Source organism: Oncorhynchus gorbuscha, unplaced genomic scaffold (assembly GCF_021184085.1).
Source record: "Oncorhynchus gorbuscha isolate QuinsamMale2020 ecotype Even-year unplaced genomic scaffold, OgorEven_v1.0 Un_scaffold_743, whole genome shotgun sequence".
Lineage (NCBI taxonomy): Eukaryota > Metazoa > Chordata > Actinopteri > Salmoniformes > Salmonidae > Oncorhynchus > Oncorhynchus gorbuscha.
In genome coordinates this window covers 1-69,547 of record NW_025745788.1, presented here as the reverse complement: position 1 = coordinate 69,547, position 69,547 = coordinate 1, and the positions used below count along the sequence as shown (strand labels likewise).

Below are 69,547 nucleotides of genomic sequence, written 5' to 3'. Positions count from 1 at the left end.
TATAGAGGAGTTGACTCCCCTGTACAGCTGTTACTAGGCTATATCAGGTCAACATCTCTAAATATATCTTGGTGTGTATAGAGGACCCCTGTACAGCTGTTACTAGGCTATATCAGGTCAACATCTCTAAATATATCTTGGTGTGTATAGAGGAGTTGACTCCCCTGTACAGCTGTTACTAGGCTATATCAGGTCAACATCTCTAAATATATCTTGGTGTGTATAGAGGAGTTGACTCCCCTGTACAGCTGTTACTAGGCTATATCAGGTCAACATCTCTAAATATATCTTGGTGTGTATAGAGGAGTTGACTCCCCTGTACAGCTGTTACTAGGCTATATTAGGTCAACATCTCTAAATATATCTTGGTGTGTATAGAGGAGTTGACTCCCCCTGTACAGCTGTTACTAGGCTATATCAGGTCAACATCTCTAAATATATCTTGGTGTGTATAGAGGAGTTGACTCCCCCTGTACAGCTGTTACTAGGCTATATCAGGTCAACATCTCTAAATATATCTTGGTGTGTATAGAGGAGTTGACTCCCCTGTACAGCTGTTACTAGGCTATATCAGGTCAACATCTCTAAATATATCTTGGTGTGTATAGAGGAGTTGACTCCCCCTGTACTGCTGTTACTAGGCTATATCAGGTCAACATCTCTAAATATATCTTGGTGTGTATAGAGGAGTTGACTCCCCCTGTACAGCTGTTACTAGGCTATATCAGGTCAACATCTCTAAATATATCTTGGTGTGTATAGAGGAGTTGACTCCCCCTGTACAGCTGTTACTAGGCTATATCAGGTCAACATCTCTAAATATATCTTGGTGTGTATAGAGGAGTTGACTCCCCTGTACAGCTGTTACTAGGCTATATCAGGTCAACATCTCTAAATATATCTTGGTGTGTATAGAGGAGTTGACTCCCCTGTACAGCTGTTACTAGGCTATATCAGGTCAACATCTCTAAATATATCTTGGTGTGTATAGAGGAGTTGACTCCCCCTGTACAGCTGTTACTAGGCTATATCAGGTCAACATCTCTAAATATATCTTGGTGTGTATAGAGGAGTTGACTCCCCCTGTACAGCTGTTACTAGGCTATATCAGGTCAACATCTCTAAATATATCTTGGTGTGTATAGAGGAGTTGACTCCTCCTGTACAGCTGTTACTAGGCTATATCAGGTCAACATCTCTAAATATATCTTGGTGTGTATAGAGGAGTTGACTCCCCCTGTACAGCTGTTACTAGGCTATATCAGGTCAACATCTCTAAATATATCTTGGTGTGTATAGAGGAGTTGACTCCCCCTGTACAGCTGTTACTAGGCTATATTAGGTCAACATCTCTAAATATATCTTGGTGTGTATAGAGGACCCCCTGTACAGCTGTTACTAGGCTATATCAGGTCAACATCTCTAAATATATCTTGGTGTGTATAGAGGAGTTGACTCCCCTGTACAGCTGTTACTAGGCTATATTAGGTCAACATCTCTAAATATATCTTGGTGTGTATAGAGGAGTTGACTCCCCTGTACAGCTGTTACTAGGCTATATCAGGTCAACATCTCTAAATATATCTTGGTGTGTATAGAGGAGTTGACTCCCCCTGTACAGCTGTTACTAGGCTATATCAGGTCAACATCTCTAAATATATCTTGGTGTGTATAGAGGAGTTGACTCCCCTGTACAGCTGTTACTAGGCTATATCAGGTCAACATCTCTAAATATATCTTGGTGTGTATAGAGGAGTTGACTCCCCTGTACAGCTGTTACTAGGCTATATCAGGTCAACATCTCTAAATATATCTTGGTGTGTATAGAGGAGTTGACTCCCCCTGTTACTAGGCTATATCAGGTCAACATCTCTAAATATATCTTGGTGTGTATAGAGGAGTTGACTCCCCCTGTACAGCTGTTACTAGGCTATATTAGGTCAACATCTCTAAATATATCTTGGTGTGTATAGAGGAGTTGACTCCCCCTGTTACTAGGCTATATCAGGTCAACATCTCTAAATATATCTTGGTGTGTATAGAGGAGTTGACTCCCCTGTACAGCTGTTACTAGGCTATATTAGGTCAACATCTCTAAATATATCTTGGTGTGTATAGAGGAGTTGACTCCCCTGTACTGCTGTTACTAGGCTATATCAGGTCAACATCTCTAAATATATCTTGGTGTGTATAGAGGAGTTGACTCCCCTGTACAGCTGTTACTAGGCTATATCAGGTCAACATCTCTAAATATATCTTGGTGTGTATAGAGGAGTTGACTCCCCCTGTACAGCTGTTACTAGGCTATATCAGGTCAACATCTCTAAATATATCTTGGTGTGTATAGAGGAGTTGACTCCCCCTGTACAGCTGTTACTAGGCTATATCAGGTCAACATCTCTAAATATATCTTGGTGTGTATAGAGGAGTTGACTCCCCCTGTACAGCTGTTACTAGGCTATATCAGGTCAACATCTCTAAATATATCTTGGTGTGTATAGAGGAGTTGACTCCCCTGTACAGCTGTTACTAGGCTATATCAGGTCAACATCTCTAAATATATCTTGGTGTGTATAGAGGAGTTGACTCCCCTGTACAGCTGTTACTAGGCTATATCAGGTCAACATCTCTAAATATATCTTGGTGTGTATAGAGGAGTTGACTCCCCTGTACAGCTGTTACTAGGCTATATCAGGTCAACATCTCTAAATATATCTTGGTGTGTATAGAGGAGTTGACTCCCCCTGTACAGCTGTTACTAGGCTATATCAGGTCAACATCTCTAAATATATCTTGGTGTGTATAGAGGAGTTGACTCCCCTGTACAGCTGTTACTAGGCTATATCAGGTCAACATCTCTAAATATATCTTGGTGTGTATAGAGGAGTTGACTCCCCCTGTACAGCTGTTACTAGGCTATATCAGGTCAACATCTCTAAATATATCTTGGTGTGTATAGAGGACCCCCTGTACTGCTGTTACTAGGCTATATCAGGTCAACATCTCTAAATATATCTTGGTGTGTATAGAGGAGTTGACTCCCCCTGTACAGCTGTTACTAGGCTATATTAGGTCAACATCTCTAAATATATCTTGGTGTGTATAGAGGACCCCCTGTACAGCTGTTACTAGGCTATATCAGGTCAACATCTCTAAATATATCTTGGTGTGTATAGAGGAGTTGACTCCCCCTGTACAGCTGTTACTAGGCTATATCAGGTCAACATCTCTAAATATATCTTGGTGTGTATAGAGGAGTTGACTCCCCCTGTACAGCTGTTACTAGGCTATATCAGGTCAACATCTCTAAATATATCTTGGTGTGTATAGAGGAGTTGACTCCCCTGTACAGCTGTTACTAGGCTATATCAGGTCAACATCTCTAAATATATCTTGGTGTGTATAGAGGAGTTGACTCCCCTGTACAGCTGTTACTAGGCTATATCAGGTCAACATCTCTAAATATATCTTGGTGTGTATAGAGGAGTTGACTCCCCCTGTACAGCTGTTACTAGGCTATATCAGGTCAACATCTCTAAATATATCTTGGTGTGTATAGAGGAGTTGACTCCCCCTGTACAGCTGTTACTAGGCTATATCAGGTCAACATCTCTAAATATATCTTGGTGTGTATAGAGGAGTTGACTCCCCTGTACAGCTGTTACTAGGCTATATCAGGTCAACATCTCTAAATATATCTTGGTGTGTATAGAGGAGTTGACTCCCCCTGTACAGCTGTTACTAGGCTATATCAGGTCAACATCTCTAAATATATCTTGGTGTGTATAGAGGAGTTGACTCCCCCTGTACAGCTGTTACTAGGCTATATCAGGTCAACATCTCTAAATATATCTTGGTGTGTATAGAGGAGTTGACTCCCCTGTACTGCTGTTACTAGGCTATATCAGGTCAACATCTCTAAATATATCTTGGTGTGTATAGAGGAGTTGACTCCCCTGTACAGCTGTTACTAGGCTATATCAGGTCAACATCTCTAAATATATCTTGGTGTGTATAGAGGAGTTGACTCCTCCTGTACAGCTGTTACTAGGCTATATCAGGTCAACATCTCTAAATATATCTTGGTGTGTGTTTGGTGTGTATAGAGGAGTTGACTCCTCCTGTACAGCTGTTACAGATGGTGGTGTCCTGGATCCAAGACCAACCTCGATTGGTCCTCATCACTCTGCTGAACACGCCCCCCTCCTCCAGCCAGCCAATCGGCTCCCTGGACCTCACACCGCTGGCTGGGCTGGTGCGCTGGTGTGTCAAAGCCCCATTGGCTTACAGAAGAGACGGGAAGCAGGACTTGGCCAATGGGACGACAGAGACTGAGCTGGAGGCAGGGCCTCTCTTCTCTGAGCTACATCTCAGTGTCCTGCAGGTTTGTCCATTATCAATGTCCAGTCTCAATGTCCAGTCTCATTGTCCAGTCTCAATGTCCAGTCTCATTGTCCAGTCTCAATGTCCAGTCTCAATGTCCAGTCTCAATGTCCAGTCTCAATGTCCATTATCAATGTCCATTATCAATGTCCAGTCTCAATGTCCAGTCTCTATGTCCAGACTCAATGTCCAGTCTCAATGTCCAGTCTCAATGTCCAGTCTCAATGTCCAGTCTCAATGTCCAGTCTCAATGTCCATTATCAATGTCCAGTCTCAATGTCCAGTCTCAATGTCCCAATGTCCAGTCTCAATGTCCAGTCTCAATGTCCAGTCTCAATGTCCAGTCTCAATGTCCAGTCTCAATGTCCAGTCTCAATGTCCAGTCTCAATGTCCAGTCTCAATGTCTCAAACCTGACTTTTGGGACATTTGTGTCATGAGGGATTACAAACCTCCAGACAGTGAGACAGACCATCATAGCAGCAGAACCTCCAGACAGTGAGACAGACCATCATAGCAGCAGAACCTCCAGACAGTGAGACAGACCATCATAGCAGCAGAACCTCCAGACATACCATCATAGCAGCAGAACCTCCAGACAGTGAGACAGACCATCATAGCAGCAGAACCTCCAGACAGTGAGACAGACCATCATAGCAGCAGAACCTCCAGACAGTGAGACAGACCATCATAGCAGCAGAACCTCCAGACAGTGAGACAGACCATCATAGCAGCAGAACCTCCAGACAGTGAGACAGACCATCATAGGAGCAGAACCTCCAGACAGTGAGACAGACCATCATAGGAGCAGAACCTCCAGACAGACCATCATAGCAGCAGAACCTCCAGACAGACCATCATAGCAGCAGAAACTCCAGACAGTGAGACAGACCATCATAGTAGCAGAACCTCCAGACAGTGAGACAGACCATCATAGGAGCAGAACCTCCAGACAGTGAGACAGACCATCATAGCAGCAGAACCTCCAGACAGACCATCATAGCAGCAGAACCTCCAGACAGTGAGACAGACCATCATAGCAGCAGAACCTCCAGACAGTGAGACAGACCATCATAGCAGCAGAACCTCCAGACAGACCATCATAGCAGCAGAACCTCCAGACAGTGAGACAGACCATCATAGCAGCAGAACCTCCAGACAGACCATCATAGCAGCAGAACCTCCAGACAGTGAGACAGACCATCATAGCAGCAGAACCTCCAGACAGTGAGACAGACCATCATAGCAGCAGAACCTCCAGACAGTGAGACAGACCATCATAGCAGCAGAACCTCCAGACAGAGAGACAGACCATCATAGCAGCAGAACCTCCAGACAGTGAGACAGACCATCATAGCAGCAGAACCTCCAGACAGACCATCATAGCAGCAGAACCTCCAGACAGTGAGACAGACCATCATAGCAACAGAACCTCCAGACAGACCATCATAGCAGCAGAAACTCCAGACAGTGAGACAGACCATCATAGCAGCAGAACCTCCAGACAGACCATCATAGCAGCAGAACCTCCAGACAGTGAGACAGACCATCATAGCAGCAGAACCTCCAGACAGTGAGACAGACCATCATAGCAGCAGAACCTCCAGACAGTGAGACAGACCATCATAGCAGCAGAACCTCCAGACAGACCATCATAGCAGCAGAACCTCCAGACAGTGAGACAGACCATCATAGCAGCAGAACCTCCAGACAGTGAGACAGACCATCATAGCAGCAGAACCTCCAGACAGTGAGACAGACCATCATAGCAGCAGAACCTCCAGACAGTGAGACAGACCATCATAGCAGCAGAACCTCCAGACAGACCATCATAGCAGCAGAACCTCCAGACAGACCATCATAGCAGCAGAACCTCCAGACAGTGAGACAGACCATCATAGCAGCAGAACCTCAGACAGACAGACCATCATAGCAGCAGAACCTCCAGACAGTGAGACAGACCATCATAGCAGCAGAACCTCCAGACAGTGAGACAGACCATCATAGCAGCAGAACCTCCAGACAGTGAGACAGACCATCATAGCAGCAGAACCTCCAGACAGTGAGACAGACCATCATAGCAGCAGAACCTCCAGACAGTGAGACAGACCATCATAGCAGCAGAACCTCCAGACAGTGAGACAGACCATCATAGCAGCAGAACCTCCAGACAGTGAGACAGACCATCATAGCAGCAGAACCTCCAGACAGACCATCATAGCAGCAGAACCTCCAGACAGACCATCATAGCAGCAGAACCTCCAGACAGACCATCATAGTAGCAGAACCTCCAGACAGTGAGACAGACCATCATAGCAGCAGAACCTCCAGACAGTGAGACAGACCATCATAGCAGCAGAACCTCCAGACAGTGAGACAGACCATCATAGCAGCAGAACCTCCAGACAGACCATCATAGCAGCAGAACCTCCAGACAGTGAGACAGACCATCATAGCAGCAGAACCTCCAGACAGTGAGACAGACCATCATAGCAGCAGAACCTCCAGACAGTGAGACAGACCATCATAGCAGCAGAACCTCCAGACAGACCATCATAGTAGCAGAACCTCCAGACAGACCATCATAGCAGCAGAACCTCCAGACAGTGAGACAGACCATCATAGCAGCAGAACCTCCAGACAGACCATCATAGCAGCAGAACCTCCAGACAGTGAGACAGACCATCATAGCAGCAGAACCTCCAGACAGACCATCATAGCAGCAGAACCTCCAGACAGACCATCATAGCAGCAGAACCTCCAGACAGACCATCATAGCAGCAGAACCTCCAGACAGTGAGACAGACCATCATAGGAGCAGAACCTCCAGACAGTGAGACAGACCATCATAGCAGCAGAACCTCCAGACAGACCATCATAGTAGCATTTACATTTAAGTCATTTAGCAGACGCTCTTATCCAGAGCGACTTACAAATTGGTGCATTCACCTTATGACATCCAGTAGAACAGTCACTTTACAATAGTGCATCTAAATCTTAAAGGGGGGGGGGTGAGAAGGATTACTTATCCTATTCTAGGTATTCCTTAAAGAGGCGGGGTTTCAGGTGTCGTGACTCCGCTGTCCTGGCGTCGTGAGGGAGTTTGTTCCAACATTGGGGGGCCAGAGCAGCGAACAGTTTTGACTGGGCTGAGCGGGAACTGTACTTCCTCAGTGGTAGGGAGGCGAGCAGGCCAGAGGTGGATGAACGCAGTGCCCTTGTTTGGGTGTAGCGCCTGATCAGAGCCTGGAGGTACTGCGGTGCCGTTCCCCTCACAGCTCCGTAGGCAAGCACCATGGTCTTGTAGCGGATGCGAGCTTCAACTGGAAGCCAGTGGAGAGAGCGGAGGAGCGGGGTGACGTGAGAGAACTTGGGAAGGTTGAACACCAGACGGGCTGCGGCGTTCTGGATGAGTTGTAGGGGTTTAATGGCGCAGGCAGGGAGCCCAGCCAACAGCGAGTTGCAGTAATCCAGACGGGAGATGACAAGTGCCTGGATTAGGACCTGCGCCGCTTCCTGTGTGAGGCAGGGTCGTACTCTGCGGATGTTGTAGAGCATGAACCTACAGGAACGGGCCACCGCCTTGATGTTAGTTGAGAACGACAGGTTGTTGTCCAGGATCACGCCAAGGTTCTTAGCGCTCTGGGAGGAGGACACAATGGAGTTGTCAACCGTGATGGCGAGATCATGGAACGGGTAGTCCTTCCCCGGGCGGAAGAGCAGCTCCGTCTTGCCGAGATTCAGCTTGAGGTGGTGATCCGTCATCCACACTGATATGTCTGCCAGACATGCAGAGATGCGATTCGCCACCTGGTCATCAGAAGGGGAAAGGAGAAGATTAATTGTGTGTCGTCTGCATAGCAATGATAGGAGAGACCATGTGAGGTTATGACGGAGCCAAGTGACTTGGTGTATAGCGAGAATAGGAGAGGGCCTAGAACAGAGCCCTGGGGGACACCAGTGGTGAGAGCGCGTGGTGAGGAGACAGATTCTCGCCACGCCACCTGGTAGGAGCGACCTGTCAGTTAGGACGTAATACAAGCGTGGGCCGCGCCGGAGATGCCCAACTCGGAGAGGGTGGAGAGGAGGATCTGATAGTTCACAGTATCGAAGGCAGCCGATAGGTCTAGAAGGATGAGAGCAGAGGAGAGAGAGTTAGCTTTAGCAGTGCGGAGCGCCTCCGTGATACAGAGAAGAGCAGTCTCAGTTGAATGACTAGTCTTGAAACCTGACTGATTTGGATCAAGAAGGTCATTCTGAGAGAGATAACGGGAGAGCTGGCCAAGGACGGCACGTTCAAGAGTTTTGGAGAGAAAAGAAAGAAGGGATACTGGTCTGTAGTTGTTGACATCGGAGGGATCGAGTGTAGGTTTTTTCAGAAGGGGTGCAACTCTCGCTCTCTTGAAGACGGAAGGGACGTAGCCAGCGGTCAGGGATGAGTTGATGAGCGTGGTGAGGTAAGGGAGAAGGTCTCCGGAAATGGTCTGGAGAAGAGAGGAGGAGATAGGGTCAAGCGGGCAGGTTGTTGGGCGGCCGGCCGTCACAAGACGCGAGATTTCATCTGGAGAGAGAGGGGAGAAAGAGGTCAGAGCACAGGGTAGGGCAGTGTGAGCAGAACCAGCGGTGTCGTTTGACTTAGCAAACGAGGATCGGATGTCGTCGACCTTCTTTTCAAAATGGTTGATGAAGTCCTCTGCAGAGGGAGGAGGTGGGGGAGGGGGAGGAGGATTCAGGAGGGAGGAGAAGGTGGCAAAGAGCTTCCTAGGGTTAGAGGCAGATGCTTGGAATTTAGAGTGGTAGAAAGTGGCTTTAGCAGCAGAGACCGAAGAGGAAAATGTAGAGAGGAGGGAGTGAAAGGATGCCAGGTCTGCAGGGAGGCGAGTTTTCCTCCATTTCCGCTTGGCTGCCCGGAGCCCTGTTCTGTGAGCTCGCAATGAGTCGTCGAGCCACGGAGCGGGAGGGGAGGACCGAGCCGGCCTGGAGGATAGGGGGCATAGAGAGTCAAAGGATGCAGAAAGGGAGGAGAGGTGGGTTGAGGAGGCAGAATCAGGAGATAGGTTGGAGAAGGTTTGAGCAGAGGGAAGAGATGATAGGATGGAAGAGGAGAGAGTAGCGGGGAGAGAGAGCGAAGGTTGGGACGGCGCGATACCATCCGAGTAGGGGCAGTGTGGGAAGTGTTGGATGAGAGCGAGAGGGAAAAGGATTCAAGGCAGTGGTCGGAGACTTGGAGGGGAGTTGCAATGAGGTTAGTGGAAGAACAGCATCTAGTAAAGATGAGGTCGAGCGTATTGCCTGCCTTGTGAGTAGGGGGGAAGGTGAGAGGGTGAGGTCAAAAGAGGAGAGGAGTGGAAAGAAGGAGGCAGAGAGGAATGAGTCAAAGGTAGACGGGGGAGGTTAAAGTCGCCCAGAACTGTGAGAGGTGAGCCGTCCTTAGGAAAGGAGCTTATCAAGGCATCAAGCTCATTGATGAACTCTCCGAGGGAACCTGGAGGGCGATAAATGATAAGGATGTTAAGCTTGAAAGGGCTGGTAACTGTGACAGCATGGAATTCAAAGGAGGCGATAGACAGATGGGTAAGGGGAGAAGGAGAGAATGACCACTTGGGAGAGATGAGGATCCCGGTGCCACCACCCCGCTGACCAGAAGCTCTCGGGGTGTGCGAGAACACGTGGGCGGACGAAGAGAGAGCAGCAGGAGTAGCAGTGTTATCTGTGGTGATCCATGTTTCCGTCAGTGCCAAGAAGTTGAGGGACTGGAGGGAGGCATAGGCTGAGATGAACTCTGCCTTGTTGGCTGCAGATCGGCAGTTCCAGAGGCTACCGGAGACCTGGAACTCCACGTGGGTCGTGCGCGCTGGGACCACCAGATTAGGGTGGCCGCGGCCACGCGGTGTGGAGCGTTTGTATGTTCTGTGCAGAGAGGAGAGAACAGGGATAGACAGACACATAGTTGACAGGCTACAGAAGAGGCTACGCTAATGCAAAGGAGATTGGAAGGACAAGTGGACTACACGTCTCGAATGTTCAGAAAGTTAAGCTACGTAGCAAGAATCTTATTGACTAAAATGATTAAAATGATACAGTACTGATGAAGTAGGCTAGCTGGCAGTGGCTGCGTTGTTGACTTTGTAGGCTAGCTGGCAGTGGCTGCGTTGTTGACACTACACTAATCAAGTCGTTCCGTTGAGTGTAATAGTTTCTACAGTGCTGCTATTCGGGGGCTAGCTGGCTAGCTAGCAGTGTTGATTACGTTACGTTGCGTTAAAAGAACGACAATAGCTGGCTAGCTAACCTAGAAAATCGCTCTAGACTACACAATTATCTTTGATACAAAGATGGCTATGTAGCTAGCTATGTAGCTAGCTACGATCAAACAAATCAAACCGTTGTACTGTAATGAAATGAAATGAAAATGTGATACTACCTGTGGAGCGAAGCGGAATGCGTCCGGGTTGTTGAGTGCGAAGTTCTATTCGGTAGACGTTGGCTAGCTGTTGGCTAGCTAGCAGTGTCTCCTACGTTAAGGATGACAAATAGCTGGCTAGCTAACCTCGGTAAATTAAGATAATCACTCTAAGACTACACACTCTAAACTACACAATTATCTTGAATACGAAGACAGCAAAGACAACTATGTAGCTAGCTAACACTACACTAATCAAGTCGTTCAGTTGAGTGTAATAGTTTCTACAGTGCTGCTATTCGGTAGACGGTGGACGTTAGCTAGCTGGCTAGCTGCTGGGCAGATAGCAGTGTAGACTACGTTAGGACGACGAAATACGATAATTACGCAATTATCTTTGATACAAAGACGGCTATGTAGCTAGCTAAGAAGAAATTGCTAAGATTAGACAAATCAAACCGTTGTACTATAATGAAATGTAATGAAAAAGTTATACTACCTGCGGACCGAAGTGCAGATGCGACCGCTCGCTCCAACCCGGAAGTGACCACTCCAGTCTGCTACTAACCAGGTTTCCATCTAATCTTACTGTATTTGATAGAGATCACTCCAGTCTGCTACTAACCAGGTTTCCATCTAATCTTACTGTATTTGATAGAGATCACTCCAGTCTGCTACTAACCAGGTTTCCATCTAATCTTACTGTATTTGATAGAGATCACTCCAGTCTGCTACTAACCAGGTTTCCATCTAATCTTACTGTATTTGATAGAGACCACTCCAGTCTGCTACTAACCAGGTTTCCATCTAATCTTACTGTATTTGATAGAGATCACTCCAGTCTGCTACTAACCAGGTTTCCATCTAATTTTACTGTATTTGATAGAGATCACTCCAGTCTGCTACTAACCAGGTTTCCATCTAATCTTACTGTATTTGATAGAGATCACTCCAGTCTGCTACTAACCAGGTTTCCATCTAATCTTACTGTATTTGATAGAGATCACTCCAGTCTGCTACTGACCAGGTTTCCATCTAATCTTACTGTATTTGATAGAGATCACTCCAGTCTGCTACTAACCAGGTTTCCATCTAATCTTACTGTATTTGATAGAGACCACTCCAGTCTGTGTCAATTTGAAGGAAACTCGATGAAAGCCTAGCTACTGTTTTGGGCCAAATCTGTCTCCAACTAGATGGAAGCCTAGCTACTGTTTTGGGTGTCTCCAACTAGATGGAAGCCTAGCTACTGTTTTGGGTGTCTCCAACTAGATGGAAGCCTAGCTACTGTTTTGGGTGTCTCCAACTAGATGGAAGCCTAGCTACTGTTTTGGGTGTCTCCAACTAGATGGAAGCCTAGCTACTGTTTTGGGTGTCTCCAACTAGATGGAAGCCTAGCTACTGTTTTGGTCTAAATCTGTCTCCAACTAGATGGAAGCCTAGCTACTGTTTTGGGTGTCTCCAACTAGATGGAAGCCTAGCTACTGTTTTGGTCTAAATCTGTCTCCAACTAGATGGAAGCCTAGCTACTGTTTTGGGTGTCTCCAACTAGATGGAAGCCTAGCTACTGTTTTGGGCCAAATCTGTCTCCAACTAGATGGAAGCCTAGATGGAAGCTAGCTACTGTTTTGGGTGTCTCCAACTAGATGGAAGCCTAGCTACTGTTTTGGGTGTCTCCAACTAGATGGAAGCCTAGCTACTGTTTTGGGTGTCTCCAACTAGATGGAAGCCTAGCTACTGTTTTGGTCTAAATCTGTCTCCAACTAGATGGAAGCCTAGCTACTGTTTTGGGTGTCTCCAACTAGATGGAAGCCTAGCTACTGTTTTGGTCTAAATCTGTCTCCAACTAGATGGAAGCCTAGCTACTGTTTTGGGTGTCTCCAACTAGATGGAAGCCTAGCTACTGTTTTGGGTGTCTCCAACTAGATGGAAGCCTAGCTACTGTTTTGGGTGTCTCCAACTAGATGGAAGCCTAGCTACTGTTTTGGTCTAAATCTGTCTCCAACTAGATGGAAGCCTAGCTACTGTTTTGGGTGTCTCCAACTAGATGGAAGCCTAGCTACTGTTTTGGTCTAAATCTGTCTCCAACTAGATGGAAGCCTAGCTACTGTTTTGGTCTAAATCTGTCTCCAACTAGATGGAAGCCTAGCTACTGTTTTGGGTGTCTCCAACTAGATGGAAGCCTAGCTACTGTTTTGGGCCAATGAGAATTAAGGTGATGTGCACTTGCATCCCACTTGTCTAGATTCCAGAATTCTAAACCCATTGGCGAGTGGGTCCCGATGCCAGCTGTTTATTTTCTTTTAAACAATTTAAATGTAACCTTTATTCAACTAGGCAAGTCAGTTAAGAACAAATTCTTATTTACCGTGGAACCGCACCCCCTGTGGAACCGCAACCCTGTGGAACCGCACCCCTGTGGAACCGCACCCCGTGGAACCGCACCCCTGTGGAACCGCAACCCCCGTGGAACCGCAACCCCCGTGGAACCGCACCCCGTGGAACCGCACCCCCGTGGGACCGCACCCCCGTGGAACCGCAACCCCCGTGGAACCGCACCCCCCCGTGGAACCGCACCCCCCGTGGAACCGCACCCCCCCGTGGAACCGCACCCCCGTGGAACCGCACCCCCGTGGAACCTCAACCCCCCGTGGAACCTCAACCCCGTGGAACCGCACCCCCCCGTGGAACCGCAACCCTGTGGAACCGCAACCCCGTGGAACCGCACCCCAAAACTCTAACCTTGTTTTTCTTCAGCCATCTCTCAGAGGTCCTGGGTCAGGGTTAGGTCATGTTTAGAGGTCATCGACTCTTCCTCCCGGGAGTCCTGGGTCAGGGTTAGGTCATGTTTAGAGGTCAGAGGTGATGAACTCAACACTTATCTGTTCCAGGTGTTGCTGCTCCTCCCGGGCGTTCTGAGAGAGAAGGGGCTTCTGGGTCGCCTGGCGTTGCTGCAGCCCGACCAGCTGACTTCTCTGATCTCTGACCTCTCTGGTCTTCTGGAGGAGCTGAACCCTCTCCACTCGGATACACAAGCACACATCCAGCTCACTCTGGATAGGCTGGCCCAGGCCCTGCAGGTGTCCATGGCAGCAGGGGCGCTGCTCTGCTCTAGAGGTAGGGATGTCATATCCTGTGTCTTCTACAGTTGTGATGTCCTGTGTCGTCTACAGTCTTATCCTGTGTGTTCTACAGTCTTATCCTGTGTCTCCTACAGTTGTGATATCCTGTGTCTTCTACAGTCTTATCCTGTGTCTTCTACAGTTGTGATGTCCTGTGTCGTCTACAGTCTTATCCTGTGTCGTCTACAGTCTTATCCTGTGTGTTCTACAGTCTTATCCTGTGTCGTCTACAGTCTTATCCTGTGTGTTCTACAGTCTTATCCTGTGTCTTCTACAGTTGTCATATCCTGTGTCTTCTACAGTCTTATCCTGTGTCTTCTACAGTTGTAATATCCTGTGTCTTCTACAGTTGTGATATCCTGTGTCTTCTACAGTTGTCTTATCCTGTGTCTTCTACAGTCTTATCCTGTGTCTTCTACAGTTGTCATATCCTGTGTCTTCTACAGTTGTCATATCCTGTGTCTTCTACAGTTGTGATATCCTGTGTCTTCTACAGTTGTCATATCCTGTGTCTTCTATAGTTGTGATGTCCTGTGTCTTCTACAGTCTTATCCTGTGTCTTCTACAGTTGTCATATCCTGTGTCTTCTACAGTCTTATCCTGTGTCTTCTACAGTTGTGATATCCTGTGTCTTCTACAGTTGTCATATCCTGTGTCTTCTACAGTTGTGATATCCTGTGTCTTCTACAGTCTTATCCTGTGTCTTCTACAGTTGTCATATCCTGTGTCTTCTACAGTTGTGATGTCCTGTGTCTTCTACAGTTGTGATATCCTGTGTCTTCTACAGTTGTCATATCCTGTGTCTTCTACAGTTGTGATATCCTGTGTCTTCTACAGTTGTCATATCCTGTGTCTTCTACAGTTGTCTTATCCTGTGTCTTCTACAGTCTTATCCTGTGTCTTCTACAGTTGTCATATCCTGTGTCTTCTACAGTTGTCATATCCTGTGTCTTCTACAGTTGTGATATCCTGTGTCTTCTACAGTTGTCATATCCTGTGTCTTCTACAGTTGTCATATCCTGTGTCTTCTACAGTTGTCATATCCTGTGTCTTCTACAGTTGTCATATCCTGTGTCTTCTACAGTCTTATCCTGTGTCTTCTACAGTCTTATCCTGTGTCTTCTACAGTCTTATCCTGTGTCTTCTACAGTCTTATCCTGTGTCTTCTACAGTTGTCATATCCTGTGTCTTCTACAGTTGTGATATCCTGTGTCTTCTACAGTCTTATCCTGTGTCTTCTACAGTCTTATCCTGTGTCTTCTACAGTTGTGATATCCTGTGTCTTCTACAGTTGTCATATCCTGTGTCTTCTACAGTCTTATCCTGTGTCTTCTACAGTTGTGATATCCTGTGTCTTCTATATCCTGTGTCTTCTACAGTTGTCATATCCTGTGTCTTCTACAGTCTTATCCTGTGTGTTCTACAGTCTTATCCTGTGTCTTCTACAGTTGTGATATCCTGTGTCTTCTACAGTCTTATCCTGTGTCTTCTACAGTTGTCATATCCTGTGTCTTCTACAGTTGTCATATCCTGTGTCTTCTCAGTCTTATCCTGTGGTTCTACAGTCTTATCCTGTGTCTTCTACAGTTGTGATCCCTGTGTCTTCTACACTTATCCTGTGTCTTCTACAGTTGTCATATCCTGTGTCTTCCCAGTTGTCATATCCAATCACAATCTTATCCTGTGTCTTCTCCCACAGAGGACCAATCACAATGTTCCCTCCCATAAACAAGTCCCCAGAACCAATCACAATGCACCCCTAGCCTTCCCCACAACCAATCACAATGTACCCCTAGCCCTCCCCACAACCAATCACAATGCACCCCTATAAACCTTCCCCACAACCAATCACAATGCACCCCTAGCCACCCCTAGCCTTCCCCACAACCAATCACAATGTGTCTGTGTCTGTGTGTGTGTCTGTGTCTGTGTGTGTGTGTGTGTGTGTGTGTGTGTGTGTGTGTGTGTGTGTGTGTGTGTGTGTGTGTGTGTGTGTGTGTGTGTGTGTGTGTGTGTGTGTGTGTGTGTGTGTGTGTGTGTGTGTGTGTGTGTGCGTGCGTGTGATCTTCCCAAGCGGTGCATGATGTCATAGGCAGCCATTTTGGCGAAGGACAAATCCAAACCAGTCTAATACCCTCAATGCACATTCTACATTAGAACGTTCCAAGTCCTCTTCATATCGGGGAGTCGTTTCCTGTGCGTTGTCAGGCATTGCCAACAGGGATGAGATCTCGTTAAATATGGTTAAAATTAGTAATCAAATCAAATCAAATGTTATTTGTCACATACACATGGTTAGCAGATGTTAATGCGAGTGTAGCGAAATGCTTGTGCTTCTAGTTCCGACAATGCAGTGATAACCAACAAGTAATCTAGCTAACAATTCCAAAACTACTACCTTATAGACACAAGTGTAAGGGGATAAAGAATATGTACATAAAGATATATGAATGAGTGATGGTACAGAGCAGCATAGGCAAGATACAGTAGATGGTATCGAGTACAGTATATACATATGAGATGAGTATGTAAACAAAGTGGCATAGTTAAAGTGGCTAGTGATACATGTATTACATAAGGATGCAGTAGATGATATAGAGTACAGTATATACGTATACATATGAGATGAATAATGTAGGGTATGTAAATATTATATAAGGTATCATTGTTTAAAGTGGCTAGTGAAATATTTTACATCAATTCCCATTATTAAAGTGGCTGGAGTTGAGTCAGTGTCAGTGTGTTTGCAGCAGCCACTCAATGTTAGTGGTGGCTGTTTAACAGTCTGATGGCCTTGAGATAGAAGCTGTTTTTCAGTCTCTCGGTCCCAGCTTTGATGCACCTGTACTGACCTCGCCTTCTGCATGATAGCGGGGTGAACAGGCAGTGGCTCGGGTGGTTGTTGTCCTTGATGATCTTTATGGCCTTCCTGTAACATCGGGTGGTGTAGGCGTCTTGGAGGGCAGGTAGTTTGTCCCCGGTGATGCGTTGTGCAGACCTCACTACCCTCTGGAGAGCCTTACGGTTGAGGGCGGAGCAGTTGCCGTACCAGGCGGTGATACAGCCCGCCAGGATGCTCTCGATTGTGCATCTGTAGAAGTTTTTGAGTGCTTTTGGTGACAACCCAAATTTCTTCAGCCTCCTGAGGTTGAAGAGGCGCTGCTGCGCCTTCTTCACGATGCTGTCTGTGTGAGTGGACCAATTCAGTTTGTCTGTGATGTGTACGCCGAGGAACTTAAAACTTACTACCCTCTCCTCTACTGTCCCATCGATGTGGATAGGGTGGTGTTCCCTCTGCTGTTTCCTGAAGTCCACAATCATCTCCTTAGTTTTGTTGACGTTGACCTATTTGGGCGGTAAGCAAATTGGAGTGGGTCTAGGGTGTCAGGTAGGGTGGAGGTGATATGGTCCTTGACTAGTCTCTCAAAGCACTTCATGATGACGGAAGTGAGTGCTACGGGGCGGTAGTCGTTTAGCTCAGTTACCTTAGCTTTCTTGGGAACAGGAACAATGGTGACCCTCTTGAAGCATGTGGGAACAGCAGACTTGTATAGGGATTGATTGAATATGTCCGTAAACACACCAGCCAGCTGGTCTGCGCATGCTCCGAGGACGCGGCTGGGGATGCCGTCTGGGCCTGCAGCCTTGCGAGGGTTAACACGTTTAAATGTTTTACTCACCTCGTGCAAAAAAGCGGGCAAAAAGTTATTTAATCTGTCTGGGAGCAAGACATCCTGGTCCTTGACTGGGCTGGTTTTTTCTTGTAGTCTGTGATTGACTGTAGACCCTGCCACATACCTCTTGTGTCTGAGCCATTGAATTGAGATTCTACTTTGTCTCTATACTGACGCTTAGCTTGTTTGATAGCCTTGCGGAGGAATAGCTGCACTGTTTGTATTCGGTTATGTTACCAGTGATGGAAGCAGTCTTGGAGTGTAGAATCAGCTTGGTCGGACCAGCGTTGAACAGACCTCAGCGTGGGAGCTTCTTGTTTTAGTTTCTGTCTGTAGGCAGGGATCAGCAAAATGGAGTCGTGGTCAGCTTTTCCGAAAGGAGGGCGGGGCAGGGCCTTATATGCGTCACGGAAGTTAGAATAACAATGATCCAAGGTTTTGCCAGCCCTGGTTGCGCAATCGATATGCTGATACAATTTAGGGAGTCTTGTTTTCAGATTAGCCTTGTCAAAATCCCCAGCTACAATGAATGCAACCTTCGGGATGTATGGATTCCAGTTTGCAAAGAGTCAAATAAAGTACGTTCAGAGCCATCGATGTGTCTGCTTGGGGGGGAATATATACGGCTGTGATTAAAATCGAAGAGAATTCTCTTGGTAGATAATGCGGTCGACATTTGATTGTGAGGAATTCTAAATCAGGTGAACAGAAGGATTTGAGTTCCTGTATGTTTCTGTGATCACACCACGTCTCGTTAGCCATAAGGCATACGCCCCCGCCCCTCTTCTTACCAGAAAGATGTTTGTTTCTGTTGGCGCGATGTGTGGAGAAACCCGCTGGCTGCACCGACTCCGATAGCGTCTCTCCAGTGAGCCATGTTTCCGTGAAGCAAAGAACGTTACAGTCTCTGATGTCCCTCTGGAATGCTACCCTTGCTCGGATATCATCAACCTTGTTGTCGAGAGACTGGACATTGGCGAGAAGAATGCTAGGGAGTGGTGCACGATGTGCCCGTCTCTGGAGTCTGACCAGAAGACCGCCTCGTTTCCCTCTTTTACAGTGTCGTTTTTTGGGGTCGCCGGCTGGGATCCATTCCGTTGTCCTGTTTGTAAGGCAGAACACAGGATCCGCTCCGGGAAAGTCATATTCTTGGTCGTACTGATGGTGAGTTGACGCTGATCTTATATTCAGTAATTCTTCTCGACTGTATGTAATGAAACCTAAGATGACCTGGGGTACTAATGTAAGAAATAACACGTAAAAAAACAAAAAACTGCATAGTTTCCTAGGAACGCGAAGCGAGGCGGCCATCTCTGTCGGCGCCGGAACTACCTAGTAAATACATTGAGGATTTAGAAGCAACAGCAATGCGATTGTGAGAAAAATGTAAGAAAATTTCAAAACGAGTGTTTCAATATTGTAAAACCACCACATAGTTGATGCTAGCCTCTTACATAGACTTTTTTATTTTTGTTTTTTTTTATTTCACCTTTATTTAACCAGGCAAGTGCAATTGCTGTACCAGGCGGTGATACAGCCCGACAGGATGCTCTGAATTGTGCATCTGTAAAAGTTTGTGAGGGTTTTAGGTGACAAGCCAAATTTCTTCAGCCTCCTGAGGTTGAAGAGGCGCTGTTGCGCCTTCTTCACCACACTGTCTGTGTGGGTGGTGCATTTCAATTTGTCAGTGATATGTACTCAGAGGAACTTAACTTTGCACCCTCTTCATTGCTGTCCTGTCGATGTGGATAGGGGTGCTCCTCTGCTGTTTCCTTAAGTCCAGGGTCATCTCCTTTGTTTTGTTGATGTTGAGGGAGAGGTTATTTTCCTGACACCACACTCCGAAGCCCTCACCTCCTCCCTGTAGATTGTCTTGTCGTTGTTGGTAGTCAAGTCTACTACTGTTGTGCCATCTGCAAACTTGATGATTGAGTTCACTGCGTTCATGGCCACGCAGTGAACAGGGAGTACAGGAGAGGGCTCAGAACGCATCCTTGTGGGGCCCCAGTGTTGAGGATCAGTGAAGTGGAGATGTTGTTACCTACCTTCACCACCTGGGGGTGGCCCGTCAGGAAGTCCAGGACCCAATTGCACAGGGCGGGGTTGAAACCCAGGGCCTCAAGCTTAATGATGAGCTTGGAAGGTACTATGGTGTTGAATGCTGAGCTGTAGGCCATGAACAGCATTCTTACATAGGTATTCCTCTTGTCCAGGTGGGATAAGGCAGTATGCAGTGTGATGGCTATTGCGTCGTCTGTAGACCGAATGGGGCAGTAAGCCAATTGAAATGAGTTTAGCCGTAGCAACTAATGACAATACACAATAGTAAATGAGACATCAGCTGATGTCACAACGTGCTGTACAGAAACCCAGCCTAAAACCCCAAACAGCAAGCAATGCAGGTGTAGAAGCACGGTGGCTAGTAAAAACTCCCTGGAAAGGCCAAAACCTAGGAAGAAACCTAGAGAGAAACCAGGCTATGTGGGGTGGCCAGTCCTCTTCTGGCTGTGCCGGGTAGAGATTATAACAGAACAACCTACTACCCTGAGACAAGGCTGAGTATAGCCCCCACACCACTAGAGGGATATCTACCACCCTACTACCCTGAGACCAGGCTGAGTATAGCCCCCACACCACTAGAGGGATATCTACTACCCTGAGACAAGGCTGAGCATAGCCCCCACACCACTAGAGGGATATCTACCACCCTGAGACAAGGCTGAGTATAGCCCCACACCACTAGAGGGATATCTACCACCCTGAGACAAGGCTGAGTATAGCCCCCACACCACTAGAGGGATATCTACCACCCTACTACCCTGAGACAAGGCTGAGTATAGCCCCCACACCACTAGAGGGATATCTACCACCCTACTACCCTGAGACAAGGCTGAGACAAGGCTATAGCCCCCACACCACTAGAGGGATATCTACCACCCTACTACCCTGAGACAAGGCTGAGTATAGCCCCCACACCACTAGAGGGATATCTACCACCCTACTACCCTGAGACAAGGCTGAGTATAGCCCCCACACCACTAGAGGGATATCTACCACCCTACTACCCTGAGACAAGGCTGAGTATAGCCCCCACACCACTAGAGGGATATCTACCACCCTACTACCCTGAGACAAGGCTGAGTATAGCCCCCACACCACTAGAGGGATATCTACCACCCTACTACCCTGAGACAAGGCTGAGCATAGCCCCCACACCACTAGAGGGATATCTACCACCCTACTACCCTGAGACAAGGCTGAGTATAGCCCCCACACCACTAGAGGGATATCTACCACCCTACTACCCTGAGACAAGGCTGAGCATAGCCCCCACACCACTAGAGGGATATCTACCACCCTACTACCCTGAGACAAGGCTGAGCATAGCCCCCACACCACTAGAGGGATATCTACCACCCTACTACCCTGAGACAAGGCTGAGTATAGCCCCCACACCACTAGAGGGATATCTACCACCCTACTACCCTGAGACCAGGCTGAGTATAGCCCCCACACCACTAGAGGGATATCTACCACCCTACTACCCTGAGACAAGGCTGAGTATAGCCCCCACACCACTAGAGGGATATCTACCACCCTACTACCCTGAGACAAGGCTGAGTATAGCCCCCACACCACTAGAGGGATATCTACCACCCTGAGACAAGGCTGAGTATAGCCCCACACCACTAGAGGGATATCTACCACCCTACTACCCTGAGACAAGGCTGAGTATAGCCCCCACACCACTAGAGGGATATCTACCACCCTACTACCCTGAGACAAGGCTGAGTATAGCCCCCACACCACTAGAGGGATATCTACCACCCTACTACCCTGAGACAAGGCTGAGTATAGCCCCACACCACTAGAGGGATATCTACCACCCTACTACCCTGAGACAAGGCTGAGTATAGCCCCCACACCACTAGAGGGATATCTACCACCCTACCCTGAGACAAGGCTGAGTATAGCCCCCACACCACTAGAGGGATATCTACCACCCTACTACCCTGAGACAAGGCTGAGTATAGCCCCCACACCACTGAGGGATATCTACCACCCTACTACCCTTGGACATTGCTGAGTTAGCCCCCATTACTTGAGGTTATCTACCAGTGAGACAAGGCTGAGTATAGCCCCACACCACTCGGGATATTAACATCTGCTAACCTGAGACAAGGCTGAGTGACAAACTAAGGATATTTGATTGAGACAAGGCTGAGTATAGCCCCCACACCACTAGAGGGATATCTACCACCCTACTACCCTGAGACAAGGCTGAGTATAGCCCCACACCACTAGAGGGATATCTACCACCCTACTACCCTGAGACAAGGCTGAGTATAGCCCCCACACCACTAGAGGGATATCTACCACCCTACTACCCTGAGACCAGGCTGAGTATAGCCCCCACACCACTAGAGGGATATCTACCACCCTGAGACCAGGCTGAGTATAGCCCCCACACCACTAGAGGGATATCTACCACCCTACTACCCTGAGACCAGGCTGAGTATAGCCCCCACACCACTAGAGGGATATCTACCACCCTACTACCCTGAGACAAGGCTGAGTATAGCCCCCACACCACTAGAGGGATATCTACCACCCTACTACCCTGAGACAAGGCTGAGTATAGCCCCCACACCACTAGAGGGATATCTACCACCCTACTACCCTGAGACAAGGCTGAGTATAGCCCCCACACCACTAGAGGGATATCTACCACCCTACTACCCTGAGACAAGGCTGAGTATAGCCCCCACACCACTAGAGGGATATCTACCACCCTACTACCCTGAGACAAGGCTGAGTATAGCCCCCACACCACTAGAGGGATATCTACCACCCTACTACCCTGAGACAAGGCTGAGTATAGCCCCCACACCACTAGAGGGATATCTACCACCCTGAGACAAGGCTGAGTATAGCCCCCACACCACTAGAGGGATATCTACCACCCTACTACCCTGAGACAAGGCTGAGTATAGCCCCCACACCACTAGAGGGATATCTACCACCCTACTACCCTGAGACAAGGCTGAGTATAGCCCCCACACCACTAGAGGGATATCTACCACCCTACTACCCTGAGACAAGGCTGAGTATAGCCCCCACACCACTAGAGGGATATCTACCACCCTACTACCCTGAGACAAGGCTGAGTATAGCCCCCACACCACTAGAGGGATATCTACCACCCTACTACCCTGAGACAAGGCTGAGTATAGCCCCCACACCACTAGAGGGATATCTACCACCCTACTACCCTGAGACAAGGCTGAGTATAGCCCCCACACCACTAGAGGGATATCTACCACCCTACTACCCTGAGACAAGGCTGAGTATAGCCCCACACCACTAGAGGGATATCTACCACCCTACTGAGACAAGGCTGAGTATAGCCCCCACACCACTAGAGGGATATCTACCACCCTACTACCCTGAGACAAGGCTGAGTATAGCCCCCACACCACTAGAGGGATATCTACCACCCTACTACCCTGAGACCAGGCTGAGTATAGCCCCCACACCACTAGAGGGATATCTACCACCCTGAGACCAGGCTGAGTATAGCCCCCACACCACTAGAGGGATATCTACCAACCCTACTACCCTGAGACAAGGCTGAGTATAGCCCCCACACCACTAGAGGGATATCTACCACCCTGAGACAAGGCTGAGTATAGCCCCCACACCACTAGAGGGATATCTACCACCCTACTACCCTGAGACAAGGCTGAGTATAGCCCCCACACCACTAGAGGGATATCTACCACCCTACTACCCTGAGACCAGGCTGAGTATAGCCCCCACACCACTAGAGGGATATCTACCACCCTGAGACAAGGCTGAGTATAGCCCCCACACCACTAGAGGGATATCTACCACCCTACAAGGCTGACCCTGAGACAAGGCTGAGTATAGCCCCCACACCACTAGAGGGATATCTACCACCCTACTACCCTGAGACAAGGCTGAGTATAGCCCCCACACCACTAGAGGGATATCTACCACCCTACTACCCTGAGACAAGGCTGAGTATAGCCCCCACACCACTAGAGGGATATCTACCACCCTACTACCCTGAGACAAGGCTGAGCATAGCCCCCACACCACTAGAGGGATATCTACCACCCTGAGACAAGGCTGAGTATAGCCCCCACACCACTAGAGGGATATCTACCACCCTACTACCCTGAGACAAGGCTGAGTATAGCCCCCACACCACTAGAGGGATATCTACCACCCTACTACCCTGAGACAAGGCTGAGTATAGCCCCCACACCACTAGAGGATATCTACCACCCTACTACCCTGAGACAAGGCTGAGTATAGCCCCCACACCACTAGAGGGATATCTACCACCCTGAGACAAGGCTGAGCATAGCCCCCACACCACTAGAGGGATATCTACCACCCTACTACCCTGAGACAAGGCTGAGTATAGCCCCCACACCACTAGAGGGATATCTACCACCCTACTACCCTGAGACAAGGCTGAGTATAGCCCCCACACCACTAGAGGATATCTACCACCCTACTACCCTGAGACAAGGCTGAGTATAGCCCCCACACCACTAGAGGGATATCTACCACCCTGACTACCCTATCTACCACCCTGAGACAAGGCTGAGTATAGCCCCCACACCACTAGAGGGATATCTACCACCCTGAGACAAGGCTGAGTATAGCCCCCACACCACTAGAGGGATATCTACCACCCTGAGACAAGGCTGAGTATAGCCCCCACACCACTAGAGGGATATCTACCACCCTACTACCCTGAGACAAGGCTGAGTATAGCCCCCACACCACTAGAGGGATATCTACCACCCTGAGACAAGGCTGAGTATAGCCCCCACACCACTAGAGGGATATCAAGAGACAAGGCTGAGTATAGCCCCCACACCACTAGAGGGATATCTACCACCCTACTACCCTGAGACAAGGCTGAGTATAGCCCCCACACCACTAGAGGGATATCTACCACCCTACTACCCTGAGACAAGGCTGAGTATAGCCCCCACACCACTAGAGGGATATCTACCACCCTACTACCCTGAGACAAGGCTGAGTATAGCCCCCACACCACTAGAGGGATATCTACCACCCTACTACCCTGAGACAAGGCTGAGTATAGCCCCCACACCACTAGAGGGATATCTACCACCCTACTACCCTGAGACAAGGCTGAGCATAGCCCCCACACCACTAGAGGGATATCTACCACCCTACTACCCTGAGACAAGGCTGAGTATAGCCCCACACCACTAGAGGGATATCTACCACCCTACTACCCTGAGACAAGGCTGAGTATAGCCCCCACACCACTAGAGGGATATCTACCACCCTACTACCCTGAGACAAGGCTGAGTATAGCCCCCACACCACTAGAGGGATATCTACCACCCTACTACCCTGAGACAAGGCTGAGTATAGCCCCCACACCACTAGAGGGATATCTACCACCCTACTACCCTGAGACAAGGCTGAGTATAGCCCCCACACCACTAGAGGGATATCTACCACCCTACTACCCTGAGACAAGGCTGAGTATAGCCCCCACACCACTAGAGGGATATCTACCACCCTACTACCCTGAGACAAGGCTGAGCATAGCCCCCACACCACTAGAGGGATATCTACCACCCTACTACCCTGAGACAAGGCTGAGTATAGCCCCCACACCACTAGAGGGATATCTACCACCCTGAGACAAGGCTGAGTATAGCCCCCACACCACTAGAGGATATCTACCAACCTACTACCCTGAGACAAGGCTGAGTATAGCCCCCACACCACTAGAGGGATATCTACCACCCTACTACCCTGAGACCAGGCTGAGTATAGCCCCCACACCACTAGAGGGATATCTACCACCCTACTACCCTGAGACAAGGCTGAGTATAGCCCCCACACCACTAGAGGGATATCTACCACCCTACTACCCTGAGACAAGGCTGAGTATAGCCCCCACACCACTAGAGGGATATCTACCTCCCTACTACCCTGAGACAAGGCTGAGTATAGCCCCCACACCACTAGAGGGATATCTACCACCCTACTACCCTGAGACCAGGCTGAGTATAGCCCCCACACCACTAGAGGGATATCTACCACCCTACTACCCTGAGACAAGGCTGAGCATAGCCCCCACACCACTAGAGGGATATCTACCACCCTGAGACAAGGCTGAGTATAGCCCCCACACCACTAGAGGGATATCTACCACCCTGAGACAAGGCTGAGTATAGCCCCCACACCACTAGAGGGATATCTACCACCCTACTACCCTGAGACAAGGCTGAGTATAGCCCCCACACCACTAGAGGGATATCTACCACCCTACTACCCTGAGACCAGGCTGAGTATAGCCCCCACACCACTAGAGGGATATCTACCACCCTACTACCCTGAGACAAGGCTGAGTATAGCCCCCACACCACTAGAGGGATATCTACCACCCTACTACCCTGAGACAAGGCTGAGTATAGCCCCCACACCACTAGAGGGATATCTACCACCCTGAGACAAGGCTGAGCATAGCCCCACACCACTAGAGGGATATCTACCACCCTACTACCCTGAGACCAGGCTGAGTATAGCCCCCACACCACTAGAGGGATATCTACCACCCTACTACCCTGAGACCAGGCTGAGTATAGCCCCCACACCACTAGAGGGATATCTACCACCCTACTACCCTGAGACCAGGCTGAGCATAGCCAGCACATAGCAGATGTTAATGGAGTATCTACCACAAGGAAAAGGAATGAATAAGAATATGTAGATATAAATACTAGGATGGGATGGCTAGCACCCTGAGACCAGATGCAGTAGATGGTACTAGAGGACACTATATACAGTGGGAGAACAAGTCAGCCACCAATTGTGCACTAGAGTTCTCCCCCTAAAAAAGATGAGAGGACTGTAATTTTCCCCATCACTAGGTACATTTCAACTATGACAGACAAAATTAGAAAAAATAAAAAATAAAATCACATTGTAGGATTTTTAATGATTTTATTTAAAAATTATGGTGGAAAATAAATGTCTTCCATTGTCTCACTCTGGCCTTGCTGGCCTTATTAATTCTATGAATTAATAAGGAATTTATGAGGAATTGAGCCTTTTCAATACATTTCATCCATATTTAGCGACATCTCCTCCCTCCCTAAGTTAGGGTTAGGGTGGGGGGTAGGGTTAGCGACATCTCCCTCCCTAAGTTAGGGTTAGGGTGGGGGGTAGGGTTAGGGACATCTCCTCCCTCCCTAAGTTAGGGTGGGGGTAGGGTTAGGGTGGGGGTAGGGTTAGGGTGGGGGGTAGGGTTAGGACATCTCCTCCCTCCCTAAGTTAGGGTTAGGGTGGGGGGTAGGGTTAGGGTTAGCGACATCTCCTCCCTCCCTAAGTTAGGGTTAGGGTGGGGGTAGGGTTAGGGTGGGGGTAGGGTTAGCGACATCTCCTCCCTAAGTTAGGGTTAGGGTGGGGGTAGGGTTAGCGACATCTCCTCCCTCCCTAAGTTAGGGTTAGGGTGGGGGGTAGGGTTAGGGTTAGCGACATCTCCTCCCTCCCTAAGTTAAGGTTAGGGTGGGGGGTAGGGTTAGGGGTAGGGTTAGGGTTAGGGTGGGGGGTGGGGTTAGCGACATCTCCTCCCTCCCTAAGTTAGGGTTAGGGTGGGGGTAGGGTTAGGGGTAGGGTTAGCGACATCTCCTCCTCCCTAAGTTAGGGTTAGGGTGGGGGTAGGGTTAGGGGTAGGGTTAGCGACATCTCCTCCCTCCCTAAGTTAGCGGAACATTGCGACAGGACGGTTTTCAAACCGAAGTCAAACGGTAATGAAACCACGCTATGAAGAAGAATGGAAGGTGCTTAGAATGCATTGACGGAACTGGAATGAATAGCAGTAGAGGCTATAGGTGATGCATTCCCTGCTGTTACAGATGCAGAACAAAGTGTGTTGTAATTCCTAATTCTATGGTGTCTCTCATTGACGGAACTGGAATGAATAGCAGTAGAGGCTATAGGTGATGCATTCCCTGCTGTTACAGATGCAGAACAAAGTGTGTTGTAATTCCTAATTCTATGGTGTCTCTCATTGACGGAACTGGAATGAATAGCAGTAGAGGCTATAGGTGATGCATTCCCTGCTGTTACAGATGCAGAACAAAGTGTGTTGTAATTCCTAATTCCATGGTGTCTCTCAGTTTGCTCCAGCTGGTGATGTCTGGTCCAGTGCAGCAGAGTGGATTCTACCCCCACATCCACACCCTCCTCTGGGGTACAGCCCCGGCCCAGCCCCTTAGGACCTCACCCCTCCTCTCACTCTCCCCATCCCTCCTTTCCTTCTCAACCTTTCCTTCCAAGCATGGCCTTTCCCTTCCGCCCCAGCCACTAAAGAGATGTGTGGACACATGGAAGACAACAACGTTGGTGTATACTGAGTATTTGGACTGTTTGTCAAATCAATCTGTTTTACCATGTTTCATTAATAAATTGTACACCCTTCCACCTATCTGTTCATTAATAAATTGTACACCCTTCCACCCATGTGTTGTTTAATAAATTGACCACAGCCTCATTAATTGTATATATTTATTTAACCTTTATTTTGACAGGGAAGACATATTGAGACGTATGTCTCTTTTCCAAATGCGCCCTGTATAGTACAATATAAATATACACATTAAATACTACATATATAATGTAAAGTATTGATGGGGTAATTATTTGTGGATGAATGTAACTGTTGTTTCTGGGTGCTGTTGTAACGGTTCTCTAGGTGTGAAGGAGAGTCGGACCAAAATGCAGCGTGTAGATTACGATCCATAATTTAATAAACAAACGTCACACGAATCTAAATACAAACACTACAAAAAAAACAATAAACGTAACGAAAACCGAAACAGCCTATACTTGTGTACATTAACACATAGACAGGAACAAGGACACTAAGGACAATCACCCACAAACACTCAAAGAATATGGCTGCCTAAATATGGTTCCCAATCAGAGACAACGATAAACCCCTGCCTCTGATTGAGAACCACTCCAGACAGCCATAGACTTTGCTAGATCACCCCACTAGCTACAATCCCAATACATACCAAAACCCCAAGACAAAACACACCACAATACAAAAACCCCATGCCACACCCTGGCCTGACCCAAACATGAAGATAAACACAAAATACATCGACCAGGGCGTGACAGATGTGACATTTTATTTGTGCTTACCGTGACTGAGTTTTGGACACCTTCTCATTCAGGGTTTTTCTTAATTTTTTTATTTCACCTTTATTTAACCAGGTAGGCTAGTTGAGAACACCTTTATTTAACCAGGTAGGCTAGTTGAGAACACCTTTATTTAACCAGGTAGGCTAGTTGAGAACACCTTTATTTAACCAGGTAGGCTAGTTGAGAACACCTTTATTACCAGGTAGGCCAGTTGAGAACACCTTTATTTAACCAGGTAGACTAGTTGAGAACACCTTTATTTAACCAGGTAGGCTAGTTGAGAACACCTTTATTTAACCAGGTAGGCCAGTTGAGAACACCTTTATTTAACCAGGTAGACTAGTTGAGAACACCTTTATTTAACCAGGTAGGCTAGTTGAGAACACCTTTATTTAACCAGGTAGGCTAGTTGAGAACACCTTTATTTAACCAGGTAGGCTAGTTGAGAACACCTTTATTTAACCAGGTAGGCTAGTTGAGAACACCTTTATTTAACCAGGTAGACTAGTTGAGAACACCTTTATTTAACCAGGTAGGCTAGTTGAGAACACCTTTATTTAACCAGGTAGGCTAGTTGAGAACACCTTTATTTAACCAGGTAGGCTAGTTGAGAACACCTTTATTTAACCAGGTAGGCTAGTTGAGAACACCTTTATTTAACCAGGTAGGCTAGTTGAGAACACCTTTATTTAACCAGGTAGGCTAGTTGAGAACACCTTTATTTAACCAGGTTTGCTAGTTGAGAACACCTTTATTTAACCAGGTAGGCTAGTTGAGAACACCTTTATTTAACCAGGTAGGCTAGTTGAGAACACCTTTATTTAACCAGGTAGGCTAGTTGAGAACACCTTTATTTAACCAGGTAGGCTAGTTGAGAACACCTTTATTTAACCAGGTAGACTAGTTGAGAACACCTTTATTTAACCAGGTAGGCTAGTTGAGAACACCTTTATTTAACCAGGTAGGCTAGTTGAGAACACCTTTATTTAACCAGGTAGGCTAGTTGAGAACACCTTTATTTAACCAGGTAGGCTAGTTGAGAACACCTTTATTTAACCAGGTAGGCTAGTTGAGAACACCTTTATTTAACCAGGTAGGCTAGTTGAGAACAATTTCTCATTTACAACTGCGACCTGGCCAAGATAAAGCAAAGCAGTGCAACACAAACAACACAGAGTAACACATGGGTTAAACAAACGTACAGTCAATAACACAATAGAAAATATATATACAGTGTGTGTAAATGTAGTGTGTAAATGTAAGATTAGGGAGGTAGGGCAATAAATAGGCAATAGCGTTGAAATAATTACAATTTAGCATTAACACTGGAATGATAGATGTGCAGAAGATGAATGTGCAAGTAGAGATACTGGGGTGCAAAGGAGCAAAAAAATAACAATATGGGGATGAGGTAGTTGGGTGGGCTATTTACAGATGGGCTGTGTACAGGTGCAATGATTGGTAAGCTGCTCTGACAGCTGATGCTTAAAGTTAGTGAGGGCGATGTAAGTCTCCAGCTTCAGTGATTTTTGCAATTCATTCCAGTCATTGGCAGCAGAGAACTGGAAGGAAAGGCGGCCAAATGAGGAGTTGGCTTTGGGGATTTTCTACATTGTAGAATAATAGTGAAGACATCAAAACTAGGAAATAACACATATAGAATCTCTGTCTCTCTCTCTTGTCTCTCTCTGTCTCTGCTCTCTCTCTGTCTGTCTCTCTGTCTGTCTCTTTCTCTGTCTCTCTCTCTGTCTCTCTCTCTCTCTTGTCTCTCTCTTTCTCTGTCTCTCTCTCTGTCTCTCTCTCATCAAAACTATGAAATAGCACATAGAATTGTGTTGTAACCAAAAAAGTGTTAAACAAATCAAAATATATTTTATATTTGAGATTCTTCAAAGTAGCCACCCTTTGCCTTGAAGAGAGCTTTGCACACTTGGCATTCTCTCAACCAGCTTCATGAGGTAGTCACCTGGAATGCATTTCAATTAACAGGTGTGCTTTGTTAAAAGTTCATTTGTGGAATTTCTTTCCTTCTTAATGTGTTTGAGCCAATCTGTGTGTCCTTTGGTCTGATGAGTACAAATTCGCGATTTTTGTCTTTGTGAGATGCGGCGTAGGTTAATTGGTAATCTATGCATGTGTGGTTCCCGCCGTGAAGCATGGAGGAGGAGGTGTGATGGTGTGGGGGTGCTTGCTGGTGACACTGTCTGTGAATTATTTAGAATTCAAGGCACACTTAACCAGCATGGCTACCACAGCATTCTGCAGCGATACGCCATCCCGTCTGGATTGGGTTTAGTGGGACTATCATTTGTTTTTCAACAGGACAATGACCCAACACACCTCCAGGCGGTGTAAGGGCTATTTGACCAATAAGAGTGATGGAGTGCTGCATCAAATGACCTGGCCTCCACAATCACCCGACCTCAACCCAATTGAGATGGTTTGGGATGAGTTGGGCCACAGAGTGAAGGAAAATCAGCCAACAAGTGCTCAGCTTATGTGGGAATTCCTGCAAGACGGTTAGAAAAACATTCCAGGTGAAGCTGGTTGAGAGAATGCCAAGAGTGTGCAAAGCTGTCATCAAGTCACAGGTTTGCCACCTGTAGTAAATTCAATTGATAGCACATGATTTGGAAATGCACACACCTTCTACCTCCAAGCCATAAGGCTGCTGAACAATTAATCAAACTACCACCAGACTATTTACATTGAACCCCCCCCATTTGTTTTTACACTGCTGCTCCTCACTGTTTATTTTCTATGCATAGTCACTTCACCCCTACCTACATTTACAAATTACCCCGACTAACCTGTACCTCCACACATTGACACTGTACTGGTACCCCCTGTATATAGCCTCCACATTGTCAAATTACCCCGACTAACCTGTACCTCCACACATTGACTCTGTACCGGTACCCCCTGTATATAGCCTCCATATTGACTCTGTACCGGTACCCCCTGTATATAGCCTCCATATTGACTCTGTACCGGTACCCCCTGTATATAGCCTCCATATTGACTCTGTACCGGTACCCCCTGTATATAGCTTCCACACTGACTCTGTACCGGTACCCCCTGTATATAGCCTCCACATTGACTCTGTACCGGTACCCCCTGTATATAGCCTCCATATTGACTCTGTACCGGTACACCCTGTATATAGCCTCCATATTGACTCTGTACAGGTACCCCCTGTATATAGCCTCCATATTGACTCTGTACCGGTACCCCCTGTATATAGCTTCCACATTGACTCTGTACCGGTACCCCCTGTATATAGCCTCCGTATTGACTCTGTACCGTAACCCCCTGTATATAGCCTCAACATTGACTCTGTACTGGTACCCCTTGTATATAGCCTCCACAATGACTCTGTACCGGTACCCCCTGTATATAGCCTCCACATTGACTCTGTACCGTAATCCCCTGTATATAGTCTCCACATTGACTCTGTACCGGTACCCCCTGTATATAGCCTCCACATTGTCAAATTACCCCGACTAACCTGTACTCCTACCAACACATTGACTCGGTACCGGTACCCCCTGTATATAGCCTCCATATTGACTCTGTACCGGTAACCCTGTATATAGCTTCCACATTGACTCTGTACCGGTACCCCTGTATATAGCCTCCACATTGACTCTGTACCAGTACCCCCTGTATATAGCCTCCACATTGTCAAATTACCCCGACTAACCTGTACTCCTACCAACACATTGACTCGGTACCGGTACCGCCTGTATATAGTCTCGTTATTTTATTGCGTTATTTAAATTATTTTTTTTACCAAGCCATGAGGTCGAAGGAATTGTCCGTAGAGCTCAGAGACAGGATTGTGTGAAGGTACAGATCTGGGGAAGGGTACCAAAAATGTCTGCAGCATTGAAGGTCCCCAAGAACACAGTGGCCATTATTCTTAAATGGAAGAAGTTTGTAACCACCAAGACTCTTCCTAGAGCTGTCAGCCCGGCCAAACTGAGCAATCAGCGTAGAAGGGCCTTGGTCAGGAGGTGACCAAGAATCCGATGGTCACTCTGAGAGAGCTCCAGTTCCTCTGTGGAGATGGGAGAACCTTCCAGAAGGACAACCATCTCTGCAGCACTCCACGAATCAGGCCTTTATGGTAGAGTGGCAAGATGGAAGCCACTCCTCAGTAAAAGGCACATGACAGCCTGCTTGGAGTTTGCCAAAAGATGCCTAAATGACTCTGACCATGAGAAACCAGATTCTCTTGTCTGATGAAACCAAGATTGAAAATCTTTGTCCTGAATGCCAAGTGTCACGTCTGAAGGAAACCTGGCACCATCCCTATGGTGAAGCATGGTGTTGGTGGCAGCATCATGCTGTGGGGATGTTTTTCAGCGGCAGGGGAAAGATGAACGGAGCAAAGTACAGAGAGATCCTTGATGAAACTCTGCTCCAGAGCGCCCAGGACCTCAGACTGGAGCGACGGTTCACCTTCCTACAGGACAACGACCCTAAGCACACAGCCAAGACAACGCAGACCTGAAAATAGCTGTGCAGCAAAGTTCCCCATCCAACCTGACAGAGCTTGAGAGGATCTGCAGAGAAGAATAGGAGAAACTCCCCAAATACAGGTGTGCCAAGCTTGTAGCGTCATACCCAAGAAGACTCGAGGCTGTAATCGCTGCCAAAGGTGCATCAACAAAGTACTGAGTAAATGGGGCTAGATTGATGAGAGGGGAAAACGATGTAATTCATCATAGAATAAGGCTGTAAGATAACATGTGGAAACAGTCAAGGGATCTGAATACTTTCCTTATACACTGTGTGGGGGGGGGTGTATATATATACACACACACATATTTCTATAATAGTGAGGAACTTCAAGTGAAAACCATAATTTCTGAGAGAATTGGGAACACACAGACACCTCATTCCAGCACTTGGTGGTCCCACAAACACAGATATCACTTCGATCGAAACCTGAAAAAAACGAATTAAATAATAGACATGCAGAGCACCAGTCTAGTGAGGAACAATGGTTGCTAGGCAGTTTCTGCATCACAGGTTCTAGAACAGTTTCTAACCCTAAACTGTTTCAGTTTCTGGATCACAGGTGTCATGACAGTCCTGATCAGGTCAGGTTACAGGAGACCACAACCCTACAGATTAGCTCTCAACCCCAACAGAGGATGAGAGATCTAGGGGTCTGAAGGTGTGGGGTTTTATGACTCCTCACGCACCTGGTAAATCTTAGGCCACAGACAACATTCCTTTGTCCTGTCACTATGGAGAACCAGCCTCAGAACATTAAACATGAAAGATAGGGACTTTGGAACAATGTGGTCAGCCACAATGGTGGTCATGACGATGGATGGAATATGAAAATGTATGACAGCTAGATCTAGCTAGATCTACTGTCTCTACTATATTATGACAGACCAGCTAGACCTACTGTCTCTATTATATTATGACAGACCAGCTAGATCTACTGTCTCTATTATAATATGACAGACCAGCTAGATCAACTGTCTCTATTATATTATGACAGACCAGCTAGATCTACTGTCTCTATTATAATATGACAGACCAGCTAGATCAACTGTTTCTATTATATTATGACAGACCAGCTAGATCTACTGTCTCTATTATAATATGACAGACCAGCTAGATCTACTGTCTCTATTATATTATGACAGACCAGCTAGATCTACTGTCTCTATTATATTATGACAGACCAGCTAGACCTACTGTCTCTATTATATTATGACAGACCAGCTAGATCTACTGTCTCTATTATAATATGACAGACCAGCTAGATCAACTGTCTCTATTATATTATGACAGACCAGCTAGATCTACTGTCTCTATTATAATATGACAGACCAGCTAGATCAACTGTTTCTATTATATTATGACAGACCAGCTAGATCTACTGTCTCTATTATAATATGACAGACCAGCTAGATCTACTGTCTCTGTCTCTATTATATTATGACAGACCAGCTAGATCTACTGTCTCTATTATATTGTGACAGACCAGCTAGATCTACTGCCTCTATTATATTATGACAGACCAGCTAGATATACTCTCTCTATTATATTATGACAGACCAGCTAGATCTACTGTCTCTATTATAATATGACAGATCAGCTAGATCAACTGTTTCTATTATATTATGACAGACCAGCTAGATCTACTGTCTCTATTATAATATGACAGACCAGCTAGATCTACTGTCTCTGTCTCTATTATATTATGACAGACCAGCTAGATCTACTGTCTCTATTATATTGTGACAGACCAGCTAGATCTACTGCCTCTATTATATTATGACAGACCAGCTAGATATACTCTCTCTATTATATTATGACAGACCAGCTAGAACTACTGTCTCTATTTTATTATGACAGACCAGCTAGATCTACTGTCTCTATTATAATATGACAGACCAGCTAGATATACTGTCTCTATGTCTCTATTATATTATGACAGCCCAGCTAGATCTACATTCTATATTATGACAGACCAGCTAGATCTACTGTCTCTATTATATTATGACAGACCAGCTAGATCTACTGTCTCTATTATATTATGACATACCAGCTAGATCTACTGTCTCTATTATATAATGACAGACAACCTAGATCTACTGTCTCTATTATATTATGACAGACCAGCTAGATCTACTCTCTCTATTATATTATGACAGACCAGCTAGATCTACTGTCTCTATTATATTATGACAGAGCAGCTAGATCTACTGTCTCTATTATATTATGACAGACCAGCTAGATCTACTGTCTCTATTATATTATGACAGACCAGCTAGATCTACTGTCTCTATTATATTATGACAGACCAGCTAGATCTACTGTCTCTATTATATTATGACAGACCAGCTAGATCTACTGTCTCTATTATATTATGACAGACAACCTAGATCTACTGTCTCTATTATATTATGACAGACCAGCTAGATTTACTGTCTCTATTATATTATGACAGACCAGCTAGATCTACTGTCTCTATTATATTATGACAGACCAGCTAGATCTACTGTCTCTATGTCTCTGTTATATTATGACAGACCAGCTAGATCTACTGTCTCTATTATATTATGACAGACCAGCTAGATCTACTGTCTCTATGTCTCTATTATATTATGACAGACCAGCTAGATCTACTGTCTCTATTATATTATGACAGACCAGCTAGAACTACAGTCTCTATTATATTATGACAGACCAGCTAGATCTACTGTCTCTATTATATTATCACAGACAACCTAGATCTACTGTCTCTATTATATTATGACAGACCAGCTAGATTTACTGTCTCTATTATATTATGACAGACCAGCTAGATCTACTGTCTCTATTACAGTATGACAGACCAGCTAGATCTACTGTCTCTATGTCTCTGTTATATTATGACAGACCAGCTAGATCTACTGTCTCTATTATAATATGACAGACCAGCTAGATCTACTGTCTCTATGTCTCTATTATATTATGACAGACCAGCTAGATCTACTGTCTCTATTATATTATGACAGACCAGCTAGATCTACTGTCTCTATTATATTATGACAGACCAGCTAGATCTACTGTCTCTATTATATTATGACAGACCAGCTAGATCTACTGTCTCTATTATAATATGACAGACCAGCTAGATCTACTGTCTGTCTCTATTATATTATGACAGACCAGCTAGATCTACTGTCTCTATTATATTATGACAGACCAGCTAGATCTACTGTCTCTATTATATTATGACAGACCAGCTAGATCTACTGTCTCTATTATAATATGACAGACCAGCTAGATCTACTGTCTCTATTATATTATGACAGACCAGCTAGATCTACTGTCTCTATTATATTATGACAGACCAGCTAGATCTACTGTCTCTATTATATCATGACAGACCAGCTAGATCTACTGTCTCTATTATATTATGACAGACCAGCTAGATCTACTGTCTCTATTATATTATGACAGACCAGCTAGATCTACTGTCTCTATTATATTATGACAGACCAGCTAGATCTACTGTCTCTATTACAGTATGACAGACCAGCTAGATCTACTGTCTCTATGTCTCTGTTATATTATGACAGACCAGCTAGATCTACTGTCTCTATTATAATATGACAGACCAGCTAGATCTACTGTCTCTGTCTCTATTATATTATGACAGACCAGCTAAATCTCCTGTCTCTATTATATTATGACAGACCAGCTAAACCTACTTCCTCTATTATATTATGACAGACCAGCTAGATTTACTGTCTCTATTATATTATGACAGACCAGCTAGATCTACTGTCTCTATTACAGTATGACAGACCAGCTAGATCTACTGTCTCTATGTCTCTGTTATATTATGACAGACCAGCTAGATCTACTGTCTCTATTATATTATGACAGACCAGCTAGAACTACTGTTTCTATTATATTATGACAGACCAGCTAGATCTACTGTCTCTATTATAATATGACAGACCAGCTAGATCAACTGTTTCTATTATATTATGACAGACCAGCTAGATCTACTGTCTCTATTATAATATGACAGACCAGCTAGATCTACTGTCTCTATTATATTATGACAGACCAGCTAGATCTACTGTCTCTATTATATTATGACAGACCAGCTAGACCTACTGTCTCTATTATATTATGACAGACCAGCTAGATCTACTGTCTCTATTATAATATGACAGACCAGCTAGATCAACTGTCTCTATTATATTATGACAGACCAGCTAGATCTACTGTCTCTATTATAATATGACAGACCAGCTAGATCAACTGTTTCTATTATATTATGACAGACCAGCTAGATCTACTGTCTCTATTATAATATGACAGACCAGCTAGATCTACTGTCTCTGTCTCTATTATATTATGACAGACCAGCTAGATCTACTGTCTCTATTATATTGTGACAGACCAGCTAGATCTACTGCCTCTATTATATTATGACAGACCAGCTAGATCTACTGTCTATTATATTATGACAGACCAGCTAGATCTACTGTCTCTATTATAATATGACAGACCAGCTAGATCAACTGTTTCTATTATATTATGACAGACCAGCTAGATCTACTGTCTCTATTATAATATGACAGACCAGCTAGATCTACTGTCTCTGTCTCTATTATATTATGACAGACCAGCTAGATCTACTGTCTCTATTATATTGTGACAGACCACAGACCAGCTAGATCTACTGCCTCTATTATATTATGACAGACCAGCTAGATATACTCTCTCTATTATATTATGACAGACCAGCTAGATCTACTGTCTCTATTTTATTATGACAGACCAGCTAGATCTACTGTCTCTATTATAATATGACAGACCAGCTAGATATACTGTCTCTATGTCTCTATTATATTATGACAGACCAGCTAGATCTACATTCTATATTATGACAGACCAGACAGACCAGCTAGATCTACTGTCTCTATTATATTATGACAGACCAGCTAGATCTACTGTCTCTATTATATTATGACAGACCAGCTAGATCTACTGTCTCTATTATATATGACAGACAAGCTAGATCTACTGTCTCTATTATATTATGACAGACCAGCTAGATCTCTCTATTATATTATGACAGACCAGCTAGATCTACTGTCTCTATTATATTATGACAGACCAGCTAGATCTACTGTCTCTATTATATTATGACAGACCAGCTAGAACTACAGTCTCTATTATATTATGACAGACCAGCTAGATCTACTGTCTCTATTATATTATGACAGACCAGCTAGATCTACTGTCTCTATTATAATATGACAGACCAGCTAGATCTACTGTCTCTAGACCAGCTAGATCTACTGTCTCTATTATATTATGACAGACCAGCTAGATCTACTGTCTCTATTATATTATGACAGACCAGCTAGATCTACTGTCTCTATTATATTATCACAGACCAGCTAGATCTACTGTCTCTATTATAATATGACAGACCAGCTAGATCTACTGTCTCTATTATATTATGACAGACCAGCTAGATCTACTGTCTCTATTATATTATGACAGACCAGCTAGATCTACTGTCTCTATTATATTATGACAGACCAGCTAGATCTACTGTCTCTATTATATTATGACAGACCAGCTAGATCTACTGTCTCTATTATATTATGACAGACCAGCTAGATTTACTGTCTCTATTATATTATGACAGACCAGCTAGATCTACTGTCTCTATTACAGTATGACAGACCAGCTAGATCTATGTCTCTGTTATATTATGACTGTCTCTATGTCTCTGTTATATTATGACAGACCAGCTAGATCTACTGTCTCTATTATAATATGACAGACCAGCTAGATCTACTGTCTCTATGTCTCTATTATATTATGACAGACCAGCTAGATCTACTGTCTCTATTATATTATGACAGACCAGCTAGAACTACTGTCTCTATTATATTATGACAGACCAGCTAGATCTACTGTCTCTATTATATTATGACAGACAAGCTAGATCTACTGTCTCTATTATATTATGACAGACCAGCTAGATCTACTGTCTCTATTATATTATGACAGACCAGCTAGATCTACTGTCTCTATTACAGTATGACAGACCAGCTAGATCTACTGTCTCTATGTCTCTGTTATATTATGACAGACCAGCTAGATCTACTGTCTCTATTATAATATGACAGACCAGCTAGATCTACTGTCTCTATGTCTCTATTATATTATGACAGACCAGCTAGATCTACTGTCTCTATTATATTATGACAGACCAGCTAGAACTACTGTCTCTATTATATTATGACAGACCAGCTAGATCTACTGTCTCTATTATATTATGACAGACCAGCTAGATCTACTGTCTCTATTATAATATGACAGACCAGCTAGATCTACTGTCTCTATTATATTATGACAGACCAGCTAGATCTACTGTCTCTATTATATTATGACAGACCAGCTAGAACTACTGTTTCTATTATATTATGACAGACCAGCTAGATCTACTGTCTCTATTATAATATGACAGACCAGCTAGATCTACTGTTTCTATTATATTATGACAGACCAGCTAGATCTACTGTCTCTATTATAATATGACAGACCAGCTAGATCTACTGTCTCTATTATATTATGACAGACCAGCTAGATCTACTGTCTCTATTATATTATGACAGACCAGCTAGACCTACTGTCTCTATTATATTATGACAGACCAGCTAGATCTACTGTCTCTATTATAATATGACAGACCAGCTAGATCTACTGTCTCTATTATATTATGACAGACCAGCTAGATCTACTGTCTCTATTATATTATGACAGACCAGCTAGAACTACTGTTTCTATTATATTATGACAGACCAGCTAGATCTACTGTCTCTATTATAATATGACAGACCAGCTAGATCTACTGTCTCTGTCTCTATTATATTATGACAGACCAGCTAGATCTACTGTCTCTATTATATTATGACAGACCAGCTAGATCTACTGTCTCTATTATATTATGACAGACCAGCTAGATCTACTGTCTCTATTATATTATGACAGACCAGCTAGATCTACTGTCTCTATTATATTATGACAGACCAGCTAGATCTACTGTTTCTATTATATTATGACAGACCAGCTAGATCTACTGTCTCTATTATATTATGACAGACCAGCTAGATCTACTGTCTCTGTCTCTATTATATTATGACAGACCAGCTAGATCTACTGTCTCTATTATATTGTGACAGACCAGCTAGATCTACTGCCTCTATTATATTATGACAGACCAGCTAGATATACTCTCTCTATTATATTATGACAGACCAGCTAGATCTACTGTCTCTATTATAATATGACAGATCAGCTAGATCAACTGTTTCTATTATATTATCCTGGTCCTGTGGTCCTGTGTAGCTCAGTTGGTAGACAGCCAGCTGATCTACTGTCTCTATGTCTCTATTATATTATGACAGACCACGCTACAGGGTAGTGGGTTCTATTAGAATGTATTGACTGTACAGACCAGCTTTGGATAAATGACAGAAATGGCATATATTATTATTATTATTATTTATATTATTATGACAGACCAGCTAGATCTACTGTCTCTATTATAATATGACAGACCAGCTAGATCTACTGTCTCTGTCTCTGTTATATTATGACAGACCAGCTAGATCTACTGTCTCTATTATATTATGACAGACCAGCTAGATCTACTGTCTCTATTACAGTATGACAGACCAGCTAGATCTACTGTCTCTATGTCTCTGTTATATTATGACAGACCAGCTAGATCTACTGTCTCTATTATAATATGACAGACCAGCTAGATCTACTGTCTCTGTCTCTATTATATTATGACAGACCAGCTAAATCTCCTGTCTCTATTATATTATGACAGACCAGCTAAACCTACTTAATCTATTATATTATGACAGACCAGCTAGATTTACTGTCTCTATTATATTATGACAGACCAGCTAGATCTACTGTCTCTATTACAGTATGACAGACCAGCTAGATCTACTGTCTCTATGTCTCTGTTATATTATGACAGACCAGCTAGATCTACTGTCTCTATTATATTATGACAGACCAGCTAGAACTACTGTTTCTATTATATTATGACAGACCAGCTAGATCTACTGTCTCTATTATAATATGACAGACCAGCTAGATCAACTGTTTCTATTATATTATGACAGACCAGCTAGATCTACTGTCTCTATTATAATATGACAGACCAGCTAGATCTACTGTCTCTATTATATTATGACAGACCAGCTAGATCTACTGTCTCTATTATATTATGACAGACCAGCTAGACCTACTGTCTCTATTATATTATGACAGACCAGCTAGATCTACTGTCTCTATTATAATATGACAGACCAGCTAGATCAACTGTCTCTATTATATTATGACAGACCAGCTAGATCTACTGTCTCTATTATAATATGACAGACCAGCTAGATCAACTGTTTCTATTATATTATGACAGACCAGCTAGATCTACTGTCTCTATTACATTATGCTCCATTTCTGCAAAATATGGTGATCAGTGAGAGTGTTGTTAATGGATCCTGTGGTGCAATTGGTTAGACTGTTTTACTTATACAGCAGTATAAGTAATAGGTATGTCATTGAGATAACAGGTCAGAGTGCAGGCACAGCAAGTATTGAAATTCATAGTCTTCTGTATCACCAGCTATGCCTGACAAGTCAGCAATGCAGGGTGGCGAGACTGCTCGAAAGTCCAAGCGGATGGCTGTTTGCGAAGTGAGTTGCTGCTCCTGCAGAGAAAATAACCACCTAACGTGGGGATCGAACCCACGACCCTGAGATTAAGAGTCTCATGTTCTACCGACTGAGCTAGCCAGGTACCACAATAGTAATATTGACTTGGTCCGAATATCTTTCAGCTCCATTTCTGCAAAATATGGTGATCAGTGAAAGTGTTTTTGATGGATCCTGTGGTGCAATTGGTTAGCCTGTTTTACTTATACAGCAGTATGTCATTGAGATAACAGGTCAGAGTGCAGGCAAAGCTAGTATTCAAATTCATAGTCTTCTGTATCACCAGCTATGCCTGACAAGTCAGCAATGCAGGGTGGCGAGACTGCTCGAAAGTCCAAGCGGATGGCTGTTTGCGAAGTGTGTTGGTGCTTCGGCTCAGAAAATAATCACCCCATTTGTGGTTTGAACCCACGAATACGAGATTAAGAGTCTCATGCTCTACCGTCTGAGTTAGCCAGGTCGGTCAATTGTCGGACTGACTCGGACCGAATATGGTACATCTATGTTTGTGCAAAATATGCTAATCAATGTATCAGGCTCATGTGGCGCAATCGGTTAGCGTGTGGTAATTATATAGCAGTATGCAGCGAAGCAATGCCGAGGTTGTGAGTTCGAGCCTCACCAGGATCATGTACTTTTCTTGAACCCTCTGCCTGTCTATTTATTGTCCAGAAAAGGAGCATTTTTCAAAACATTTAGGAGGACATTACATAAGTATGTCATTGAGATAACAGGTCAGAGTGCAGGCACAGCTAGTATTAAAATCCTTAGTTTTCTGACCCTGAGATTAAGAGTGTCATGCTCTACCGACTGAGCTAAATCAAAATCAAATCAAATCAAATCAAATTTTATTTGTCACATACACATGGTTAGCAGATGTTAATGCGAGTGTAGCGAAATGCTTGTGCTTCTAGTTCCGACAATGCAGTGATAACCAACAAGTAATCTAACTAACAATTCCAAAACTACTGTCTTATACACAGTGTAAGGGGATAAGGAACATGTACATAAGGATATATGAATGAGTGATGGTACAGAGCAGCATACAGTAGATGGTATCGAGTACAGTATATACATATGAGATGAGTATGTAGACAAAGTAAACAAAGTGGCATAGTTAAAGTGGCTAGTGATACATGTGTTACATAAGGATGCAGTCGATGTTGTAGAGTACAGTATATACATATGTATATGAGATGAATAATGTAGGGTAAGTAACATTATATAAGGTAGCATTGTTTAAAGTGGCTAGTGATATATTTACATCATTTCCCATCAATTCCCATTATTAAATGGCTGGAGTTGGGTCAGTGTCAATGACAGTGTGTTGGCAGCAGCCACTCAATGTTAGTGGTGGCTATTTAACAGTCTGATGGCCTTGAGATAGAAGCTGTTTTTCAGTCTCTCGGTCTCAGCTTTGATGCACCTGTACTGACCTCGCCTTCTGGATGATAGCGGGGTGAACAGGCAGTGGTTCGGGTGGTTGATGTCCTTGATGATCTTTATGGCCTTCCTGTAACAACGGGTGGTGTAGGTGTCCTGGAGGGCAGGTAGTTTGCCCCGGTGATGCGTTGTGCAGTCCTCACTACCCTCTGGAGAGCCTTACGGTTGAGGGCGGAGCAGTTGCCGTACCAGGCGGTGATACAGCCCGCCAGGATGCTCTCGATTGTGCATCTGTAGAAGTTTGTGAGTGCTTTTGGTGACAAGCCGAATTTCTTCAGCCTCCTGAGGTTGAATAGGCGCTGCTGCGCCTTCTTCACGATGCTGTCAGTGTGAGTGGACCAATTCAGTTTGTCTGTGATGTGTATGCCGAGGAACTTAAAACTAGCTACCCTCTCCACTACTGTTCCATCGATGTGGATAGGGGGGTGTTCCCTCTGCTGTTTCCTGAAGTCCACAATCATCTCCTTAGTTTTGTTGACGTTGAGTGTGAGGTTATTTTCCTGACACCACACTCCAAGGGCCCTCACCTCCTCCTGCTAACCAGGCATCTCAGCGGTAATATTGACCTGGTCCGATTATCGTACAGCTCCGTTTGTGGAAAATATGGTGATCAGTGAGAGTGTTGTTAATGGATCCTGTGGTGCAATTGGTTAGCCTGTTTTACTTATACAGCAGTATAAGTCATTGAGATAACAGGTCAGAGTGCAGGCAAAGCTAGTATTCAAATTCATAGTCTTCTGTATCACCAGCTATGCCTGACAAGTCAGCAATGCAGGGTGGCGAGACTGCTCGAAAGTCCAAGCGGATGGCTGTTTGCGAAGTGTGTTGGTGCTTCGGCTCAGAAAAGAATCACCCCATTTGTGGTTTGAACCCACGAATACGAGATTAAGAGTCTCATGCTCTACCGTCTGAGTTAGCCAGGTCGGTCAATTGTCGGACTGACTCGGACCGAATATGGTACATCTATGTTTGTGCAAAATATGCAAATCAATGTATCAGGCTCCTGTGGCGCAATCGGTTAGCGTGTAGTACTTATACAGCAGTATGCAGCGAAGCAATGCCGAGGTTGTGAGTTCGAGCCTCACCAGGAGAATGTACATTTCTTGAACCCTCTGCCTGTCTATTTATTGTCCAGAAAAGGAGCATTTTTCAAAACATTTAGGAGGACATTACATAAGTATGTCATTGAGATAACAGGTCAGAGTGCAGGCACAGCTAGTATTAAAATCCTTAGTTTTCTGACCCTGAGATTAAGAGTGTCATGCTCTACCGACTGAGCTTAACCAGGTACCACAATAGTAATATTGACTTGGTCCGAATATCTTTCAGCTCCATTTCTGCAAAATATGGTGATCAGTGAAAGTGTTTTTGATGGATCCTGTGGTGCAATTGGTTAGCCTGTTTTACTTATACAGCAGTATGTCATTGAGATAACAGGTCAGAGTGCAGGCACAGCTAGTATTCAAATTCATAGTCTTCTGTATCACCAGCTATGCCTGACAAGTCAGCAATGCAGGGTGGTGAGACTGCTCGAAAGTCCAAGCGGATGGCTGTTTGCGAAGTGTGTTGGTGCTTCGGCTCAGAAAAGAATCACCCCATTTGTAGTTTGAACCCACGAATACGAGATTAAGAGTCTTATGCTCTACCGTCTGAGTTAGCCAGGTCGGTCAATTGTCGGACTGACTCGGACCGAATATGGTACATCTATGTTTGTGCAAAATATGCTAATCAATGTATCAGGCTCATGTGGCGCAATCGGTTAGCGTGTGGTACTTATACAGCAGTATGCAGCGAAGCAATGCCGAGGTTGTGAGTTCGAGCCTCACCAGGATCATGTACTTTTCTTGAACCCTCTGCCTGTCTATTTATTGTCCAGAAAAGGAGCATTTTTCAAAACATTTAGGAGGACATTACATAAGTATGTCATTGAGATAACAGGTCAGAGTGCAGGCACAGCTAGTATTAAAATCCTTAGTTTTCTGACCCTGAGATTAAGAGTGTCATGCTCTACCGACTGAGCTAACCAGGCATCTCAGCGGTAATATTGACCTGGTCCGATTATCGTACAGCTCCGTTTGTGGAAAATATGGTGATCAGTGAGAGTATTGTTAATGGATCCTGTGGTGTAATTGGTTAGCCTGTTTTACTTATACAGCAGTATAAGTCAGCAGTATAAGTCATTGAGATAACAGGTCAGAGTGCATGCAAAGCTAGTATTCAAATTCATAGTCTTCTGTATCACCAGCTATGCCTGACAAGTCAGCAATGCAGGGTGGCGAGACTGCTCGAAAGTCCAAGCGGATGGCTGTTTGCGAAGTGTTTTGGTGCTTCGGCTCTGAAAAGAATCACCCCATTTGTGGTTTGAACCCACGAATACGAGATTAAGAGTCTCATGCTCTACCGTCTGAGTTAGCCAGGTCGGTCAATTGTCGGACTGACTCGGACCAAATATGGTACATCTATGTTTGTGCAAAATATGCTAATCAATGTATCAGGCTCCTGTGGCGCAATCGGTTAGCGTGTGGTACTTATACAGCAGTATGCAGCGAAGCAATGCCGAGTTTGTGAGTTCGAGCCTCACCAGGAGCATGTACTTTTCTTGAACCCTCTGCCTGTCTATTTATTGTCCAGAAAAGGAGCATTTTTCAAAACATTTAGGAGGACATTACATAAGTATGTCATTGAGATAACAGGTCAGAGTGCAGGCACAGCTAGTATTAAAATCCTTAGTTTTCTGACCCTGAGATTAAGAGCGTCATGCTCTACCGACTGAGCTAACCAGGCATCTCAGCGGTAATATTGACCTGGTCCGATTATCGTACAGCTCCGTTTGTGGAAAATATGGTGATCAGTGAGAGTGTTGTTAATGGATCCTGTGGTGCAATTGGTTAGCTGTTTTACTTATACAGCAGTATAAGTCATTGAGATAACAGGTCAGAGTGCAGGCAAAGCTAGTATTCAAATTCATAGTCTTCTGTATCACCAGCTATGCCTGACAAGTCAGCAATGCAGGGTGGCGAGACTGCTCCAAAGTCCAAGCGGATGGCTGTTTGCGAAGTGTGTTGGTGCTTCGGCTCAGAAAAGAATCACCCCATTTGTGGTTTGAACCCACGAATACGAGATTAAGAGTCTCATGCTCTACCGTCTGAGTTAGCCAGGTCGGTCAATTGTCGGACTGACTCGGACCGAATATGGTACATCTATGTTTGTGCAAAATATGCTAATCAATGTATCAGGCTCCTGTGGCGCAATCGGTTAGCGTGTGGTACTTATACAGCAGTATGCAGCGAAGCAATGCCGAGGTTGTGAGTTCGAGCCTCACCAGGAGCATGTACTTTTCTTGAACCCTCTGCCTGTCTATTTATTGTCCAGAAAAGGAGCATTTTTCAAAACATTTAGGAGGACATTACATAAGTATGTCATTGAGATAACAGGTCAGAGTGCAGGCACAGCTAGTATTAAAATCCTTAGTTTTCTGACCCTGAGATTAAGAGTGTCATGCTCTACCGACTGAGCTAACCAGGCATCTCAGCGGTAATATTGACCTGGTCCGATTATCGTACAGCTCCGTTTGTGGAAAATATGGTGATCAGTGAGAGTGTTGTTAATGGATCCTGTGGTGCAATTGGTTAGCCTGTTTTACTTATACAGCAGTATAAGTCATTGAGATAACAGGTCAGAGTGCAGGCAAAGCTAGTATTCAAATTCATAGTCTTCTGTATCACCAGCTATGCCTGACAAGTCAGCAATGCAGGGTGGCGAGACTGCTCGAAAGTCCAAGCGGATGGCTGTTTGCGAAGTGTGTTGGTGCTTCGGCTCAGAAAAGAATCACCCCATTTGTGGTTTGAACCCACGAATACGAGATTAAGAGTCTCATGCTCTACCGTCTGAGTTAGCCAGGTCGGTCAATTGTCGGACTGACTCGGACCGAATATGGTACATCTATGTTTGTGCAAAATATGCTAATCAATGTATCAGGCTCCTGTGGCGCAATCGGTTAGCGTGTGGTACTTATACAGCAGTATGCAGCGAAGCAATGCCGAGGTTGTGAGTTCGAGCCTCACCAGGAGCATGTACTTTTCTTGAACCCTCTGCCTGTCTATTTATTGTCCAGAAAAGGAGCATTTTTCAAAACATTTAGGAGGACATTACATAAGTATGTCATTGAGATAACAGGTCAGAGTGCAGGCACAGCTAGTATTAAAATCCTTAGTTTTCTGACCCTGAGATTAAGAGTGTCATGCTCTACCGACTGAGCTAACCAGGCATCTCAGCGGTAATATTGACCTGGTCCGATTATCGTACAGCTCCGTTTGTGGAAAATATGGTGATCAGTGAGAGTGTTGTTAATGGATCCTGTGGTGCAATTGGTTAGCCTGTTTTACTTATACAGCAGTATAAGTCATTGAGATAACAGGTCAGAGTGCAGGCAAAGCTAGTATTCAAATTCATAGTCTTCTGTATCACCAGCTATGCCTGACAAGTCAGCAATGCAGGGTGGCGAGACTGCTCGAAAGTCCAAGCGGATGGCTGTTTGCGAAGTGTGTTGGTGCTTCGGCTCAGAAAAGAATCACCCCATTTGTGGTTTGAACCCACGAATACGAGATTAAGAGTCTCATGCTCTACCGTCTGAGTTAGCCAGGTCGGTCAATTGTCGGACTGACTCGGACCGAATATGGTACATCTATGTTTGTGCAAAATATGCTAATCAATGTATCAGGCTCCTGTGGCGCAATCGGTTAGCGTGTGGTACTTATACAGCAGTATGCAGCGAAGCAATGCCGAGGTTGTGAGTTCGAGCCTCACCAGGAGCATGTACTTTTCTTGAACCCTCTGCCTGTCTATTTATTGTCCAGAAAAGGAGCATTTTTCAAAACATTTAGGAGGACATTACATAAGTATGTCATTGAGATAACAGGTCAGAGTGCAGGCACAGCTAGTATTAAAATCCTTAGTTTTCTGACCCTGAGATTAAGAGTGTCATGCTCTACCGACTGAGCTAACCAGGCATCTCAGCGGTAATATTGACCTGGTCCGATTATCGTACAGCTCCGTTTGTGGAAAATATGGTGATCAGTGAGAGTGTTGTTAATGGATCCTGTGGTGCAATTGGTTAGCCTGTTTTACTTATACAGCAGTATAAGTCATTGAGATAACAGGTCAGAGTGCAGGCAAAGCTAGTATTCAAATTCATAGTCTTCTGTATCACCAGCTATGCCTGACAAGTCAGCAATGCAGGGTGGCGAGACTGCTCGAAAGTCCAAGCGGATGGCTGTTTGCGAAGTGTGTTGGTGCTTCGGCTCAGAAAAGAATCACCCCATTTGTGGTTTGAACCCACGAATACGAGATTAAGAGTCTCATGCTCTACCGTCTGAGTTAGCCAGGTCGGTCAATTGTCGGACTGACTCGGACCGAATATGGTACATCTATGTTTGTGCAAAATATGCTAATCAATGTATCAGGCTCCTGTGGCGCAATCGGTTAGCGTGTGGTACTTATACAGCAGTATGCAGCGAAGCAATGCCGAGGTTGTGAGTTCGAGCCTCACCAGGAGCATGTACTTTTCTTGAACCCTCTGCCTGTCTATTTATTGTCCAGAAAAGGAGCATTTTTCAAAACATTTAGGAGGACATTACATAAGTATGTCATTGAGATAACAGGTCAGAGTGCAGGCACAGCTAGTATTAAAATCCTTAGTTTTCTGACCCTGAGATTAAGAGTGTCATGCTCTACCGACTGAGCTAACCAGGCATCTCAGCGGTAATATTGACCTGGTCCGATTATCGTACAGCTCCGTTTGTGGAAAATATGGTGATCAGTGAGAGTGTTGTTAATGGATCCTGTGGTGCAATTGGTTAGCCTGTTTTACTTATACAGCAGTATAAGTCATTGAGATAACAGGTCAGAGTGCAGGCAAAGCTAGTATTCAAATTCATAGTCTTCTGTATCACCAGCTATGCCTGACAAGTCAGCAATGCAGGGTGGCGAGACTGCTCGAAAGTCCAAGCGGATGGCTGTTTGCGAAGTGTGTTGGTGCTTCGGCTCAGAAAAGTATCACCCCATTTGTGGTTTGAACCCACGAATACGAGATTAAGAGTCTCATGCTCTACCGTCTGAGTTAGCCAGGTCGGTCAATTGTCGGACTGACTCGGACCGAATATGGTACATCTATGTTTGTGCAAAATATGCTAATCAATGTATCAGGCTCCTGTGGCGCAATCGGTTAGCGTGTGGTACTTATACAGCAGTATGCAGCGAAGCAATGCCGAGGTTGTGAGTTCGAGCCTCACCAGGAGCATGTACTTTTCTTGAACCCTCTGCCTGTCTATTTATTGTCCAGAAAAGGAGCATTTTTCAAAACATTTAGGAGGACATTACATAAGTATGTCATTGAGATAACAGGTCAGAGTGCAGGCACAGCTAGTATTAAAATCCTTAGTTTTCTGACCCTGAGATTAAGAGTGTCATGCTCTACCGACTGAGCTAACCAGGCATCTCAGCGGTAATATTGACCTGGTCCGATTATCGTACAGCTCCGTTTGTGGAAAATATGGTGATCAGTGAGAGTGTTGTTAATGGATCCTGTGGTGCAATTGGTTAGCCTGTTTTACTTATACAGCAGTATAAGTCATTGAGATAACAGGTCAGAGTGCAGGCAAAGCTAGTATTCAAATTCATAGTCTTCTGTATCACCAGCTATGCCTGACAAGTCAGCAATGCAGGGTGGCGAGACTGCTCGAAAGTCCAAGCGGATGGCTGTTTGCGAAGTGTGTTGGTGCTTCGGCTCAGAAAAGTATCACCCCATTTGTGGTTTGAACCCACGAATACGAGATTAAGAGTCTCATGCTCTACCGTCTGAGTTAGCCAGGTCGGTCAATTGTCGGACTGACTCGGACCGAATATGGTACATCTATGTTTGTGCAAAATATGCTAATCAATGTATCAGGCTCCTGTGGCGCAATCGGTTAGCGTGTGGTACTTATACAGCAGTATGCAGCGAAGCAATGCCCAGGTTGTGAGTTTGAGCCTCACCAGGAGCATGTACTTTTCTTGAACCCTCTGCCTGTCTATTTATTGTCCAGAAAAGGAGCATTTTTCAAAACATTTAGGAGGACATTACATAAGTATGTCATTGAGATAACAGGTCAGAGTGCAGGCACAGCTAGTATTAAAATCCTTAGTTTTCTGACCCTGAGATTAAGAGCGTCATGCTCTACCGACTGAGCTAACCAGGCATCTCAGCGGTAATATTGACCTGGTCCGATTATCGTACAGCTCCGTTTGTGGAAAATATGGTGATCAGTGAGAGTGTTGTTAATGGATCCTGTGGTGCAATTGGTTAGCCTGTTTTACTTATACAGCAGTATAAGTCATTGAGATAACAGGTCAGAGTGCAGGCAAAGCTAGTATTCAAATTCATAGTCTTCTGTATCACCAGCTATGCCTGACAAGTCAGCAATGCAGGGTGGCGAGACTGCTCGAAAGTCCAAGCGGATGGCTGTTTGCGAAGTGTGTTGGTGCTTCGGCTCAGAAAAGAATCACCCCATTTGTGGTTTGAACCCACGAATACGAGATTAAGAGTCTCATGCTCTACCGTCTGAGTTAGCCAGGTCGGTCAATTGTCGGACTGACTCGGACCGAATATGGTACATCTATGTTTGTGCAAAATATGCTAATCAATGTATCAGGCTCCTGTGGCGCAATCGGTTAGCGTGTGGTACTTATACAGCAGTATGCAGCGAAGCAATGCCGAGGTTGTGAGTTCGAGCCTCACCAGGAGCATGTACTTTTCTTGAACCCTCTGCCTGTCTATTTATTGTCCAGAAAAGGAGCATTTTTCAAAACATTTAGGAGGACATTACATAAGTATGTCATTGAGATAACAGGTCAGAGTGCAGGCACAGCTAGTATTAAAATCCTTAGTTTTCTGACCCTGAGATTAAGAGTGTCATGCTCTACCGACTGAGCTAACCAGGCATCTCAGCGGTAATATTGACCTGGTCCGATTATCGTACAGCTCTTTGTGGAAAATATGGTGATCAGTGAGAGTGTTGTTAATGGATCCTGTGGTGCAATTGGTTAGCCTGTTTTACTTATACAGCAGTATAAGTCATTGAGATAACAGGTCAGAGTGCAGGCAAAGCTAGTATTCAAATTCATAGTCTTCTGTATCACCAGCTATGCCTGACAAGTCAGCAATGCAGGGTGGCGAGACTGCTCGAAAGTCCAAGCGGATGGCTGTTTGCGAAGTGTGTTGGTGCTTCGGCTCAGAAAAGAATCACCCCATTTGTGGTTTGAACCCACGAATACGAGATTAAGAGTCTCATGCTCTACCGTCTGAGTTAGCCAGGTCGGTCAATTGTCGGACTGACTCGGACCGAATATGGTACATCTATGTTTGTGCAAAATATGCTAATCAATGTATCAGGCTCCTGTGGCGCAATCGGTTAGCGTGTGGTACTTATACAGCAGTATGCAGCGAAGCAATGCCGAGGTTGTGAGTTCGAGCCTCACCAGGAGCATGTACTTTTCTTGAACCCTCTGCCTGTCTATTTATTGTCCAGAAAAGGAGCATTTTTCAAAACATTTAGGAGGACATTACATAAGTATGTCATTGAGATAACAGGTCAGAGTGCATGCACAGCTAGTATTAAAATCCTTAGTTTTCTGACCCTGAGATTAAGAGTGTCATGCTCTACCGACTGAGCTAACCAGGCATCTCAGCGGTAATATTGACCTGGTCCGATTATCGTACAGCTCCGTTTGTGGAAAATATGGTGATCAGTGAGAGTGTTGTTAATGGATCCTGTGGTGCAATTGGTTAGCCTGTTTTACTTATACAGCAGTATAAGTCATTGAGATAACAGGTCAGAGTGCAGGCAAAGCTAGTATTCAAATTCATAGTCTTCTGTATCACCAGCTATGCCTGACAAGTCAGCAATGCAGGGTGGCGAGACTGCTCGAAAGTCCAAGCGGATGGCTGTTTGCGAAGTGTGTTGGTGCTTCGGCTCAGAAAAGAATCACCCCATTTGTGGTTTGAACCCACGAATACGAGATTAAGAGTCTCATGCTCTACCGTCTGAGTTAGCCAGGTCGGTCAATTGTCGGACTGACTCGGACCGAATATGGTACATCTATGTTTGTGCAAAATATGCTAATCAATGTATCAGGCTCCTGTGGCGCAATCGGTTAGCGTGTGGTACTTATACAGCAGTATGCAGCGAAGCAATGCCGAGGTTGTGAGTTCGAGCCTCACCAGGAGCATGTACTTTTCTTGAACCCTCTGCCTGTCTATTTATTGTCCAGAAAAGGAGCATTTTTCAAAACATTTAGGAGGACATTACATAAGTATGTCATTGAGATAACAGGTCAGAGTGCAGGCACAGCTAGTATTAAAATCCTTAGTTTTCTGACCCTGAGATTAAGAGTGTCATGCTCTACCGACTGAGCTAACCAGGCATCTCAGCGGTAATATTGACCTGGTCCGATTATCGTACAGCTCCGTTTGTGGAAAATATGGTGATCAGTGAGAGTGTTGTTAATGGATCCTGTGGTGCAATTGGTTAGCCTGTTTTACTTATACAGCAGTATAAGTCATTGAGATAACAGGTCAGAGTGCAGGCAAAGCTAGTATTCAAATTCATAGTCTTCTGTATCACCAGCTATGCCTGACAAGTCAGCAATGCAGGGTGGCGAGACTGCTCGAAAGTCCAAGCGGATGGCTGTTTGCGAAGTGTGTTGGTGCTTCGGCTCAGAAAAGAATCACCCCATTTGTGGTTTGAACCCACGAATACGAGATTAAGAGTCTCATGCTCTACCGTCTGAGTTAGCCAGGTCGGTCAATTGTCGGACTGACTCGGACCGAATATGGTACATCTATGTTTGTGCAAAATATGCTAATCAATGTATCAGGCTCCTGTGGCGCAATCGGTTAGCGTGTGGTACTTATACAGCAGTATGCAGCGAAGCAATGCCGAGGTTGTGAGTTCGAGCCTCACCAGGAGCATGTACTTTTCTTGAACCCTCTGCCTGTCTATTTATTGTCCAGAAAAGGAGCATTTTTCAAAACATTTAGGAGGACATTACATAAGTATGTCATTGAGATAACAGGTCAGAGTGCAGGCACAGCTAGTATTAAAATCCTTAGTTTTCTGACCCTGAGATTAAGAGTGTCATGCTCTACCGACTGAGCTAACCAGGCATCTCAGCGGTAATATTGACCTGGTCCGATTATCGTACAGCTCCGTTTGTGGAAAATATGGTGATCAGTGAGAGTGTTGTTAATGGATCCTGTGGTGCAATTGGTTAGCCTGTTTTACTTATACAGCAGTATAAGTCATTGAGATAACAGGTCAGAGTGCAGGCAAAGCTAGTATTCAAATTCATAGTCTTCTGTATCACCAGCTATGCCTGACAAGTCAGCAATGCAGGGTGGCGAGACTGCTCGAAAGTCCAAGCGGATGGCTGTTTGCGAAGTGTGTTGGTGCTTCGGCTCAGAAAAGAATCACCCCATTTGTGGTTTGAACCCACGAATACGAGATTAAGAGTCTCATGCTCTACCGTCTGAGTTAGCCAGGTCGGTCAATTGTCGGACTGACTCGGACCGAATATGGTACATCTATGTTTGTGCAAAATATGCTAATCAATGTATCAGGCTCCTGTGGCGCAATCGGTTAGCGTGTGGTACTTATACAGCAGTATGCAGCGAAGCAATGCCGAGGTTGTGAGTTCGAGCCTCACCAGGAGCATGTACTTTTCTTGAACCCTCTGCCTGTCTATTTATTGTCCAGAAAAGGAGCATTTTTCAAAACATTTAGGAGGACATTACATAAGTATGTCATTGAGATAACAGGTCAGAGTGCAGGCACAGCTAGTATTAAAATCCTTAGTTTTCTGACCCTGAGATTAAGAGTGTCATGCTCTACCGACTGAGCTAACCAGGCATCTCAGCGGTAATATTGACCTGGTCCGATTATCGTACAGCTCCGTTTGTGGAAAATATGGTGATCAGTGAGAGTGTTGTTAATGGATCCTGTGGTGCAATTGGTTAGCCTGTTTTACTTATACAGCAGTATAAGTCATTGAGATAACAGGTCAGAGTGCAGGCAAAGCTAGTATTCAAATTCATAGTCTTCTGTATCACCAGCTATGCCTGACAAGTCAGCAATGCAGGGTGGCGAGACTGCTCGAAAGTCCAAGCGGATGGCTGTTTGCGAAGTGTGTTGGTGCTTCGGCTCAGAAAAGAATCACCCCATTTGTGGTTTGAACCCACGAATACGAGATTAAGAGTCTCATGCTCTACCGTCTGAGTTAGCCAGGTCGGTCAATTGTCGGACTGACTCGGACCGAATATGGTACATCTATGTTTGTGCAAAATATGCTAATCAATGTATCAGGCTCCTGTGGCGCAATCGGTTAGCGTGTGGTACTTATACAGCAGTATGCAGCGAAGCAATGCCGAGGTTGTGAGTTCGAGCCTCACCAGGAGCATGTACTTTTCTTGAACCCTCTGCCTGTCTATTTATTGTCCAGAAAAGGAGCATTTTTCAAAACATTTAGGAGGACATTACATAAGTATGTCATTGAGATAACAGGTCAGAGTGCAGGCACAGCTAGTATTAAAATCCTTAGTTTTCTGACCCTGAGATTAAGAGTGTCATGCTCTACCGACTGAGCTAACCAGGCATCTCAGCGGTAATATTGACCTGGTCCGATTATCGTACAGCTCCGTTTGTGGAAAATATGGTGATCAGTGAGAGTGTTGTTAATGGATCCTGTGGTGCAATTGGTTAGCCTGTTTTACTTATACAGCAGTATAAGTCATTGAGATAACAGGTCAGAGTGCAGGCAAAGCTAGTATTCAAATTCATAGTCTTCTGTATCACCAGCTATGCCTGACAAGTCAGCAATGCAGGGTGGCGAGACTGCTCGAAAGTCCAAGCGGATGGCTGTTTGCGAAGTGTGTTGGTGCTTCGGCTCAGAAAAGAATCACCCCATTTGTGGTTTGAACCCACGAATACGAGATTAAGAGTCTCATGCTCTACCGTCTGAGTTAGCCAGGTCGGTCAATTGTCGGACTGACTCGGACCGAATATGGTACATCTATGTTTGTGCAAAATATGCTAATCAATGTATCAGGCTCCTGTGGCGCAATCGGTTAGCGTGTGGTACTTATACAGCAGTATGCAGCGAAGCAATGCCGAGGTTGTGAGTTCGAGCCTCACCAGGAGCATGTACTTTTCTTGAACCCTCTGCCTGTCTATTTATTGTCCAGAAAAGGAGCATTTTTCAAAACATTTAGGAGGACATTACATAAGTATGTCATTGAGATAACAGGTCAGAGTGCAGGCACAGCTAGTATTAAAATCCTTAGTTTTCTGACCCTGAGATTAAGAGTGTCATGCTCTACCGACTGAGCTAACCAGGCATCTCAGCGGTAATATTGACCTGGTCCGATTATCGTACAGCTCCGTTTGTGGAAAATATGGTGATCAGTGAGAGTGTTGTTAATGGATCCTGTGGTGCAATTGGTTAGCCTGTTTTACTTATACAGCAGTATAAGTCATTGAGATAACAGGTCAGAGTGCAGGCAAAGCTAGTATTCAAATTCATAGTCTTCTGTATCACCAGCTATGCCTGACAAGTCAGCAATGCAGGGTGGCGAGACTGCTCGAAAGTCCAAGCGGATGGCTGTTTGCGAAGTGTGTTGGTGCTTCGGCTCAGAAAAGAATCACCCCATTTGTGGTTTGAACCCACGAATACGAGATTAAGAGTCTCATGCTCTACCGTCTGAGTTAGCCAGGTCGGTCAATTGTCGGACTGACTCGGACCGAATATGGTACATCTATGTTTGTGCAAAATATGCTAATCAATGTATCAGGCTCCTGTGGCGCAATCGGTTAGCGTGTGGTACTTATACAGCAGTATGCAGCGAAGCAATGCCGAGGTTGTGAGTTCGAGCCTCACCAGGAGCATGTACTTTTCTTGAACCCTCTGCCTGTCTATTTATTGTCCAGAAAAGGAGCATTTTTCAAAACATTTAGGAGGACATTACATAAGTATGTCATTGAGATAACAGGTCAGAGTGCATGCACAGCTAGTATTAAAATCCTTAGTTTTCTGACCCTGAGATTAAGAGTGTCATGCTCTACCGACTGAGCTAACCAGGCATCTCAGCGGTAATATTGACCTGGTCCGATTATCGTACAGCTCCGTTTGTGGAAAATATGGTGATCAGTGAGAGTGTTGTTAATGGATCCTGTGGTGCAATTGGTTAGCCTGTTTTACTTATACAGCAGTATAAGTCATTGAGATAACAGGTCAGAGTGCAGGCAAAGCTAGTATTCAAATTCATAGTCTTCTGTATCACCAGCTATGCCTGACAAGTCAGCAATGCAGGGTGGCGAGACTGCTCGAAAGTCCAAGCGGATGGCTGTTTGCGAAGTGTGTTGGTGCTTCGGCTCAGAAAAGAATCACCCCATTTGTGGTTTGAACCCACGAATACGAGATTAAGAGTCTCATGCTCTACCGTCTGAGTTAGCCAGGTCGGTCAATTGTCGGACTGACTCGGACCGAATATGGTACATCTATGTTTGTGCAAAATATGCTAATCAATGTATCAGGCTCCTGTGGCGCAATCGGTTAGCGTGTGGTACTTATACAGCAGTATGCAGCGAAGCAATGCCGAGGTTGTGAGTTCGAGCCTCACCAGGAGCATGTACTTTTCTTGAACCCTCTGCCTGTCTATTTATTGTCCAGAAAAGGAGCATTTTTCAAAACATTTAGGAGGACATTACATAAGTATGTCATTGAGATAACAGGTCAGAGTGCAGGCACAGCTAGTATTAAAATCCTTAGTTTTCTGACCCTGAGATTAAGAGTGTCATGCTCTACCGACTGAGCTAACCAGGCATCTCAGCGGTAATATTGACCTGGTCCGATTATCGTACAGCTCCGTTTGTGGAAAATATGGTGATCAGTGAGAGTGTTGTTAATGGATCCTGTGGTGCAATTGGTTAGCCTGTTTTACTTATACAGCAGTATAAGTCATTGAGATAACAGGTCAGAGTGCAGGCAAAGCTAGTATTCAAATTCATAGTCTTCTGTATCACCAGCTATGCCTGACAAGTCAGCAATGCAGGGTGGCGAGACTGCTCGAAAGTCCAAGCGGATGGCTGTTTGCGAAGTGTGTTGGTGCTTCGGCTCAGAAAAGAATCACCCCATTTGTGGTTTGAACCCACGAATACGAGATTAAGAGTCTCATGCTCTACCGTCTGAGTTAGCCAGGTCGGTCAATTGTCGGACTGACTCGGACCGAATATGGTACATCTATGTTTGTGCAAAATATGCTAATCAATGTATCAGGCTCCTGTGGCGCAATCGGTTAGCGTGTGGTACTTATACAGCAGTATGCAGCGAAGCAATGCCGAGGTTGTGAGTTCGAGCCTCACCAGGAGCATGTACTTTTCTTGAACCCTCTGCCTGTCTATTTATTGTCCAGAAAAGGAGCATTTTTCAAAACATTTAGGAGGACATTACATAAGTATGTCATTGAGATAACAGGTCAGAGTGCATGCACAGCTAGTATTAAAATCCTTAGTTTTCTGACCCTGAGATTAAGAGTGTCATGCTCTACCGACTGAGCTAACCAGGCATCTCAGCGGTAATATTGACCTGGTCCGATTATCGTACAGCTCCGTTTGTGGAAAATATGGTGATCAGTGAGAGTGTTGTTAATGGATCCTGTGGTGCAATTGGTTAGCCTGTTTTACTTATACAGCAGTATAAGTCATTGAGATAACAGGTCAGAGTGCAGGCAAAGCTAGTATTCAAATTCATAGTCTTCTGTATCACCAGCTATGCCTGACAAGTCAGCAATGCAGGGTGGCGAGACTGCTCGAAAGTCCAAGCGGATGGCTGTTTGCGAAGTGTGTTGGTGCTTCGGCTCAGAAAAGAATCACCCCATTTGTGGTTTGAACCCACGAATACGAGATTAAGAGTCTCATGCTCTACCGTCTGAGTTAGCCAGGTCGGTCAATTGTCGGACTGACTCGGACCGAATATGGTACATCTATGTTTGTGCAAAATATGCTAATCAATGTATCAGGCTCCTGTGGCGCAATCGGTTAGCGTGTGGTACTTATACAGCAGTATGCAGCGAAGCAATGCCGAGGTTGTGAGTTCGAGCCTCACCAGGAGCATGTACTTTTCTTGAACCCTCTGCCTGTCTATTTATTGTCCAGAAAAGGAGCATTTTTCAAAACATTTAGGAGGACATTACATAAGTATGTCATTGAGATAACAGGTCAGAGTGCAGGCACAGCTAGTATTAAAATCCTTAGTTTTCTGACCCTGAGATTAAGAGTGTCATGCTCTACCGACTGAGCTAACCAGGCATCTCAGCGGTAATATTGACCTGGTCCGATTATCGTACAGCTCCGTTTGTGGAAAATATGGTGATCAGTGAGAGTGTTGTTAATGGATCCTGTGGTGCAATTGGTTAGCCTGTTTTACTTATACAGCAGTATAAGTCATTGAGATAACAGGTCAGAGTGCAGGCAAAGCTAGTATTCAAATTCATAGTCTTCTGTATCACCAGCTATGCCTGACAAGTCAGCAATGCAGGGTGGCGAGACTGCTCGAAAGTCCAAGCGGATGGCTGTTTGCGAAGTGTGTTGGTGCTTCGGCTCAGAAAAGAATCACCCCATTTGTGGTTTGAACCCACGAATACGAGATTAAGAGTCTCATGCTCTACCGTCTGAGTTAGCCAGGTCGGTCAATTGTCGGACTGACTCGGACCGAATATGGTACATCTATGTTTGTGCAAAATATGCTAATCAATGTATCAGGCTCCTGTGGCGCAATCGGTTAGCGTGTGGTACTTATACAGCAGTATGCAGCGAAGCAATGCCGAGGTTGTGAGTTCGAGCCTCACCAGGAGCATGTACTTTTCTTGAACCCTCTGCCTGTCTATTTATTGTCCAGAAAAGGAGCATTTTTCAAAACATTTAGGAGGACATTACATAAGTATGTCATTGAGATAACAGGTCAGAGTGCAGGCACAGCTAGTATTAAAATCCTTAGTTTTCTGACCCTGAGATTAAGAGTGTCATGCTCTACCGACTGAGCTAACCAGGCATCTCAGCGGTAATATTGACCTGGTCCGATTATCGTACAGCTCCGTTTGTGGAAAATATGGTGATCAGTGAGAGTGTTGTTAATGGATCCTGTGGTGCAATTGGTTAGCCTGTTTTACTTATACAGCAGTATAAGTCATTGAGATAACAGGTCAGAGTGCAGGCAAAGCTAGTATTCAAATTCATAGTCTTCTGTATCACCAGCTATGCCTGACAAGTCAGCAATGCAGGGTGGCGAGACTGCTCGAAAGTCCAAGCGGATGGCTGTTTGCGAAGTGTGTTGGTGCTTCGGCTCAGAAAAGAATCACCCCATTTGTGGTTTGAACCCACGAATACGAGATTAAGAGTCTCATGCTCTACCGTCTGAGTTAGCCAGGTCGGTCAATTGTCGGACTGACTCGGACCGAATATGGTACATCTATGTTTGTGCAAAATATGCTAATCAATGTATCAGGCTCCTGTGGCGCAATCGGTTAGCGTGTGGTACTTATACAGCAGTATGCAGCGAAGCAATGCCGAGGTTGTGAGTTCGAGCCTCACCAGGAGCATGTACTTTTCTTGAACCCTCTGCCTGTCTATTTATTGTCCAGAAAAGGAGCATTTTTCAAAACATTTAGGAGGACATTACATAAGTATGTCATTGAGATAACAGGTCAGAGTGCATGCACAGCTAGTATTAAAATCCTTAGTTTTCTGACCCTGAGATTAAGAGTGTCATGCTCTACCGACTGAGCTAACCAGGCATCTCAGCGGTAATATTGACCTGGTCCGATTATCGTACAGCTCCGTTTGTGGAAAATATGGTGATCAGTGAGAGTGTTGTTAATGGATCCTGTGGTGCAATTGGTTAGCCTGTTTTACTTATACAGCAGTATAAGTCATTGAGATAACAGGTCAGAGTGCAGGCAAAGCTAGTATTCAAATTCATAGTCTTCTGTATCACCAGCTATGCCTGACAAGTCAGCAATGCAGGGTGGCGAGACTGCTCGAAAGTCCAAGCGGATGGCTGTTTGCGAAGTGTGTTGGTGCTTCGGCTCAGAAAAGAATCACCCCATTTGTGGTTTGAACCCACGAATACGAGATTAAGAGTCTCATGCTCTACCGTCTGAGTTAGCCAGGTCGGTCAATTGTCGGACTGACTCGGACCGAATATGGTACATCTATGTTTGTGCAAAATATGCTAATCAATGTATCAGGCTCCTGTGGCGCAATCGGTTAGCGTGTGGTACTTATACAGCAGTATGCAGCGAAGCAATGCCGAGGTTGTGAGTTCGAGCCTCACCAGGAGCATGTACTTTTCTTGAACCCTCTGCCTGTCTATTTATTGTCCAGAAAAGGAGCATTTTTCAAAACATTTAGGAGGACATTACATAAGTATGTCATTGAGATAACAGGTCAGAGTGCAGGCACAGCTAGTATTAAAATCCTTAGTTTTCTGACCCTGAGATTAAGAGTGTCATGCTCTACCGACTGAGCTAACCAGGCATCTCAGCGGTAATATTGACCTGGTCCGATTATCGTACAGCTCCGTTTGTGGAAAATATGGTGATCAGTGAGAGTGTTGTTAATGGATCCTGTGGTGCAATTGGTTAGCCTGTTTTACTTATACAGCAGTATAAGTCATTGAGATAACAGGTCAGAGTGCAGGCAAAGCTAGTATTCAAATTCATAGTCTTCTGTATCACCAGCTATGCCTGACAAGTCAGCAATGCAGGGTGGCGAGACTGCTCGAAAGTCCAAGCGGATGGCTGTTTGCGAAGTGTGTTGGTGCTTCGGCTCAGAAAAGAATCACCCCATTTGTGGTTTGAACCCACGAATACGAGATTAAGAGTCTCATGCTCTACCGTCTGAGTTAGCCAGGTCGGTCAATTGTCGGACTGACTCGGACCGAATATGGTACATCTATGTTTGTGCAAAATATGCTAATCAATGTATCAGGCTCCTGTGGCGCAATCGGTTAGCGTGTGGTACTTATACAGCAGTATGCAGCGAAGCAATGCCGAGGTTGTGAGTTCGAGCCTCACCAGGAGCATGTACTTTTCTTGAACCCTCTGCCTGTCTATTTATTGTCCAGAAAAGGAGCATTTTTCAAAACATTTAGGAGGACATTACATAAGTATGTCATTGAGATAACAGGTCAGAGTGCATGCACAGCTAGTATTAAAATCCTTAGTTTTCTGACCCTGAGATTAAGAGTGTCATGCTCTACCGACTGAGCTAACCAGGCATCTCAGCGGTAATATTGACCTGGTCCGATTATCGTACAGCTCCGTTTGTGGAAAATATGGTGATCAGTGAGAGTGTTGTTAATGGATCCTGTGGTGCAATTGGTTAGCCTGTTTTACTTATACAGCAGTATAAGTCATTGAGATAACAGGTCAGAGTGCAGGCAAAGCTAGTATTCAAATTCATAGTCTTCTGTATCACCAGCTATGCCTGACAAGTCAGCAATGCAGGGTGGCGAGACTGCTCGAAAGTCCAAGCGGATGGCTGTTTGCGAAGTGTGTTGGTGCTTCGGCTCAGAAAAGAATCACCCCATTTGTGGTTTGAACCCACGAATACGAGATTAAGAGTCTCATGCTCTACCGTCTGAGTTAGCCAGGTCGGTCAATTGTCGGACTGACTCGGACCGAATATGGTACATCTATGTTTGTGCAAAATATGCTAATCAATGTATCAGGCTCCTGTGGCGCAATCGGTTAGCGTGTGGTACTTATACAGCAGTATGCAGCGAAGCAATGCCGAGGTTGTGAGTTCGAGCCTCACCAGGAGCATGTACTTTTCTTGAACCCTCTGCCTGTCTATTTATTGTCCAGAAAAGGAGCATTTTTCAAAACATTTAGGAGGACATTACATAAGTATGTCATTGAGATAACAGGTCAGAGTGCAGGCACAGCTAGTATTAAAATCCTTAGTTTTCTGACCCTGAGATTAAGAGTGTCATGCTCTACCGACTGAGCTAACCAGGCATCTCAGCGGTAATATTGACCTGGTCCGATTATCGTACAGCTCCGTTTGTGGAAAATATGGTGATCAGTGAGAGTGTTGTTAATGGATCCTGTGGTGCAATTGGTTAGCCTGTTTTACTTATACAGCAGTATAAGTCATTGAGATAACAGGTCAGAGTGCAGGCAAAGCTAGTATTCAAATTCATAGTCTTCTGTATCACCAGCTATGCCTGACAAGTCAGCAATGCAGGGTGGCGAGACTGCTCGAAAGTCCAAGCGGATGGCTGTTTGCGAAGTGTGTTGGTGCTTCGGCTCAGAAAAGAATCACCCCATTTGTGGTTTGAACCCACGAATACGAGATTAAGAGTCTCATGCTCTACCGTCTGAGTTAGCCAGGTCGGTCAATTGTCGGACTGACTCGGACCGAATATGGTACATCTATGTTTGTGCAAAATATGCTAATCAATGTATCAGGCTCCTGTGGCGCAATCGGTTAGCGTGTGGTACTTATACAGCAGTATGCAGCGAAGCAATGCCGAGGTTGTGAGTTCGAGCCTCACCAGGAGCATGTACTTTTCTTGAACCCTCTGCCTGTCTATTTATTGTCCAGAAAAGGAGCATTTTTCAAAACATTTAGGAGGACATTACATAAGTATGTCATTGAGATAACAGGTCAGAGTGCAGGCACAGCTAGTATTAAAATCCTTAGTTTTCTGACCCTGAGATTAAGAGTGTCATGCTCTACCGACTGAGCTAACCAGGCATCTCAGCGGTAATATTGACCTGGTCCGATTATCGTACAGCTCCGTTTGTGGAAAATATGGTGATCAGTGAGAGTGTTGTTAATGGATCCTGTGGTGCAATTGGTTAGCCTGTTTTACTTATACAGCAGTATAAGTCATTGAGATAACAGGTCAGAGTGCAGGCAAAGCTAGTATTCAAATTCATAGTCTTCTGTATCACCAGCTATGCCTGACAAGTCAGCAATGCAGGGTGGCGAGACTGCTCGAAAGTCCAAGCGGATGGCTGTTTGCGAAGTGTGTTGGTGCTTCGGCTCAGAAAAGAATCACCCCATTTGTGGTTTGAACCCACGAATACGAGATTAAGAGTCTCATGCTCTACCGTCTGAGTTAGCCAGGTCGGTCAATTGTCGGACTGACTCGGACCGAATATGGTACATCTATGTTTGTGCAAAATATGCTAATCAATGTATCAGGCTCCTGTGGCGCAATCGGTTAGCGTGTGGTACTTATACAGCAGTATGCAGCGAAGCAATGCCGAGGTTGTGAGTTCGAGCCTCACCAGGAGCATGTACTTTTCTTGAACCCTCTGCCTGTCTATTTATTGTCCAGAAAAGGAGCATTTTTCAAAACATTTAGGAGGACATTACATAAGTATGTCATTGAGATAACAGGTCAGAGTGCAGGCACAGCTAGTATTAAAATCCTTAGTTTTCTGACCCTGAGATTAAGAGTGTCATGCTCTACCGACTGAGCTAACCAGGCATCTCAGCGGTAATATTGACCTGGTCCGATTATCGTACAGCTCCGTTTGTGGAAAATATGGTGATCAGTGAGAGTGTTGTTAATGGATCCTGTGGTGCAATTGGTTAGCCTGTTTTACTTATACAGCAGTATAAGTCATTGAGATAACAGGTCAGAGTGCAGGCAAAGCTAGTATTCAAATTCATAGTCTTCTGTATCACCAGCAATGCCTGACAAGTCAGCAATGCAGGGTGGCGAGACTGCTCGAAAGTCCAAGCGGATGGCTGTTTGCGAAGTGTGTTGGTGCTTCGGCTCAGAAAAGAATCACCCCATTTGTGGTTTGAACCCACGAATACGAGATTAAGAGTCTCCTGCTCTACCGTCTGAGCTAACCAGGCATCTCAGCAGTAATATTGACCTGGTCCGATTATCGTACAGCTCCGTTTGTGGAAAATATGGTGATCAGTGAGAGTGTTGTTAATGGATCCTGTGGTGCAATTGGTTAGCCTGTTTTACTTATACAGCAGTATAAGTCATTGAGATAACAGGTCAGAGTGCAGGCAAAGCTAGTATTCAAATTCATAGTCTTCTGTATCACCAGCTATGCCTGACAAGTCAGCAATGCAGGGTGGCGAGACTGCTCGAAAGTCCAAGCGGATGGCTGTTTGCGAAGTGTGTTGGTGCTTCGGCTCAGAAAAGAATCACCCCATTTGTGGTTTGAACCCACGAATACGAGATTAAGAGTCTCATGCTCTACCGTCTGAGTTAGCCAGGTCGGTCAATTGTCGGACTGACTCGGACCGAATATGGTACATCTATGTTTGTGCAAAATATGCTAATCAATGTATCAGGCTCCTGTGGCGCAATCGGTTAGCGTGTGGTACTTATACAGCAGTATGCAGCGAAGCAATGCCGAGGTTGTGAGTTCGAGCCTCACCAGGAGCATGTACTTTTCTTGAACCCTCTGCCTGTCTATTTATTGTCCAGAAAAGGAGCATTTTTCAAAACATTTAGGAGGACATTACATAAGTATGTCATTGAGATAACAGGTCAGAGTGCAGGCACAGCTAGTATTAAAATCCTTAGTTTTCTGACCCTGAGATTAAGAGTGTCATGCTCTACCGACTGAGCTAACCAGGCATCTCAGCGGTAATATTGACCTGGTCCGATTATCGTACAGCTCCGTTTGTGGAAAATATGGTGATCAGTGAGAGTGTTGTTAATGGATCCTGTGGTGCAATTGGTTAGCCTGTTTTACTTATACAGCAGTATAAGTCATTGAGATAACAGGTCAGAGTGCAGGCAAAGCTAGTATTCAAATTCATAGTCTTCTGTATCACCAGCTATGCCTGACAAGTCAGCAATGCAGGGTGGCGAGACTGCTCGAAAGTCCAAGCGGATGGCTGTTTGCGAAGTGTGTTGGTGCTTCGGCTCAGAAAAGAATCACCCCATTTGTGGTTTGAACCCACGAATACGAGATTAAGAGTCTCATGCTCTACCGTCTGAGTTAGCCAGGTCGGTCAATTGTCGGACTGACTCGGACCGAATATGGTACATCTATGTTTGTGCAAAATATGCTAATCAATGTATCAGGCTCCTGTGGCGCAATCGGTTAGCGTGTGGTACTTATACAGCAGTATGCAGCGAAGCAATGCCGAGGTTGTGAGTTCGAGCCTCACCAGGAGCATGTACTTTTCTTGAACCCTCTGCCTGTCTATTTATTGTCCAGAAAAGGAGCATTTTTCAAAACATTTAGGAGGACATTACATAAGTATGTCATTGAGATAACAGGTCAGAGTGCAGGCACAGCTAGTATTAAAATCCTTAGTTTTCTGACCCTGAGATTAAGAGTGTCATGCTCTACCGACTGAGCTAACCAGGCATCTCAGCGGTAATATTGACCTGGTCCGATTATCGTACAGCTCCGTTTGTGGAAAATATGGTGATCAGTGAGAGTGTTGTTAATGGATCCTGTGGTGCAATTGGTTAGCCTGTTTTACTTATACAGCAGTATAAGTCAGCAGTATAAGTCATTGAGATAACAGGTCAGAGTCCTGCAGGCAAAGCTAGTATTCAAATTCATAGTCTTCTGTATCACCAGCTATGCCTGACAAGTCAGCAATGCAGGGTGGACGAGACTGCTCGAAAGTCCAAGCGGATGGCTGTTTGCGAAGTGTGTTGAGTGCTTTTCGGCCTCAGAAAAGAATCACCCCATTTGTGGTTTGAACCCACGAATACGAGATTAAGAGTCTCCTGCTCTACCGTCTGAGCTAACCAGGCATCTCAGCAGTAATATTGACCTGGTCCGATTATCGTACAGCTCCGTTTGTGGAAAATATGGTGATCAGTGAGAGTGTTGTTAATGGATCCTGTGGTGCAATTGGTTAGCCTGTTTTACTTATACAGCAGTATAAGTCATTGAGATAACAGGTCAGAGTGCAGGCAAAGCTAGTATTCAAATTCATAGTCTTCTGTATCACCAGCTATGCCTGACAAGTCAGCAATGCAGGGTGGCGAGACTGCTCGAAAGTCCAAGCGGATGGCTGTTTGCGAAGTGTGTTGGTGCTTCGGCTCAGAAAAGAATCACCCCATTTGTGGTTTGAACCCACGAATACGAGATTAAGAGTCTCATGCTCTACCGTCTGAGTTAGCCAGGTCGGTCAATTGTCGGACTGACTCGGACCGAATATGGTACATCTATGTTTGTGCAAAATATGCTAATCAATGTATCAGGCTCCTGTGGCGCAATCGGTTAGCGTGTGGTACTTATACAGCAGTATGCAGCGAAGCAATGCCGAGGTTGTGAGTTCGAGCCTCACCAGGAGCATGTACTTTTCTTGAACCCTCTGCCTGTCTATTTATTGTCCAGAAAAGGAGCATTTTTCAAAACATTTAGGAGGACATTACATAAGTATGTCATTGAGATAACAGGTCAGAGTGCAGGCACAGCTAGTATTAAAATCCTTAGTTTTCTGACCCTGAGATTAAGAGTGTCATGCTCTACCGACTGAGCTAACCAGGCATCTCAGCGGTAATATTGACCTGGTCCGATTATCGTACAGCTCCGTTTGTGGAAAATATGGTGATCAGTGAGAGTGTTGTTAATGGATCCTGTGGTGCAATTGGTTAGCCTGTTTTACTTATACAGCAGTATAAGTCATTGAGATAACAGGTCAGAGTGCAGGCAAAGCTAGTATTCAAATTCATAGTCTTCTGTATCACCAGCAATGCCTGACAAGTCAGCAATGCAGGGTGGCGAGACTGCTCGAAAGTCCAAGCGGATGGCTGTTTGCGAAGTGTGTTGGTGCTTCGGCTCAGAAAAGAATCACCCCATTTGTGGTTTGAACCCACGAATACGAGATTAAGAGTCTCCTGCTCTACCGTCTGAGTTAGCCAGGTCGGTCAATTGTCGGACTTACTCGGACCGAATATGGTACATCTATGTTTGTGCAAAATATGCTAATCAATGTATCAGGCTCCTGTGGCGCAATCGTTTAGCGTCTGGTACTTATACAGCAGTATGCAGCGAAGCAATGCCGAGGTTGTGAGTTCGAGCCTCACCAGGAGCATGTACTTTTCTTGAACCCTCTGCCTGTCTATTTATTGTCCAGAAAAGGAGCATTTTTCAAAACATTTAGGAGGACATTACATAAGTATGTCATTGAGATAACAGGTCAGAGTGCAGGCACAGCTAGTATTAAAATCCTTAGTTTTCTGACCCTGAGATTAAGAGTGTCATGCTCTACCGACTGAGCTAACCAGGCATCTCAGCGGTAATATTGACCTGGTCCGATTATCGTACAGCTCCGTTTGTGGAAAATATGGTGATCAGTGAGAGTGTTGTTAATGGATCCTGTGGTGCAATTGGTTAGCCTGTTTTACTTATACAGCAGTATAAGTCATTGAGATAACAGGTCAGAGTGCAGGCAAAGCTAGTATTCAAATTCATAGTCTTCTGTATCACCAGCTATGCCTGACAAGTCAGCAATGCAGGGTGGCGAGACTGCTCGAAAGTCCAAGCGGATGGCTGTTTGCGAAGTGTGTTGGTGCTTCGGCTCAGAAAAGAATCACCCCATTTGTGGTTTGAACCCACGAATACGAGATTAAGAGTCTCATGCTCTACCGTCTGAGTTAGCCAGGTCGGTCAATTGTCCGACTGACTCGGACCGAATATGGTACATCTATGTTTGTGCAAAATATGCTAATCAATGTATCAGGCTCCTGTGGCGCAATCGGTTAGCGTGTGGTACTTATACAGCAGTATGCAGCGAAGCAATGCCGAGGTTGTGAGTTCGAGCCTCACCAGGAGCATGTACTTTTCTTGAACCCTCTGCCTGTCTATTTATTGTCCAGAAAAGGAGCATTTTTCAAAACATTTAGGAGGACATTACATAAGTATGTCATTGAGATAACAGGTCAGAGTGCAGGCACAGCTAGTATTAAAATCCTTAGTTTTCTGACCCTGAGATTAAGAGTGTCATGCTCTACCGACTGAGCTAACCAGGCATCTCAGCGGTAATATTGACCTGGTCCGATTATCGTACAGCTCCGTTTGTGGAAAATATGGTGATCAGTGAGAGTGTTGTTAATGGATCCTGTGGTGCAATTGGTTAGCCTGTTTTACTTATACAGCAGTATAAGTCATTGAGATAACAGGTCAGAGTGCAGGCAAAGCTAGTATTCAAATTCATAGTCTTCTGTATCACCAGCTATGCCTGACAAGTCAGCAATGCCGGGTGGTGAGACTGCTTGAAAGTCCAAGCGGATGGCTGTTTGCGTAGTGTGTTGGTGCTTCGGCTCAGAAAAGAATCACCCCATTTGTGGTTTGAACCCATGAATACGAGATTAAGAGTCTCATGCTCTACCGTCTGAGTTAGCCAGGTCGGTCAATTGTCGGACTGACTCGGACCGAATATGGTACATCTATGTTTGTGCAAAATATGCTAATCAATGTATCAGGCTCCTGTGGCGCAATCGGTTAGCGTGTGGTACTTATACAGCAGTATGCAGCGAAGCAATGCCGAGGTTGTGAGTTCGAGCCTCACCAGGAGCATGTACTTTTCTTGAACCCTCTGCCTGTCTATTTATTGTCCAGAAAAGGAGCATTTTTCAAAACATTTAGGAGGACATTACATAAGTATGTCATTGAGATAACAGGTCAGAGTGCAGGCACAGCTAGTATTAAAATCCTTAGTTTTCTGACCCTGAGATTAAGAGTGTCATGCTCTCGACCGACTGAGCTAACCAGGCATCTCAGCGGTAATATTGACCTGGTCCGATTATCGTACAGCTCCGTTTGTGGAAAAATATGGTGATCAGTGAGAGTGTTGTTAATGGATCCTGTGGTGCAATTGGTTAGCCTGTTTTACTTATACAGCAGTATAAGTCATTGAGATAACAGGTCAGAGTGCAGGCAAAGCTAGTATTCAA

At 45.0% G+C, this 69,547-nt stretch overlaps 1 protein-coding gene and 31 non-coding genes across 32 annotated transcripts in view; all 32 read left to right on the top strand.

The window, feature by feature from the left end:
- The window catches only part of LOC124019958 (uncharacterized protein C7orf26-like), a gene marked incomplete at its 3' end in the record, with an annotated part of 27,724 nt that extends 13,822 nt beyond the window's left edge, over positions 1–13,902 (top strand). The window contains exons 7-8 of the mRNA XM_046335402.1: positions 4,107–4,384; positions 13,677–13,902. Coding sequence (XP_046191358.1) covers positions 4,107–4,384; positions 13,677–13,902 — 504 coding nt within the window. The remainder of the gene's footprint in view (positions 1–4,106; positions 4,385–13,676) is intronic.
- Positions 13,903–46,044: 32,142 nt separating this feature from the next.
- trnai-uau lies at positions 46,045–46,138 on the top strand. Its single transcript has 2 exons — positions 46,045–46,082; positions 46,103–46,138. It is a non-coding gene; the product is annotated as a tRNA-Ile (tRNA).
- A 647-nt stretch (positions 46,139–46,785) lies between these two features.
- trnai-uau lies at positions 46,786–46,879 on the top strand. The gene is made up of 2 exons: positions 46,786–46,823; positions 46,844–46,879. It is a non-coding gene; the product is annotated as a tRNA-Ile (tRNA).
- Positions 46,880–47,527: 648 nt separating this feature from the next.
- trnai-uau lies at positions 47,528–47,621 on the top strand. The gene is made up of 2 exons: positions 47,528–47,565; positions 47,586–47,621. It is a non-coding gene; the product is annotated as a tRNA-Ile (tRNA).
- A 648-nt stretch (positions 47,622–48,269) lies between these two features.
- Positions 48,270–48,363, top strand: trnai-uau. Its single transcript has 2 exons — positions 48,270–48,307; positions 48,328–48,363. It is a non-coding gene; the product is annotated as a tRNA-Ile (tRNA).
- A 648-nt stretch (positions 48,364–49,011) lies between these two features.
- Positions 49,012–49,105, top strand: trnai-uau. Its single transcript has 2 exons — positions 49,012–49,049; positions 49,070–49,105. It is a non-coding gene; the product is annotated as a tRNA-Ile (tRNA).
- Positions 49,106–49,753: 648 nt separating this feature from the next.
- Positions 49,754–49,847, top strand: trnai-uau. The gene is made up of 2 exons: positions 49,754–49,791; positions 49,812–49,847. It is a non-coding gene; the product is annotated as a tRNA-Ile (tRNA).
- Positions 49,848–50,495: 648 nt separating this feature from the next.
- On the top strand, positions 50,496–50,589 carry trnai-uau. Its single transcript has 2 exons — positions 50,496–50,533; positions 50,554–50,589. It is a non-coding gene; the product is annotated as a tRNA-Ile (tRNA).
- Positions 50,590–51,237: 648 nt separating this feature from the next.
- trnai-uau lies at positions 51,238–51,331 on the top strand. Its single transcript has 2 exons — positions 51,238–51,275; positions 51,296–51,331. It is a non-coding gene; the product is annotated as a tRNA-Ile (tRNA).
- Positions 51,332–51,977: 646 nt separating this feature from the next.
- trnai-uau lies at positions 51,978–52,071 on the top strand. Its single transcript has 2 exons — positions 51,978–52,015; positions 52,036–52,071. It is a non-coding gene; the product is annotated as a tRNA-Ile (tRNA).
- Positions 52,072–52,719: 648 nt separating this feature from the next.
- trnai-uau lies at positions 52,720–52,813 on the top strand. The gene is made up of 2 exons: positions 52,720–52,757; positions 52,778–52,813. It is a non-coding gene; the product is annotated as a tRNA-Ile (tRNA).
- A 648-nt stretch (positions 52,814–53,461) lies between these two features.
- Positions 53,462–53,555, top strand: trnai-uau. The gene is made up of 2 exons: positions 53,462–53,499; positions 53,520–53,555. It is a non-coding gene; the product is annotated as a tRNA-Ile (tRNA).
- Positions 53,556–54,203: 648 nt separating this feature from the next.
- On the top strand, positions 54,204–54,297 carry trnai-uau. The gene is made up of 2 exons: positions 54,204–54,241; positions 54,262–54,297. It is a non-coding gene; the product is annotated as a tRNA-Ile (tRNA).
- Positions 54,298–54,945: 648 nt separating this feature from the next.
- Positions 54,946–55,039, top strand: trnai-uau. Its single transcript has 2 exons — positions 54,946–54,983; positions 55,004–55,039. It is a non-coding gene; the product is annotated as a tRNA-Ile (tRNA).
- A 648-nt stretch (positions 55,040–55,687) lies between these two features.
- Positions 55,688–55,781, top strand: trnai-uau. Its single transcript has 2 exons — positions 55,688–55,725; positions 55,746–55,781. It is a non-coding gene; the product is annotated as a tRNA-Ile (tRNA).
- A 648-nt stretch (positions 55,782–56,429) lies between these two features.
- Positions 56,430–56,523, top strand: trnai-uau. Its single transcript has 2 exons — positions 56,430–56,467; positions 56,488–56,523. It is a non-coding gene; the product is annotated as a tRNA-Ile (tRNA).
- Positions 56,524–57,171: 648 nt separating this feature from the next.
- On the top strand, positions 57,172–57,265 carry trnai-uau. Its single transcript has 2 exons — positions 57,172–57,209; positions 57,230–57,265. It is a non-coding gene; the product is annotated as a tRNA-Ile (tRNA).
- Positions 57,266–57,913: 648 nt separating this feature from the next.
- On the top strand, positions 57,914–58,007 carry trnai-uau. The gene is made up of 2 exons: positions 57,914–57,951; positions 57,972–58,007. It is a non-coding gene; the product is annotated as a tRNA-Ile (tRNA).
- A 648-nt stretch (positions 58,008–58,655) lies between these two features.
- On the top strand, positions 58,656–58,749 carry trnai-uau. The gene is made up of 2 exons: positions 58,656–58,693; positions 58,714–58,749. It is a non-coding gene; the product is annotated as a tRNA-Ile (tRNA).
- Positions 58,750–59,397: 648 nt separating this feature from the next.
- On the top strand, positions 59,398–59,491 carry trnai-uau. The gene is made up of 2 exons: positions 59,398–59,435; positions 59,456–59,491. It is a non-coding gene; the product is annotated as a tRNA-Ile (tRNA).
- Positions 59,492–60,139: 648 nt separating this feature from the next.
- Positions 60,140–60,233, top strand: trnai-uau. The gene is made up of 2 exons: positions 60,140–60,177; positions 60,198–60,233. It is a non-coding gene; the product is annotated as a tRNA-Ile (tRNA).
- Positions 60,234–60,881: 648 nt separating this feature from the next.
- On the top strand, positions 60,882–60,975 carry trnai-uau. The gene is made up of 2 exons: positions 60,882–60,919; positions 60,940–60,975. It is a non-coding gene; the product is annotated as a tRNA-Ile (tRNA).
- Positions 60,976–61,623: 648 nt separating this feature from the next.
- Positions 61,624–61,717, top strand: trnai-uau. The gene is made up of 2 exons: positions 61,624–61,661; positions 61,682–61,717. It is a non-coding gene; the product is annotated as a tRNA-Ile (tRNA).
- A 648-nt stretch (positions 61,718–62,365) lies between these two features.
- On the top strand, positions 62,366–62,459 carry trnai-uau. The gene is made up of 2 exons: positions 62,366–62,403; positions 62,424–62,459. It is a non-coding gene; the product is annotated as a tRNA-Ile (tRNA).
- A 648-nt stretch (positions 62,460–63,107) lies between these two features.
- On the top strand, positions 63,108–63,201 carry trnai-uau. The gene is made up of 2 exons: positions 63,108–63,145; positions 63,166–63,201. It is a non-coding gene; the product is annotated as a tRNA-Ile (tRNA).
- Positions 63,202–63,849: 648 nt separating this feature from the next.
- Positions 63,850–63,943, top strand: trnai-uau. Its single transcript has 2 exons — positions 63,850–63,887; positions 63,908–63,943. It is a non-coding gene; the product is annotated as a tRNA-Ile (tRNA).
- A 1,025-nt stretch (positions 63,944–64,968) lies between these two features.
- trnai-uau lies at positions 64,969–65,062 on the top strand. Its single transcript has 2 exons — positions 64,969–65,006; positions 65,027–65,062. It is a non-coding gene; the product is annotated as a tRNA-Ile (tRNA).
- A 648-nt stretch (positions 65,063–65,710) lies between these two features.
- On the top strand, positions 65,711–65,804 carry trnai-uau. The gene is made up of 2 exons: positions 65,711–65,748; positions 65,769–65,804. It is a non-coding gene; the product is annotated as a tRNA-Ile (tRNA).
- Positions 65,805–66,850: 1,046 nt separating this feature from the next.
- On the top strand, positions 66,851–66,944 carry trnai-uau. Its single transcript has 2 exons — positions 66,851–66,888; positions 66,909–66,944. It is a non-coding gene; the product is annotated as a tRNA-Ile (tRNA).
- A 648-nt stretch (positions 66,945–67,592) lies between these two features.
- On the top strand, positions 67,593–67,686 carry trnai-uau. Its single transcript has 2 exons — positions 67,593–67,630; positions 67,651–67,686. It is a non-coding gene; the product is annotated as a tRNA-Ile (tRNA).
- A 648-nt stretch (positions 67,687–68,334) lies between these two features.
- On the top strand, positions 68,335–68,428 carry trnai-uau. The gene is made up of 2 exons: positions 68,335–68,372; positions 68,393–68,428. It is a non-coding gene; the product is annotated as a tRNA-Ile (tRNA).
- Positions 68,429–69,076: 648 nt separating this feature from the next.
- Positions 69,077–69,170, top strand: trnai-uau. Its single transcript has 2 exons — positions 69,077–69,114; positions 69,135–69,170. It is a non-coding gene; the product is annotated as a tRNA-Ile (tRNA).
- The last annotated feature ends 377 nt before the right edge of the window (positions 69,171–69,547 follow it).